A 72089-nucleotide genomic window follows, 5' to 3' on the forward strand; every position below is an offset into this window, starting at 1 on the left:
CCTCAGGGATGGTGACAGAAGTCGCCAGTGAGGAGTTTGTGTTTTGCAAGTTAAGTCTTCATAGATAATGGAACATGCATGTGAAAAGAGGAGCTATACGAAGTGGCAGCACACAGTGTGCACACGTGCGTGTGCGTACACACACACACACACACACACACACACTTAGGCAGGCTGGCTTAGTCCTATGTCACAGTGAGCAGTGGTTAGTGTACATGCCAAGCAGTTAACCTGGCTGCACATGCCAAGGCTGGGACCAGGTCCATATTGGTGGCAATGATGGTGACAGCAGCAGCAGCCTCAGCTCTGGGAAGCAGAGGGGCTTCTTGTGAGAACAATGCTAGGATCAGTGGTGGAAGGCCAGTCTGCTGATCTGGCCGTGGAGCCCCTCTCTGGGGCATTGGCGCAAATCTTAAATCTTTGGTCTGGAACCGCTGGAGCTCAGCTGGTAAAACTTGGTCAGCAAATTAATACTAAATAGAAAAATACATGTGGGCATTGCAATAAAGCCTATCAGTAAGTTATTAGAATTCTATAATGTAAAATATCTAGTTTTGAAAATTGCTGCAACATTGCAAAATAAATATCCACAAGCTTAGAAACAGAAACTAAATTTGAAGATGACCACATTTGATGGCAAAGGACACTATTGTCACGTGAAGCATCAGATGAACCAATTATTGATGAAAAAGGTAATTTTACAATTGTCTCTTTTGTACTGGAAGATACGGTGATACAAGACATAGACAGGTGTTTGAATTATGTATAAATCATGAAGTCAGATTTTTGTGTAACCTGCATAAATCATAGGAAATGTAAGAGGAAATATTAACATGCTGTTGTTCAAATTTACATTTAAAATTAGATCCAGACTTACATGAAAGGGATTTGTATGAAAGACTACATTTTTAAAGAAAAATTATTCTTCAAGAATCATCAGCTTTTGATGTGCTGATATTTGTATTTCAAAATAAATAATCAGAAAATTTCCCCAAAGTTTTCACAGCTTATAACATACTCTTAACAGCTCCAGTAACTAGAGTTACCTCAAAGTGAAAAATATTCAAAAATCACTTACAATCCTGAATTTTCCAAGAGCAACTCACATTGCTTTCAATATCACTAGAAAATAAAGTTGCTAAAAGTATAAATTTTGATGGCCTAATAATTACATTTGCAGATGTGACCCAGGAAAGTCTTACCATCAGTTAAGCTACACTAATAAAGTATTATTTGTTGTGTTATATAATATTGCAATACCAAAAATATTATTTTGTTCATTTTGTAAGTTCAATTTGTAAATGATTCCTATATATCACTATTATTACCTTGTTAAAGTCTGAATTCGGTCCTCTGTCCCCAGTTTGTATGTTGAAATACTAACCTTCTCTGTGACTGTAGTTGGAGACAGAGCGGTTAAAGAGATTGTGTTCTTGTTCAGTTGCCATGTCTGACTCTTTTTGACCCAAGTCCTTATAAGAAGAGGAAGAGACACTAGGCATTTCTCTTTTTCTGTGTGCACAGAGGAAGGGTTATATGTGATTTAGCGATAAGATAGCTGTCTGCAAGCCCAGAAGAGAGGTCTTACCAGACACCCTAACAACATCATGATCTTGGGCTTCTAAACTTCAGGACTGTAAATTTCTGTTGCTTAAGCCACCCAGTTTGTGATATTTTGTTATGGCAGCCTGAGTTGACTAATACACTCCTGTACAGTTTATAAACAATCATAAACAAAAAATATATTGTAATAACTTTAGTGCCATCCCCTTCCAACAGTTGCTTTTGAATAAGGAGTTCCACATTTTCATTTTGTGCTGCACCCTGAAAATTTTACAGCTGATCATTCTCTGAATTGAGGTCACCTCTGTGTCTCTCCTAGGGCTTCAGAGTGGCTCTTCTCTCTGTTTTATTTCTCTCTAATCAGCTTTTCCTCTCTAATCAGTTGCATGTAGCCCAAGAAGGCACTTCCATCCTGACTCTATGTGTCCTCTCAGATCAAGCGCTCAACATCAACCCATTAGTTCTGCTTCAGAGCCCTGACTTTGTATTTCTGAAAGAGAGAATCTAATTGGCTTGCCCCAGCCTATGGATTTGTTGGTCCAGTGTTAGGTGTCCATCAGTTCTAATGGACTGGGGCCACACATGTGGACCTGATTAACCAGGCCTGCAGCTGCAGGAGCTGAGATGGAAGGCAACTGCAAAGGTTGTGAAGTGGGCTTGTGCTCTCAACTGAGGCAATTAAGATGCATACCTGAAGGATTACTGGCTTCAATGCCAAGCTCAACTTCTTTTCTAAGGGTGTGCACTATCTTCACTCCTAAATATAACCAACCATAGTCTAAAAAGCAAAACCCACTGCTCTATGCTAGCAAGTATTTCAAGGCTGTATTCATCAGTTCTCTGCTGGCAAAGAATCCATTAAGAATAGGATTAGGTAGGTGGAGATTTTCAACAGAAAATGCAATGTCCGTGCATTTTTAGTAGAGGGTTCTTAATTCATTTCTACAGGGATTTGTGATATCCTTCCTTATTTAACATTAAACTATATTTGAAAAAATTAAAAATGGCAAAGATATAAATAAGCAGCTACACAAATATTTTCCAGTGAGATAAGTTTTAATAACACACTTTGGTAAGATTCATATATATCATTTAAAAAGTATAGTAAAATCAGAAGTTTTGCTATACATGTTCAGAAGCAAATTTGAAAGAGTACTACTGAAATAAAAGTGCCAATTAAAATGATTGATTACTGACAATTACCATATGATGTCACTTATATGTGGAATCTAAAATAACGGCACCAATGAACTTATTTGCAAAACAGGAACAAATTCACAAACATAGAAAAGAAACTTCTGGTGACCAAAGGTGAAAGAAGGTGGGGGAGGCATAGACGAGGAGTTTGGGATTAGTAGATACAAACTGCTACATATAAAATAGATAAACAACAAGGTCTTACTGTATAGCACGGGAAACTATATTCAACATCCTGTAATAGACCAGAATGGAAAAGAATATCAGTATTCTTTTTATATAAAAATAATATAAATTTATAAAAGAATTATAAAAATATATAAACATAACTGAATTACTTTGCTATATACCCAAAACACGACATTGTAAATCAACTCTATATCAATTAAAAGGTCACCAATTTTCAAAAAGATTAATACAGTCTCATCTTAGTTACCTCTAGGTAACTTTCAGAATTATTGACAACTCCTGCCGTCTGGAACACAGCAGTGGAACAAAGTTCCCTGAGGTGCTGAGACAGCTCTCACAGAATCAGTGCACTGAAGCTCATTTGCTTTAAATGTAGAAGAGGGACCTGGTCAGGGCCTGTTCACTCTTACTTTATACACTCTCTAAATAACTTTGATTTTCTGGTTTGCTAGCCCATAGCAGATTGAAACCAAAAATTAATTAGGGTAGTGGAAATAAGTGAATAAAAAGCAGAAATACTGCTAAAATTGATAAAGTGGTTATTAGCAACAGAGAGGAAACTGAAGAGGAGAAACAGTAAAATCACAGTAGTGTGGAGACATTTAGTACACCCATGCATCCATTTAGCATCTCCCATGCATTTAATAAGCATAAGCTGAGTGCCTCCTATTAGCCTGTCACTGTGCTCAGTGTCCAGGACATGGAGATTGAAAGCTAATGGCTGCCCTCAAGGGCTTATAATCCAGCATAAAGACTGTCAGGTAAAAATGCTGTTATAATATGCTGCTGCTAAGTCACTTCAGTCGTGTCTGGCTCTGTGCGACCCCATAGACAGCAGACCACCAGGCTCCTCTGTCCCTGGTATTCTTCAGGCAAGAACACTGGAGTGGGTTGCCACTTCCTTCTCCATGTTATGATATAGTATGGCGAATGATTAAGTGCTGAATAAGAGTGAACCCAGGGCTATGAGCCAGAATGCGTTTAAGTGGTTTCAGGTGAGATGTGAAGAAGCCCCAAGTGAGGCAGTGGAAATGAAGAAATGCGTGAGACATGAAATGTCATGGAGGCAGAATTTCCAGTTCAGGATGACTGATTGGATGGGAGAGGTAAGGAAGAAGGGAAAGTCAGGGATGGCTCTCAGGTTCCTGGCTGGTGTGGAGTCACAGGGAGAGGCTCTAATCTCCCCAGCGAGGGCATCACCTTATTACAGTTGACAATTTAAATGAAGACGTGGGAGTCAGGACAGAAGGTCAGGGAAGTGTGGAATCCATTTAGTAGTGATTTTCTGTGTTGGGGAATAAAACACTTCATTGGAAGCAGATGGTAGACAGCGAAGTCCTTGTAAGTTCCTTGAGGGTAGGACATGCATCATTTGTCCTGGTGTCCCCCATGCCCCAATATGGTGGATGCTTAATAATAACTTATTTATGTGAATTACAGGAAACAGAATCACTTTGACCTTTTCTAGTCATCTCCCTTTAGGGAGTAAGACAAAACAGAGGAAATTTGTATTAATAGATGTCTTTCGTGGTTGAGCAGATAGCTGTTGGCTCCAGACATATTCTTCTTTCAAGCAAGATTTTCCTTAAGGGAACTGAAAATCTATCTTGCCATGTTGGATCAGATCTTCTGAAGACCCTGGCAAGTAGCCTTTCCATCTCCTTAGGTTACCAGTGGCTTTTATACCAATTCTCTCCCTGATACTGCAGGGTCTGGAGGGAGCGGTCAGTGCCACCTCGGGCAGTGCAATCTCAGGAAATACAGTGTTAGTTGCTCAGTCGTGTGCAACTCTTTGTGACCCCATGGGCTGTAGCCCACCAGGCTCTTCTGTCCATGATGTTCTCCAGGCAAGAATACTGGAGTGGGTTGCCACACAGGCACTCTGCATTCCCACTGGTCCAGGGATGGGTGTGCAGTAGGAGGCTGTCATTCCCTGAATGCAAGGGGACCTCATTCAGCCTTCCTGACCCCTAGAAGTTTCCTCATGGGTATCTATTCAGAAAATAAACTCATCTCTGAGCAGGAATTTGTAAACAATTAATTAAGTCAAGATGCATTAAAAAAAAAGCTCAGAATTAGGTCAGGGTTGGATGAAAGGAAGAAACAGTCTAGATACATTATGGAGCTTCTCTGAAAAGAACTGTTTTTGTGAGTTTAATCACTGACATCTACTGGAGCAATGCTATTTTTTTCATTTGAATGTTTAATTTTGAAAAGTTAAGCCTGAGAAATGGAAGCATTTTATCCTTTATCAAATAGCTGTGAGTCATGGTGGATATGTCTGAAAAAATCAGGTATAAGATCTGGGTTGGCTTTGAAGCAGAAACAAAAACAAGATAAAACAAGAATCACATTGCACAAGGAAAACTGACTTCCAAAAACACTCTCAAGAATGCTCATCCTTAAGAATGAAACATAGCTTATTCCATCACAGTGCCAAATTGTGAGATTGAATAACAGATTTTGTCACTGCAAAATCTCTGATTGGATAAGCATCCCACTGCAAGGATATGGGTGTGTTAACTAAAATGAGAGAGGGCTGTAGGCATGCTTGGTCTTTATGTCTTATTTTTTACGTCTCTTCTTTGGAGGAGTCATGCTTAAACCCCCAAAGCAACTGGGATTGTCTGTAGACCTGAAAGATGTTCAGTATGTATTGCTGGCTAGTTGCCAGCTAGAGGTGAGCCTTTCCACTTCAGCTACCACTCTGTGGAGAAATCATTCTGGAAACATTTAGCTGGAAAGCGGGCCACCAATGAAAGGGTGCAGAGCCTAGCTCCTGGGGACAGAGCATGGTCGAGGAGGGATGGGGCATTCCTGACCTCTCCCTGGCATTTCCCTAAGCAGAGGTCACCTGCCAGAGGGAGGGCTCGGTCAACTCAGAGCTGACCCCGAGAGCTGGTGGGGCCTAAGACAGACAGGCAAAGGCGGGGATCTGGGGGCTGCAGCACTGGGCACAGTGACCAAACCCTGTTGGGTTTCTGAATGCAAGTGTGTGTGTGTTGGGGACGGGGGGTGGCACGCTGAGAAGGGAATCTCCTGTTAACAGCGGCTCCTTGCCCTTAGTGGAGGGTGATGAAGACATGACAGATTCTCCTCTGGGAAGGCTGTGGGATCCGAATGAGCCATTTTTGGATATAAATGTCAGTGGCTTTGCATGCTGCAGTTCAAGGAAGACGTAATTGCTGTGTGCTAACTCCCCGCACGGAACCACCCACCTTCCTGGAAGCTGAGCGGCAGACTCCAGCCGAGGAAGAGGCAGCGGAGGCTGCACCTGCTCGCGGCTGCTTCACCCGCCCCCCCGCCCCATTCGCCGCCCCCCCGCCCCATTCGCCGCCCCCCCGCCCCATTCGCCGCCCCCCACCCCGCCCCATTCGTCCCCCTGCCCCCGCCCCCCGGCTTTCTCAGAATTCTGACCCTGACAGCCGCGAGGAATTCAAGCTGGCAGAGGCCAGAGCATCCGCCAGGGATGTGAAGACGGCTTAGGCTGTTCTGCAATTGAGGGCGCGTGTATGATCCAAAGTGTTAGTCACTCAGTCGCCTCTGACTCTTTGTGAGTCCATGGACTATGGCCTGCCAGGCTTCTCTGTCCATGATGTTCTCTAGGCAAGAATACTGGAGTGGGTTGCCATTTCCCTTCTCCAGGGGATCTTCCCAATCCAGGGACTGAACTCGGGTCTCCAGCACCTTCTGAGCCACCAGGGAAGCCCCACCATGACCCAAAGGCAGGGACCTTTTCTGTCAAAGACATGCAAGAGTTTACACATTCTGATATAAATTCTGGGCCTGTCTAAACTTTTGCTCAGGGTCTCCAAATTAAATTTGGAGACCAATGATTTCTATACTTTTCCTGGAAACACAGATGTGACTCAGAGATATTTCGCTTCGCCATTGACCTTACAGATATGTAGTGTCTTTGCTAGATTCTTGTGAACTTTGAAATTCATAATTCCTTTCTATCATACCTACCACCAAGCCTAGAATTCCGTTTAAAAGTCAGACTTATTGAGGGTTAGGGTACGTGCTGTTCCAATATATTTGCATTTTAGATTCTACACAAACCAAATATGACTTCCTAAGTGAGCATGGTACCTAGCAGTATTGAAATATTCAGCTAACATCCCACTGACAAATACAAAGTTTACTCTGGTTCTTTTAAACAGTTAAGATTAAAGTTTCACAAGTTTGTATGAACTCCTTTATGTGTGACTGAATTGAAGAGCTATCAAAATTCCTGGGGTGGTAAAACTCTGTTGTTTCCTAATTTCGAATCTAATAGATGTCACCTGGGACGATTCACCTTCTGCTGTGTTCATCTGGTTTTACTTCCTAATTTCAATTACATTTTTAAATGTTCCTGTCTGAGTTTATACACTGTGCCTGTCCTTATAACATTATTGGAACAATACAAGTCATTTAATTCTCACCATAATTACTTTTTCTGTGACTCTTTGGTCTTTAAAATTGCAATCGCTAGCTGTCTCCATCTTCCTGAGAGTAATCTGGTAACAGAGAGTGTCAGTATGCTCATAATAGAATTTCCACACTTGTTAAAATGTCACAATTGACACATGACCATAATGAAGATGAGAAAATATGTGAGCAGGAAAAAACACAATGCATTTATATATGCATATTTATAAATATATATATTTAAAATATGTATGTATATTTGTAAAAATGTGATACATTTCATCACTTTTTAATATTTTCCTGTTTAATATAATATGAACATGTTCCTTTATTCTAATGGTTGCCTAGCTTTGCCTTGTATGGTTGTAACAAACTCAACCTTTTATTAATGAAAATTCAAATTATTTAAAAATCCTTTTATGGTCAATGCAGTGATGAATGTAATTATAGGCTTGTGCCTGTGTTGAAGTATTTTTGTAAAGTGAATTTTCTGAACCTAATTTCTTTTTGACCATGTGTCTGCTCATGACCTCTGGTTCCAGATTGGGAAAGGAGAATGTCAAGGCTGTATATTATCACTCTGCTTATTTAATTTATATGCAGAGTACATCACGTGAAATGCTGGGCTGGATGAACCACAAGCTGGAATCAAGATTGCCAGGAGAAATATCAATAACCTCAGATATACAGATGACACCACCCTTATGGCAGAAAGCTATGAGGAACTAAAGAGGCTCTTGATGAAAGTGAAAGAGAAGAGTGAAAAAACTGGCTTAAAGCTCAACATTCAAATAACCAAGATCATGGCATCCAGTCCCATCAGTTCAGTTAAGTTCAGTCACTCAGTTGTATCTGACTCTTGGAGACTCCATGGACTACAGCATGCCAGGCTTCCCTATCTATCCCCAACCCCCAGAGCCTGCTCAAACTCATGTCCATTGAGTTGGTGATGCCATCATTCTCAGTCATCCTCATCTCCTCCTGCCTTCAATCTTTTCCAGCATCAGGGTCTTTTCAAATGAGCCAGTTCTTTACATCAGGTGGCCAAAGTATTGGAGCTTCAGCTTTAGCATCAGTCCTTTCAATGAATATTCAGGACTGATTTCCTTAAGGATTGACTGATTTGATCTCCTTGCAGTCCAAGGGGCTCTCAAGAGTCTTCTCCAAAACCACAGCTCAAAAGCATCAGTTCTTCAGCTCTCAGCTTTCTTTATGGTCCAATTCTCACATCCATACATGAAAGTACTGAACTTAATATGCCAGCAAATTTGGAAAACTCAGCAGTGGCCGCAGGTCTGAAAAAGGTCAGTTTTCATTCCAATTCCAAAGAAAGGCAATGCCAAAGAATGCTCAAACTATCATGCAACTACACGCATCTCACATGCTAGCAAAGTAATGCTTAAAATTCTCCAAGCCAGGCTTCAACAGTATGTGAACTGTGAACTTCCAGATGTTGAAGCTGGATTTAGAAAAGGCAAAGGAACCAGAGATCAAATTGCCAATATCTGTTGGATCATTGAAAAAGCAAGAGAGTTCCAGAAAAACATCTACTTCTGTTTTGTTGACTACACCAAAGCCTTTGACTATGTGGATCACAACAAAGTGTGGAAAATTCTTCAAGAGATGGGAATACCAGACCACCTTACCTGCCTCTTGATAAATCTGTGTGCAGGTCAGGAAGCAACAGTTAGAATTGGACATGGAACAACAGACTGGTTCCAAATAGGAAAAGGAGTATGTCAAGACTATATATTGTCACCCTGCTTATTTAACTTCTATGCAGAGTACATCATGAGAAATGCTGTGCTGGATGAAGCACAAGCTGGAATCAAAATTGCTGGGAGAAATATTAATAACCTCACATATGTAGATGACATCATGCTTATGGCAGAAAACGAAGAAGAACTAAAAGCCTCTTGATAAAAGTGAAAGAGGAGAGTGAAAAAGTTGATTTAAAACTCAACATTCAGAAAACTAAGATCATAGCATCTGGTCCCATCACTTCATGGCAAATAGATGGGGAAACAATGGAAACAGTAAGAGACTTTATTTTCTGGGGCTCCAAAATCGCCACAGATGGTGACTGCAGCCATGAAATTAAAAGATGCTTGCTCCTTGGAAGAAAAGCTATGATCAACCTAGACAGCGAATCAAAAACAAAACAAAACAAAACAAAACAAAACAGAACAGAGGCATTACTTTACCGACAAAGGTCCATCTAGTCAAAGCTATGGTTTTTCCAGTAGTCATGTACGGATGCGAGAGCTGGACTGTAAAGAAAGCTGAGCACTGAAGAATTGATGCTTTTGACCTGTGGTGTTGGAGAAGACTCTTGAGAGTCTCTTGGACAGCAAGGAGATCCAATCAGTCAATCCTAAAGGAAATCAGTCCTGAATATTCATTGAAAGGACTGATGCTGAAGCTGAAACTCCAATACTTTGGCCACCTGATGCAGAGAGCTGACTCATTTGAAAAGACCCTGATGCTGGGAAAGATTGAAGGCAGGAGGAGAAGGGGACAACAGAGGATGAGATAGTTGGATGGCATCACTGACTCGATGGATTTCAGTTTGAGCAAGCTCTGGGAGTTGGTGATGGACAGGGAAGTCTGGTGTGCTGCAGTCCATGAGTCACAAAGAGTTGGACATGACTGAGTGACTGAATTGAATTGATAACCTAATCACTTTGCCATATATCAGAAATTAACACAACTCTGTTGATCAACTAGATTAAAAGAAAAGGCTCCTGATCTTCAGGTGCCCCCTGCCCTCCTCTTCTCCCAGGCTCCTCCTGGTTCATCTGCCGTCTTTCTGACCTTCCCTTCAAAGTGCAAGTGCATGTACATCTCAGAGACATAGTACTTGTCCTTCTCTCAGCCAAGAACCCCTTCCTGGATTGTGGTTTTGCTGTTGTAATTAAAAGCTTAGAGCTAAGCCCAAGGTCACCTATTCTACTATGTTTTCTTCTAGAAGTTTTATAGTTTTGCATTTTACATTTAGGTCTATGCTCTATTTTGAGTTAATTTTTTGTGAAAGCTGCAAAGTTTTTGTCTAGAATCTTTTTTTACATGTGGATGTCTAATTGTTCAACACCATTTCTTGAATATATTATCCTTTCTTCAAAACTGCCTTTATATCTGGGCACTAATTCACATAAATTTTAAAAACCATTTATTCATATTTTCCATTAGCAAATATTTATTGAGCAGCTAATATATCATAGACACTGTTTTAGGTGCTGGGAACATAGAGTAAAAGAAGATCAAAACCCCTGCCTTCATGGAGTTTACACTCTAGAGGTTAAGTAATAACCTGTGAGAATAATTTTGGAGTTATTCACATTCTTTTCCCAACTAAGTATAGTGTGTCCTTCAATGCCCAGGTATTTGCTGCACTGTGAAGGTACCCTCTTCCTTCCCACCTCTGTTCATTTAATTCTCACTTTCTCTAGTTGTTGGAAAAGCACAATAATACAATTTTTAGATCTAGGCATACCTGAGACTTTGAGTGCAGTAAGATACTGGTTAAGTTGTATTTACCAGCCTACTCTGATGCTTCCAGCAAAGAAACATCTACTCCAGTGCTAAATGCTGCTGAGTTTTCTGGATAATTGAAATGAAAACAATGAAGATTTATTCACGTGAAGGTAGTATAAGCAGCGTTTTCAAAATGTAAACCGTGACAGAGATCTCAGTACCTCATATGGTCATGAATTAAGAATTGCCACTTAATTACAGGAAGCCCTTTCTTCGTTGGAACTGAACTCTGCCTTCTAGCAACTCCCAAATATGTGTCCTACGCACTAAGTGCAGGCGGCTGCGAACGACGCACTAAGCGCTGCTGAGAAGAGCTACCCCATGTCCAAGGTCAGGGGCAGAAGGTGGGAGGACCCCATGCCCGAAGGGCGGCAGCCAAGAGGAGCTACCCCGCGTCCGAGGTCAGGGACGGCTGCCGGGAGGAGCAACCCCATGCCCGAGGCCAGGGGCGGCGGCTGGGAGGAGCAAACTCAAGTCCAAGGAGCGGTGGCTGCACAGGCGCAGGAGGGCCTAGAGGAGCCATCCCACATTGAAGGTCAGCAAGGGCGGTGGTGAGGAGATACCCCTCATCCAAGGTAAGGAGCAGTGGCTGCGCTTTGCTGGAGCAGCCGTGAAGAGATACCCCACACCCAAGGTGAGAGAAACCCAAGTAAGATGGTAGGTGTTGCAAGAGGGCATCAGAGGGCAGACACACTGAAACCATACTCACAGAAAACTAGTCAATCTAATCACACTAGGACCACAGCATTGTTTAACTCAATGACACTAAGCCATGCCTGCGGGGCAACCCACGTTGGGCAGGTCATGGTGGAGAAGTCTGACAGAATGTGGTCCACTGGAGAAGGGAATGGCAAACCACTTCAGTATTCTTGCCTTGAGAACCCCATGAACAGTATGAAAAGGCAAAATGATAGGATACTGAAAGAGGAACTCCCCAGGTCAGTAGGTGCCCAATATGCTACTGGAGATCAGTGGAGAAATAACTCCAGAAAGAATGAAGGGATGGAGCCAAAGCAAAAACAATACCCAGCTGTGGATGTGACTGGTGATAGAAGCAAGGTCCGATGCTATAAAGAGCAATATTGCATAGGAACCTGGAATGTCAGGTCCATGAATCAAGGCAAGTTGGAAGTGGTCAAACAAGAGATGGCAAGAGTGAATGTTGACATTCTAGGAATCACTGAACTAAAATGGACTGGAATGGGTGAATTTAACTCAGATGACCATTGTATCTACTACTGCGGCCAGGAATCCTTCAGAAGAAATGGAGTAGCCATCATGGTCAACAAAAGAGTCTGAAATGCAGTACTTGGATGCAATCTCAAAAACGACAGAATGATCTCTGTTAGTCTCCAAGGCAAACCATTCAATATCATGGTAATCCAAGTCTATGCCCCAACCAGTAATGCTGAAGAAGCTGAGGTTGAATGGTTCTATGAAGACCTACAAGACCTTTTAGAACTAACAGCCAAAAAAGATGTCCTTTTCATTATAGGGGACTGGAATGCAAAAGTAGGAAATCAAGAAACACCTGGAGTAACAGGCAAATTTGGCCTTGGAATGCAGAATGAAGCAGGGCAAAGACTAAGAGTTTTGCCAAGAAAATGCACTGGTCATAGTAAACACCCTCTTCCAACAACACAAAAGAAGACTCTACACATGGATATCACTAGATGGTCAACACAGAAATCAGACTGATTATATTCTGTGCAGCCAAAGATGGAGAAGCTCTATACAATCAACAAAAACAAGACCAGGAGCTGACTGTGGCTCAGATCATGAACTCCTTATTGCCAAATTCAGACTTAAATTGAAGAAAGTAGGGAAAACCACTAGACCATTCAGGTATGACCTAAATCAAATCCCTTATGACTATACAGTGGAAGTGAGAAATAGATTTAAGGGCCTAGATCTGATAGATAGAGGGCCTGATGAACTATGGAATGAGGTTCATGACATTGTACAGGAGACAGGGATCAAGACCATCCCCATGGAAAAGAAATGCAAAAAAAGCAAACTGGCTGTCTGAGGAGGCCTTACAAATAGCTGTGAAAAGAAGAGAAGTGAAAAGCAAAGGAGAAAAGGAAAGATATAAGCATCTGAATGCAGAGTTCCAGAGAATAGCAAGAGATAAGAAAGCCTTCTTCAGTGATCAGTGCAAAGAAATAGAGGCAAACAACTGAATGGGAAACACTAGAGATCTCTTCAAGAAAATTAGAGATACCAAGGGAACATTTCATGCAAAGATGGGCTCGATCAAGGACAGAAATGGTATGGACCTAAGGGAAGCAGAAGATATTAAGAAGAGGTGACAAGAATACACAGAAGAACTGTACAAAAAAGATCTCACAACCCAGATAATCACGATGGTGTGATCACTCATCTAGAGCCAGACATCCTGGAATGTGAAGTCAAGTGAGCCTTAGAAAGCATCACTATGAACAAGTCTAGTGGAGGTGATGGAATTCCAGTTAAGCTGTTTCAAATCCTGAAAGATGATGCTGTGAAGGTGCTGCACTCAATATGCCAGCAAATTTGGAAAACTCAGCAGTGGCCACAGGACTGGAAAAGGTCAGTTTTCATTCCAATCCCAAAGAAAGGCAATGCCAAAGAATGCTCAAACTACTGCACAATTGCACTCATCTCACACGCTAGTAAAGTAATGCTCAAAATTCTCCAAGCCAGGCTTCAGCAATACATGAACCGTGAACTTCCTGATGTTCAAGCTGGTTTTAGAAAAGGCAGAGGAACCAGAGATCAAATTGTCAACATCCGCTGAATCATGGTAAAAGCAAGAGAATTCCAGAAAAACATCTATTTCTGCTTTATTGACTATGCCTAAGCCTTTGACTGTGTGGATCACAATAAACTGTGGAAAATTCTTCAAGAGGTGGGAATGCCAGATCACCTGACCTGCCTCTTGAGAATTCTGTATGCAGGTCAGGAAGCAACAGTTAGAACTGGACATGGAACAACAGCCTGGTTCCAAATAGGAAAAGGAGTATGACAAGGCTGTATATTGTCACCCTGCTTATTTAACTTATATGCAGAATACATCATGAAAAACGCTGAGCTGGAAGAAGCACAAGCTGGAATCAAGATTGCCGGGAGAAATATCAAGAACCTCAGATATGCAGATGACACCACCCTTATGGCAGAAAGTGAAGAGGAGCTAAAAAGCCTCTTGACGAAAGTGAAAGAGGAGAGTGAAAAAGTTGGCTTAAAGCTCAACATTCAGAAAACTAAGATCATGGTATCTGGTCCCATCACTTCATGGGAAATAGATGGGGAAACAGTGGAAACAGTGTCAGACTTTATTTTTTTGGGCTCCAAAATCACTGCAGATGGTGACTGCAGCCATGAAATTGAAAGATGCTTACTCCTTGGTAGAAAAGTTATGACCAACCTAGACAGCATATTCAAAAGTAGAGACATTACTTTGCCGACTAAGGTCTGTCTAGTCAAGGCTATGGTTTTTCCAGTGGTCATGTATGGATGTGAGAGTTGGACTGTGAAGAAGGCTGAGCGCCGAAGAATCGATGCTTTTGAACTGTGGTGTTGGAGAAGACTTGAGAGTCCCTTGGACCACAAGGAGATCCAACCAGTCCATCCTGAAGAAGATCAGCCCTGGGATTTCTTTGGAAGGAATGATGCTGAAGCTGAAACTCCAGTACTTTGGGCACCTCATGCGAAGAGGTGACTCATTGGAAAAGACTTTGATGCTGGGAGGGATTGGGGGAGGAGGAGAAAGGGATGACAGAGGATGAGATGGCTGGATGGCATCACTGACTCGATGGATGTGAATCTGAGTGAACTCCAGGAGTTGGTGATGGACAGGGAAGCCTGGCGTGCTGCGATTCATGTGGTTGCAAAGAGTCAGTCACGACTGAGCAACTGAACTGACTGAACTGAACTGAACTGAATTTCATTCTTTAAGCAAGAAACACATGGCTAATGTCCTCATTCATAGGAAAGTCCTTCCATGTGGCAGCTGTTAGGACTTTACTAAATCCTGGATTCCATCCACATTTCCCCTTCAGTTCAGTTCAGTTCAGTTGCTCAGTCATGTCTGACTCTTTGTGACCCCATGAATTGCAGGATGCCAGGCCTCCCTGTCCATCACCATCTCCTAGAGTTCACTCAAACTCACATCCATTTCCCCTTATATCTTTGCTATTGGACCCACTCTGAGATGCTTTCTGGTTGTTCAATCCTTTGTTAAAATGTGATGCTCAGGCAGAAGGAGAAGAGGGCCACAGAGGATGAGATGGTGGGATGGCATCACTGAATCAACGGACATGAACTTGGGCAAACTCCAGGAGATGTTGAGGATCAGGGAAGCCTGGCGAGCTGCAGTCCATGGGGTCGCAAAGAGTCTTAGCAACTGAACAACAGCTACAGAGGAACATGTGCTCTAGATTCTTGAGACTGAGGTTTAGGTGATGTGGGTTGCTAAGAAGAAATATTAGCACATGTCTTAATTATACTTCTGTTTATACCTTGTTTGGGGGAAAGTTAAATGTTTTACGTTCATCATTATGGCTGGATGAAAGGTGTTTCCATTCGAAAGTGTGGTTTAAACCTGCAATTTTGCAAATCTTTCATTCTCGAAGCTGCTAGTAACAGGCTGGCAGGAAATATGGGGAGTTAGGAAAAGCAAACACATTTTATTTGCCAATGGTCACTAAGCATGTGTAACCAAGGCAAGCTTATTATAGAAAGGAGCAGTGAGCTGCAGTGTAAAGGCAGAGCCTTTGAAAGGCCTAATCCTTCTTCCCTGCATACTAACATCAGCAGAGATCAACTACTAGCTGCTTCATAAGGAAGGGATATGTTTACACTATGTAATTTTTGTCAGTGGGACTGCCAGCCTGTCTGAGACATTAACTGTTTGTCACCTGTGAGCCAGAGAAGTGCTTGCATTTCAAAAGGTCATGTGAATCCCATGTCCTCCTCACTTCCTGTCAGGGCTTCGGTATTCACTTTTTGAATAATGGAAGTTCTCAGTCAAGCCAAGGTTTTCAGGGCACGTCCTTCACTGGGCACAGAAATCCAATGACCAATCTGTCAACAGTTGTTTTCTGTTCAGAATTTTAAGACATAATCAAATCTTGGGAAACCAAGAAGCTTTGTAAACAGAATATGGCCATAAAATACTTGTTTCTGACTTGCAAGGGAAAATGTCTGACAGCTCACATCATTCCAAATGGCTTTACCAATGATACAAAGCTGACACAAGTTATGGAACCTATGAGAATGAAACAAAATTGAGGGGCTTTCAGTTCAGTCGCTCAATGGTGTCTGACTCTGTGACCCCATGGACTACAGCACGCCAGGCTTCCCTGTCCATCATCAACTCCTAGAGCTTGCTCAAACTCATGTCCATTGAGTTGGTGATGGCATCCAACCATCTTACCCTCTGTTGTCCCCTTTTCCTCCTACCTTCAATCTTTCCCAGAATCTGGGTCTTTTTCAATGACTCAGTTCTTTGCATCAGGTGGTCAAAGTATTGGAGTTTCAGCTTCAGCATCAGTCTTCCAATAAATATTTAGGACTGATTTCTTTAAGATTGACTGGTCTGATCTCTTTGCAGTCCAAGAGACTCTCAAGAGTCTTCTCCAACACCACAGATCAAAAGCATTAATTCTTCAGTTCTCAGCTTTCTTTACAGTCCAACTCTCACATCCATACATGACTACAGGGGCTTTGGGGTTCCACTGTTTTTCTTTATTAAATATAATAACTCTTGCCTGGAAAATCCCATAGATGGAGGAGCCTGGTAGGCTGCAGTCCATGGGGTTGCTAAGAGTCGGGCACGACTGAGCGACTTCACTTTCCCTTTTCACTTTCATGCATTGGAGAAGGAAATGGCAACCCCCTCCAGTGTTCTTGCCTGGAGAATCCCAGGGATGGGGGAGCCTGGTGGGCTGCTGTCTGTGAGGTCACGCAGAGTCGGACATGACTGAAGCGACTTAGCAGTAGGGCATATATAATATGCATGCACAGTTTAAAGAAGAATACCTTGTCTCTACCGTGTTTAAGGAGCCTGCTAATAATTCCACTGAATCCCCATGAGCTCCATGGGCTCCCTGGATTTTCAGTCCCTGAGGGTATCTATGATTCTAAACTTCGCTTCATGTTAATCATTTCTTTGGCTTTCTTTATAGTTTTACTGTGTATATATGACTAGTGTTTAATTCTGTGTTTTGAGGTGTTATGTAAATGGATTTATGCTCTGTATATTCTTCTAAAAATCACTCTTTTTTTGTGCCACATGCTTGTGAGTTTCACTCAGGTTGGCATGTAGATGTATGGTTCCTTCATTTCCACATCTTTCTCCCACTAATAGATTAACACACTCAGTTTGTGTCAGGCACTCTTCTAAAAACTGTCGTTATATTGATTCCTTAAACCTCCCACAACTCTAGCAGGTATGGACAATTATTATGCCCGCTTCACAGATGAGGGAACTTGGTCCCCAAAAGTTAAATAAATTTCCAAAGGTAATGTGGCTTCCCAGGTGGTGCTAGTGGCAAGAACCTGCCTGCCACTGCAGAAGACATCAGAGACACAGATTTGATCCCTGGGTCAGGAAAGTCCCCTGGAGGAGGGCATGGCAACCCACTCCAGTATTCTTGCCTGGAAAATTCCATGGACAGAGGAGCCTGGAGAGCTATAGTCTGTCCACAATGAGTTGGACATGACTGAAGCTGTGGAAAATTCTGAGAGATGGGAATACCAGACCACCTGACCTGCCTCTTGAGAAACCTATATGCAGGTCAGGAAGCGACAGTTAGAACTGGACATGGAACAACAGACTGGTTCCAAATAGGAAAAGGAGTACGACAAGGCTGTATATTGTCACCCTGCTTATTTAACTTCTATGCAGAGAATATCATGAGAAATGCTGGGCTGGATGAAGCACAAGCTGGAATCAAGATTGCTGGGAGAAATATCAATAACCTCAGATATGAAGATGACACCACCCTTATGGCAGAAAGTGAAGAGGAGCTAAAAAGCCTCTTGATGAAAGTGAAAGAGGAGAGTGAAAAAGTTGGCTTAAAGCTCAACATTCAGAAAACGAAGATCATGGCATCTGGTTCCATCACTTCATGGCGATTAGATAGGGAAACAGTGGAAACAGTGTCAGACTTTATTTTTTTTGGCTCCAAAATCACTGCAGATGGTGACTGCAGCCATGAAATTGAAAGATGCTTACTCCTTGGAAGGAAAGTTATGACCAACCTAGACAGCATATTCAAAAGCAGAGGCACTACTTTGTCAACAGAGGTCCGTCTAGTCAAGGCTATGGTTTTTCCAGTGGTCATGTATGGATGTGAGAGTTGGACTGTAAAGAAAGCTGAGGGCTAAAGAATTGATGCTTTTGAATTGTGGTGTTGGAGAAGACTCTTGAGAGCCCCTTGGACTGCAAGGAGATCCAACCAGTCCATCCTAAAGGAGATCAGTCCTGGGTGTTCATTGGAAGGACTGATGTTGAAGCTGAAACTCCAATACTTTGGCTACCTTATGTGAAGAGCTGACTCATTTGAAAAGACCCTGATGCTGGGAAAGATTGAGGGCAGGAGAAGGGGATGACAGAGGATGAGATGGTTGGATGGTATCACTGACTCAATGGATATGAGTTTGGGTAGACTCCTGGAGTTGGTGATGGACAGGGAGGCCTGGCGTGCTGCAGTCTATGGGGTTGCAAAGAATTGGACACGACTGAGCGACTGAACTGAACTGAACTGAAGCTATTTAGTGTGTGTGCATACACGCAATGTGGATTAAAACATTGCCTGCCATATCCCGATGGTGCATGAAGAGGGGTTTCAGGATGGAGAAAAGTAGGATACTGGCCCTAGATAGTTAAGTGAAGTGAAGTGAAGTCGCTTAGTTATGTCTGACTCTTTGCGACCCCATGGACTGTAGCCTACCAGGCTCCTCTGTCTGTGGGATTTTGCAGGCAATAGTACTGGAGTGAATTGCCATTTCCTTCTCCACTAGATAGTTAAGGTGAATACCAAAGGAGTGATTTCAAGGAGCCTAGCCTTTTGCATCTTCCCAGACACGGAAAAATTCTAAATTCATTAATTTGAGACATCTGTTTTTCTTTAATGATCAGTAGTCTTTTGATGTTCTGTTTTTTAAGATTTATTCATATTGAAGAATATTTAATAACAATGTTGTGTTAGTTTTAGGTGTACAGAAAAGTGATTTGGTTATACCTACACTGGAAAAGACCCTGATGCTGGGAAGGATTGGGTGCATTAGGAGAAGGGGACGACAGAGGATGAGATGGCTGGATGGCATCACCGATGTGATGGACGTGAGTCTGAGTGAACTCCGGGAGTTGGTGATGGACAGGGAGGCCTGCTGTGCTGTGATTCATGGGGTCGCAAAGAGTCGGACACGACTGAGTGACTGAACTGAACTGATACATGTATCTATTTTTTTCAAATACTTTTCCCATTTAGATTATTACAGAATACTGAGCAGTGTTCAATAGGTTGGGATAGATTGGGAGTTGAGATTGATATGTACACACTGTTACATTTAAAATAGAGAACCAACAAGGATCTACTGTATAGCACAGAGAACACTCCTCGATATTCTGTGACCGATATTTTTGGTGCAAAAACTCTGCATATCCTGGCTCCTTCCTTACCTCTTTGGAGCAGCCCCTCAGAGTTACCTGAGAGACTGCCTCCCAGGCTTAAGTCCTCAGAAGGTCTGTCAAATAAAATATAAATCTTAACCTCTAGGTTCTCTAATTTTTTTCAGTCGACAGTCCCTATATTGCTTTGTTTCTCAAATGCTGCCAGATTCTTTTAGAAGCACAAATTTGACAAATTGAATGAAGATCCAATATCCATGCCTCCTTTGGCGGGGGGCAGTTAGGATTAAAATTTTCCACTCTCACATCAAATGTTCTGAAGGGTCTGCAATTTCAAATCAATTTCAAATTGGGGAAGAATGCACTTCATGAGAAGGAAGAATAAACTGTCATAACTATCTTAGCTCTGTGAGACCTCTCAGAGCAGTGTCTAATTCATACATCCCGCAGAAGTCAGTTTCAGGGACGGGCGAATGGCAGATGGTATTTATCCCCAGCAGCGTTCATCGTCTCAGTGGCCTGGGTGTGAAAACACAAACATGAGCCATATGTCCCTCGTCTGAATTGGTGGGAAGCCTTCAAATACCACTTAATCCAGAGAATGACAGATTGAGATACCAAAAGAAATCTGTTGAGAAGTGGAGAAGATACCTCATCTGCTTCCAAATTTAGCAAAGTGCCAGAGATAGAGTTGTAGGAGAGCCCAAGAGAGGCAGCCTTGCCTGAGGACAGAAGAAGCCTCCTTCAACCGGCATAAACACAAAGCAACCCCTTAGCCTTCACCCCTCCAGGAAGGGAGCTTTGGATGAAGCAATGTTCTCAGGACCTTAACCCTACATCTTTACTGGCTTTCAGAAATGAAAACCAACTGGAAGATTTGTTAACGTCTAAAACTAGCAAAGTAGAAAAGAAATCTTGCTGCTGCTACAGACAAGCAAATCTGGAGGAAAATCAGTGATAAACATGAATGAAACCCTAAAAAGCCAAGATTGCCTTCTAGGACCTATCACTGGAGATCCTAAAGACTTTAAGAGGAAAAGTGGTAAAAATTAAGCACAACAGAGTCCAGCACCTCAAAGGAAAGGTAAATGACCATCCAATAGTCACCAGCCACTTTGCAGAGGCGGTGATTTCCAGGAAAAACATTTTGGAGAGGTTCAGTTATCTTTAAAGGATTCACATCATGTTGCTCTTAATAACGCCAACTTTTGGTTGCTATTTGACTGAAAAAAATTTAAAGCGTTAAGTTCAGAAAAAATAATTCATCATCTGTCATTTCAACAGTTCTAGTTTGAATAAGATTGGTGCTTCATAAAGTTAATCTAAGTATAGTTAAGACAGATACATATTTTTGAGTGAGTGAAAAGAAGTTATGAGAGAGTTCAGTAGGATTCTTTTTGGGAGAAACACTGCAACTAGCTAATAGGCTGCTTGAAACTAAATAGTAATGTACCTTGCTGGTAATTTGTGTGTAGTCAAACTCTTCTTTTTTAATTAAAAATTTTAATGCATTTATTTTTAATTTAACTTTTATTTTATATTGGGGTATAGTCGATTTACAACACGGTGTACAGCAAAGTGATTCAGTTATACATACACATTTCAGATGCCTTTCCCATATAGAATACAGAATGCCTTTCCCATAGAAAATATTGAATAGAGTTCCCTGTGCTACAGAGTCCTTGTTGGTCGTCTATTTTATATATAGTAGTGTGTATATGTTAATCTGAAACTCCTAATTTATTGCATTATTTATCTACAAATTATAGGCCTAAGTTTTTGAGCAAAGTCTTTAAAAAAAACACCATAGATAGAAGATTTATGGAAGATACAATGTGGGGAATCACAAAGGAAATAGAAAAAAAGTTCTTCTCAAGATAATTTAGCAAAAATTCATCTCAAGACACGGGGGTGGTAGTGTGTGGGCCAGAGAGAATTTGATTTATGAGCCAGGTGCACCGATCCACACTGATGGAGCCCTCTATTTGATGTTCTCATTAGATTTACCATGCTGCACAGACTTGTGCTCTGGGCTGTATAAGCAATTTTACCCTGCACCGATTTCCCTCTGAGATGAGTTCAGCCTGGGGGCATCTGATCTTGTCTGCATTGTAGGCTGAGGGGGAAATGCCCTCTTCACCTACTTCCTTCCCATGTGCGGTATTGGCACTAGGTCTCACTCGCTTTGTAGTGAGCATGTTTTTATTAACCCAGTTGTTTAGAATTTATGGGGTGTGGACACAGAGCCATCAGCAGGAGTTTTCATGAGGAAAGACCATCTGATGTAGAAGAGGTGTGTGAAATCCTAAAACTGATGAACAGCTGGGGAAAGGATGAAAGCGCTGGTCCAAGATTCTGAAACCTCAACTTCCCAGCTCCCTTGGGACCTCAGTCCTAGGAATGGAATCTGCTGAGGCCCCAGAGGATGGCTTCTCCGAGTTGCTGAGGCTGTGGTCACAGAGGTAACAGGAAGCAGGATGGCTGCCACCCACACAGGTGCGCTAAATCAAAGAATGCGCCACCTTTCCCCCACAAGACATGCCTACCATATGCTCACATTTGAATATGTATATGTGTGTGTGTATATTGCAAAGTACTGAAGAAACAAAGTTTTACAAAGGCTCAATACTTCTGATACGCTCAGAATGACAAGAGCTGCAAAAGCAACTCAGAATTAGATTCCCTTTTACAAAACCACAGATGGATTTCAATCTGAAGGCACAATGTAGGAAGCAAATTACTATTGTACTTTTAGGGAAGAGAAACACAGGGAGGCAAGCTCTGCTTTTGAATCAAAGCAGTCATACGTCTAAATGGCTTGTCTTCTTGATGCTAAGCACATGTTTTGGAAGTTACTAATGATAACATGGAGAAGGAAATGACAACCCACTCCAGGATTCTTGCCTGGATAATTCCATGGACAGAGGAACCTGGTGGGCCCCAGTCCAGGGAGTTGCAGAGTCAGACACAACTGAGCGACTAACACTTTCACTGATGATAACAAACACATTACACTCACTATGTGCTGGGCACTGTTCTAAGTGCTTTAAATGTTCTAAGGCTTTTTCATCCTTAAAATAACCCTAAGGTTGTTGTTATCCTCCCTACAATGAGCACGTTGTAGGACACAGTAGATGCTCAATATTTTGTGAATGAAATTAATAAAGCAAACAATCATCAATCACTTTATTTTCTTTTTGCTCTTAATAACAACTCATTCTTTCCCACTCCTGAACTTCCTTTATAATAGTAATAAATTTGTTCTTCAAAACTGGCTGCCTGTTTTGAAGCAAATGGTGAAGGAGAAGGGAATAGCTAATGGAATTTAACTAGGATAGTATTGTTTTATGATATACGTTCGTTCCCACAGTATATTATGTCAAATCTTTCATACACTCTCTCTTACATATTTATGTAATAATGCATTTGTTCTTCAAAACTAGCAGCATCATTTTTACAAAGATTGAGAAGAACAGGACACTCTGGTTAATAGAATTATGCTCTAAATTAAATCGCTAGATCAGAAGCTGTTTGGATTTGTGGACAATGTCAAAAGACCATGACTTCAGAATCCAGGGTTTTCTGTCTGTGCCAAGAACATAAATAAGAAAATATGGATATTATCTGTTTTCCTGAAAGAGCATCAGTGGATCATGAGTTCATGATTAAAACAAACATACATTAAGATAAATTAGAAGAAATTGTTGTCTCTGCAGGTCAAATATGAATAATTTTATATGGCTCAACTTGACAAGATTCTGTCATATTTTAACACAGTGTTAATACTGAATTTTATTTTCTAGTGAAGGAGGTGGGAATGGTTACTGAAATTTAACAAGGTTGGTATTGTTTTATGATATAGTTTCATTCTCACAGTAAACTATGTCAAAATTTTAATACACTCTCCCTTACATATTAACTCAACATTTCTTTAGTATGTCTTTATTTACTGATTTTAAGATTATGTAGTTATGGGATATTCATTCACATAAATTCCAAAAAGTCTCTGGGGCACTGTCCATTCAAATATAATATTTAATATTGTAATAGTAACTGGAAGGACTGATGCAGAAGCTGAAACTCCAATACTTTGACCACCTGATGCAAAGAACTGACTCATTGGAAAAAACCCTGATGATGGGAAAGATTGAAGGAGGAGGATAAGGGATGACAGAGGATGAGATGGTTGGATGGCATCACCGACTTGATGGACATGAGTCAGAACATGATCCAGGAATTGGTGAGGGATAGGGAAGGCTAGCGTGCTGCAGTCCATGGAGTTGCAAAGAGTTGGACACAACTGAGCGACTGAACTGAACTGAACTGAACTGAACTGAATGGTAACTGACTCAGCTACTGAATGTGTTTTGGTTTATAGACTACCTAAATATCTTTTTGAAAAACACATTTCCAGAAATAAATGTAAGAGTATTATAAAATGTGACATTTTCTTTTAGGTTAATTCCCTACTAAAAAGCCCCCACTAAGTTATTGAGACAATATTTTCTGAGTATAAAATAATAACAACACTTTATGTTTACACTCCAGAACTTCTCCTAAAGTATTAATATATCCACTTAATGTAGTCCAAATCATGTGACCTCAAGATCTCTGCCTGATTCCTTCACTCTGAACATGGATTATTATGATTAAAGAGTGGGTTAGGGTCTTTAAATGTGACCACTTCCCACCCATTTAGAGGTATTTGCAAGTTGTAAGTATGTCATCATTTGGGCAACAAACCAAATTCTAAAAAAGTAACACTTGTATAATGAATGATCTTCATGGAATGTTTTTTATATGCTATACACTTGGTAGGGGCTTCCCTGATGGTTCAGATGATAAAATATCTGCCTGCAATTCAGGAGACTTGGGTTCAATCCCTGGGTCAGGAAGACCCCCTGTAGAAGAGAATGGCTATCCACTCCAATATTTTGCCTGGAGAATTCCATGGACAGAGGACCCTGGCAGGCTACGGCCCACGGAGTTGCAAAGAGCTGGACATGACTGAGTGACTAACACTTTCGCTCTCACTTTCACAGTTGGTAAAGGCCCAGGAAAAACTGTACAAGTGTTAGAAAACCATAAATAAGAAGACTACAGTATACCCACCTGAATAAATTCTGACCAGTTTGGTCAACATTTTTGAATGTTTACTGGGTACGAGGAGGGTCAGCCCCTGCACTCTGGGTGCCCACCATTGGTGCAGGAGACCCCCATGCATGACTAAATCACCCATATGAGGCAGAACTAAACAAGTGCTGTGAAAATAAAAGAAATAAGTGATTCTCACTGACACAGAAATCTGAGTAAACTTCTATCTCAGGTGTTTTATTCTTGGGTCACTTCCCTGCACTGACATGTTTTGTAACAGTAGAAGTCTGGCAAAGGGCCATTTGAGGGTTAATCTTCCATCTGTACATATAATCCCCATTCTTCCATAAATTGCATGAGATAGGCTCCGTTTTCTTCCGGTGCCTTGTCTGGAGCTCGATCCTGATAGAGTCTAGATAAGAGGCCCTCCTCCCCGAGGCCCTCAGATTCAGGATGCCCACATCCCTCTGGGTCATGTTGAAAGCTGGGTAATGACGGTATACACAGCTTGCCAGTCTCAGGGTCCCAATCAACGAGCGTGGTGGATGGCTCCTCCTCTGGGGCCTCCTCTGTGTCCACATGCCCCTGCCGCAGGTGGTCCAAGTCTCTGAGCTGAGGGGTATATGAACACAGCAGTGTTTGTGGACCCAAGTCTGCTAAAGTTGCCTGTTGTTCAAATATCTTTCCTTGTAGGGACACCTCCTCCTGCAAATTGAACTCCTGTCCTCTAGGCCCCACAGAAATGTCACTACTTCTTACATCATATTCATATTCAATGACTGTTTTATCCATGGGCGTTGTTCTGCCGGGTGGCTCTTGCTGGGTTAAGGAAGTCCCTTTGGAGCTTTTCTCAAAGTCATACACAATGTCCACCACATGTGACACATAGCCCAGGTGTTCCACCTCCACATCCTCCCAGTGGGCTTCCTGGTCCTCGATGGGCTCATTCAGGTCTGATGCATCACTACTTTTTTCCATTACACTTATATCCTTGGGAGAAGTTTTAGAATCCTCCAAAATATTGAGGGTGATGAAGTTAATCACAATTTTTTCAGTAGGTACAAAAAATCTTTTGTCAAATTCATTTCCATAAATCAAAACCTAAAAAGAGAAAAGAGAATGGTTTTCATCTTTTCACTTTACAGAGACATTAAAAGCAGCTGTTAGTTAGAATTTATACTGTCCCCATATAGTTTTAAAGGCCTATACTTATCAACTCATGAAAGTGAAAGTTATGCTTGGAACACACAGGAAACCTCCCTCACTTGGACCCAAGGGACCCAAGTTGCATAAGATGCACACGGCAGTGAAAAGTGGTTCCCTGGGCGGTCCCGATCTAATCCAAAGGTCAGGGTGTGATTGCCCCTTCCTCTAATTGGCTCAGGGCACTCAAGGGGGTTATTTCAATTCTAGAGCCTCATTTTAAAATTCTGTAAAATCAGAATTCCTGCTGTGTCCGGAGAGGTGAAAACAAATAGAGGTTTTGAAATTCCTTTGTTAATTACAGTTTGAAAGTGAAAGTCACTCAGTTGTATCCCACTCTTCGTGACCTTATGGACTGTAGCCTGCCAAACTCCTCTGGGATTCTCCAGGCAAGAATATTAGAGTGGGTAGCCATTCCCTTCTCCAGGGGATCTTCCTGGGCCAGAGATCGAACCCAGGTCTCCTGCATTGCAGGCAGGTTCTTTACCACCTGAACCACCAGGGAAGCTCTAATTACAGTTTAAATGTATTTATCAATAAACCGTCCTCTGGGCCACCAGCTCTTTTCTGCATATACTCTGGACAGGAAATGTGGAAGGGTATGAAAACTAGGTGTAAAAAGGGAACTAAGCACATGACTAGAGATGGTTTAACTAACTGCCCCCCTACACTATGCTATAATAGGGCTAAAATCGGGAATTCACCTGCCAGTTCATAGCAGATGGAGAAACTCTAGATCATGGGAGGAAACTTAAGATTAACATTTTGCTGGAGATACGTGGACAGTGCCAATTTAGACTGTTGACCATGAATTACGTTCCAGTTCTCATTGTTCACACTATGATGGGATTTCATTTAACTGGAAAAAGGAACTCCAACATCATTCTGTTATGAAAGCTTTGGTTTCAAAAAGCCACACATGGTCAGTTCTCCTGTGCCTTTTCCTTCTAGGAAAGGTCTCCCTGTCTCATTAAAAAGCTAACTCTGAAACCTAAATGAAGGCAGAACAATAGAAATGTTTTAAAATAGAACAGAAATGCACGTATGTATCATGTACGTATGAACATGTATTTTCATAATTCCCAAAGAAATAATTTTTGTTAAAATTCGCTCAGCCCTTGGAAACCCTCTAGTACATGGTGTAGAAGCATGAGGTTTGTTCCTTCTTTTACCGTCTTGCTTCTCCTTGCTGTGAGTGATGAAGTCCTGGCCACGTTCCCCCGAACGTGTCTCCACTCTGTCTGTCTCCAGCCCCATCTCCCACTCTCCTCTTTCAGACTCTCACCTTCTCTCTCCTGGACAACTCTCACAGTCTCCTAGCTGCTTTTTTGTTTCTAGGCTTCCTCCCCTTAAAGTTGTCCTTAACACTATCCAGATGTATCTAAAACTCAATATTGACCCTGATGATTCCAACCCAAAACCCGACAGAGTTTTGCAAACACAATGAAGCCCAAGAATAGCACCTTGGGCTAGATAATTCCTTCGAATACCACCCCAATTCTCCCATTACTTGGCCTTACTCCCTCAGTCTCTTCTTTCATAGCTCCTTATCAGGAATCTTATGGTTTAGAAATATTATGTGGTTTTCCAAATATCCACCCACCTTTTTGACTCTGCTATTTTTTCTGCCTGTGGCAGGTGCCCTAACTCTCTCAACATTCATGACCAAGCCCTGGCATGAAATTCCTTCTGATCTTCCAGGTAGGGTGCCACTGCCCTTCCTGTACTCTCAAGAGTCCCAAGAACCCACTTTCATCTTAGTCTTCACATATCATTTATTTATTTATAATTTGGCATTTTTATTTTTTTAAATTTAAATGTATATATTTTAATTGGAGGCTAATTACTTTACAATATTGTATTGGTTCTGCCACACATCAACATGAATCTGCCACGGGCGTATACATGTTATCATTTAAAAATTCTAGTTCCAAACTAGACTTAAGCCTCTGGAGGGGCATGGATCATAACAATTTATCTGTGTATCTCAAGACCTAGTCTAATCTGTTCAGTAAATATAAAGTCTTTGTCAAAATAAAGGAATCTTTCTCTTTAGTTATGTTAATGAGCTAACCGAGTACAGAAAGTGTTTTTAACTCATCAACTCTAACTTGAAACTCACTCTGCCCATAAAAGGAATGGTATCTGTTCTAGAAAGTCCTTTTCTATCTTCTTGGAGGTGTGTTATAATGCCTTTACCACAGTAATGCCTTTACTCACCAGATTTGCTGGGTGTTTCTCTTTGCCGACATGGATATATCTGTACATGGAGTAACCCATCATAGAGAAAATAAACACAGTAACAGATATGGGCAAAACGTACCAGAGGATGATTTTAACCTCCAATGCTGTTGTTTGATCTGTAAAAATAGAAAAGTGAGGTGGGGTAGATAGTTGTGATTTGGTGGGGTGGGAAAACATTGCTAATGTCAAGCGACTTTGCAGAGATCAGTTTAAAAATTAAGTTTTATCATTTATAAACTGAGAAGCTTGAGCTAAATAAGGGATCTCAGAATTCTTACTCTGTCTGACAATAGGTGGCCTTAAGGAATCATCTGGACTTGTCTCAAACCTTTATGGCAAGGATGCCTTAACAACCTGAGTCAGCAGATATTCCAACAGTTTATATTTGGCTATGAGACTCATACTAGTCCTTATATTTGAAGTTAAGTGTGTATTAAGGCAACTCAGAGCACTGCAAACCAAACAAAACCCTCTTGTGACGATCCCATTAAGCTGCTCCATGTTTCCACATCACTCATTTGACTCAATCTTTTCCATACATTCAGGAGAGGAGAAGAACACTGGTGTCATCTTCTGTGTAACAAATAGAACAATCCCACACAGTTGGCCAGGCCTTCTGGTAGGTCTGGAGTGTGGGGATGCGTGTGAGAGGTGGCTGAGGTAGTATGTGATGGGAATGGCAGTAATTCTCTTCCAGGTCCTGCTGTCCTGTAGGTGCATGGTGAATTTAAAAGTCCACAGCAGAATGAAAAGATCTGCTGAATAGTTTTAATAAAAGTAATCCTGGATCACCACTGATCAGACTGTATGGTTGATGGACAGGACTCATTGTAACTAATTTATATTTGCTAAGCTTCTATGGGGTACTTGAAAATTGAAAGGGTTAATTTTACATGTCAATCTATGTAGGCCAAGGTACCCAGTTATTTGGTTCAACATGATTTCAGATGCTTCTGTGAAAACTTTTTTTAGATGAGATTAGCATTTATATGAGTAGACTTGAGTAAAGCAGATTACCCTCTATAATGTGGGTGAGCCTCATCCAATCAGTTGAAGGCTTTGATAGAAAAAAGGCTTGATTACTCCTCACTCCTCTGGAGAAGAGAATTCTGTTACCTGATCACTTTCAGACAAGAACTGTAACATCAACTCTTCTTTGGTTCTCCAGCCTGCTGGCCTGCCCTATGGATTTTGAATTTACCCTGTGCCTTCAAAATCATGTGATTCAACTCCTTAAAATAAGTCTTTTTCTCTCCCTCTTTGCGTATATACATATAAAGATTATGTATATTGTGTTCTCCAGAGAATTGTGACCAATACAGCTGTAGAAAAAGGGCAGCTTTAGCACAAATGACGAAAGTTCTAGGGCATTGCACACGTGTACTCAGTTGCTTAGCTGTGTCTTTGTGACCCCTATTGACTCTTTGTAACCCCAGGGACCCCAGGAGCCCACCAGGCTCCCTGTCTAGGGGATTATCTCGGCATGAACACTGCAATGGGTTGCCATTTCCTCTTCCAGGGGAAGTTCCTGACCCAGGGATCAAACCCACCATCTCCTGTGGCTCCTGCACTGGCAGGTGGATTTGTTACCACTGAGCCACCTGGAAGGCCATTCGTTACATACTAATACAATCAGCAGGAGTGTCCTGAGAGCATTCTAATCCATGCAGACATTGGATGCTCTGGATGCGTAGTCCTGGGAGCAAGCTGCCAAGTTACTGTCCAGTTAACTGTCCAGTTAAAAAATGGAAAGAGAAGCATCATGGACTTCTGGTCAACAAATGCCAGTAGGAAAGGTCCAGGTACATGGGTCTAACTGCAGGTTCTTCCACCCCAAAGAGTGCATCTGTCTACACGTTCCACATAGAAAGACGCCGATAATGCAGATATGGCAGGTGACTATCACCTGCTCCTACTTCAGGCTACAACTCAGCCCAGTCCTCTTTAAAAAAAAAAAATTTTGTATTGGAGTTTAGCTGATTTACAATGTTGTGTTAGTTTCAGGTATACAGCAAAGTGAATCAGTTATACATAAGCATATATCCACTCTTTTAGATTCTTTTCCAATACATGCAATTACAGAGTATTGAGTAGAGTTCCCTATGGTATATACTAGGTCCTTCTTAGTTATCTATTTATTCTAGTGTGTATATGTCAATCCCAGTCAGTCCAGTCCTCTTAATACAATCTCTAGTCTCTGGACCAAACTCACCCTGCTTAAACAATGACTGATGGCACCAGCACACGTTTGCAACAATCAACTAATAACCTGTATCTGTATTTTAGGAATTGGGGGATTTTGGAGAACAGAAATATTTCCAAGAATAGTCCCCAAAGAGGTAATAGCAAGTTTTTGAAAAAGTAGACCCTCATAGTGGTGTCTTAGAAAGATACCTGGGTTGATCAACAGCTAGGAGATCACAGAAAAGGTCAGAACCTGAAATGGAACCTTGTTGTTTTGTTACTTTTCCAGGACTAGTGAGAAAGTCAGCTCCATCTGCTTGCTCCTGCTGCTGCTGCTGCTGCTAAGTCGCTTCTATGGTGTCCGACTCTGTGTGAAACCATAGACGGCAGCCCACCAGGCTCCCCCGTCCCTGGGATCCTCCAGGCAAGAACACTGGAATGGGGTGCCATTTCCTTCTCCAGTGCATGAGAGTGAAAAATGAAAGTGAAGTTGCTCAGTCGTGTCTGACTCTCAGTGACCCCATGGACTGCAGCCCATCAGACTCCTCCCTCCATGGGATTTTCCAGGCAAGAGTACTGGAGTGGGTTGCCATTGCCTTCTCCACCATCTGCTTACTGGGAAGTATTTCATTTAATCTGTATTTTAGTTGCTTTAGCTTTGCCGATAGCTTGAATGATTTCCACTGGGAATTCATTCCTACCATTTGGCCACTGATCAAGCTGTTAGTAAACGGAACACTCTTCCAAATACAAAAATGATTTCCTCAATCTGCTTTGTTTTGCCTTTTGCTTGTTTTGCATTTTAATTTTATTGGACATATGGTAGAGAATGCTTTGTTTAAAAGGGGAAGGTATGATAAGGGTGGAGATTCAAACATAAGGCTTTTCACTTTTGATATGTATTCACAAAATTCCCTTTTTAATCCCTGGGACAGTTTCATCTCAAAATGTGGAAGGCATGAGGAGAGAAGAAAACAGGGATTCTGTCACCATTCCTGTCCCATAGCTGTGATGAAAAAAGGCTTGGGGGGAAATGGTTGTTTCATGTGGAAGGCCGGCACATTTGGAAGAGAGAAACAGAAGAAGAATGATGAAGAGCTGTTCCATGAAGGTAAACTTTAGGATTTATTTTCAACTTTTATGTTTTGAGTTCAAGATCTTACCACTCTCAGGGAAAGTGTCAGTCACTCTGTCATGTCGGACTCTTTTGTGACCCCATGGGCTCCTCTGGTGCACAGAGGAGTCCACCAGGCTCCTCTGTCTATGGAATTCTCCAGGCAAGAATACTGGAGTGGGTTGCCATTCCCTTCTCCAGGGGATCTTCCGGACTCAGGGATCAAACCTAGGTCTCTTGCATTGCAGGCAGATTCTTTACTGTCTAAGCCATCAGGAGGACCCTCCCTCAGGGAAGAACAATTAAACAAATGCCAAGCTCCTAACTCTAGTCTCCTAACAGGAACAAGAATCTTCAATCATCCTTCCTTGTCAGCCAAGTTCAGATAACATGAGAAGGAGACAAATAAATGGAAACAGAGAGAAGCAACCATAAGACAGAGAGAGAAGTAACTGATTTGCTGACCCCAGGCCCTCCCATAGCCAGTGAGTAATATTTGAACACAACCCATACAGTCTCTAATTTATATTCTGGAGGAACTGCCAAACACTATCTTAAAGTGTTTTTAGGGTACTGTCTGTTTCTAGGAATAACATCATCTGATGTTCTTTAAAACCCAAAGGACTTCTACTGAGCAGAGTGATTATAGATTTAAAGAAGAAAGACCATGAGTGTAAAAATTCCTATAATGCTATTTCTGCAAGGCAGAGTGATATTGGCAGTGGACACCAGGACCTGTACTGAGAATTCCCCAGGATGTAAAAACACTGTGAGTCAAGTTCAGAGGCAGAGTCCCAGGCTGTCTGGGGATGGTTGTTTCTGCCTTCACTTCAGCCTGTTTCTGGTAGACATGGATTTGTCAAAACCTTGTCTACACTGCCACACTTCCTTCTAGTTTTACCAGGTTTCCTTCCGCAGATCAGATGAGATTTTCAAAGCTTACCTTCTAGAGTACTGACACACTGCCTCTCAGAAGGGTGAGTGTTGCGAGGAGGGCCTGGGACAAAGGACTCCACAAGTACACAGTACAGAGTGTCTGGCTCCAGCCAGCTGAACACCAGGGTGTGGTTTGTCACACACTGGGACCACTAGGATAGGGAATTACAAACACAGTTAGAGCCAAAGATTTCCAGCAACCCGCAGACAATAACGACAGAAAGAAATAGAAGATGGAGGTACCATTAAGTCCTTCGCTATCACTATGAGTTTTCTTTTTAGCAACAGCTTTAAAATAACTTTTCCCTTCAGCTCGGCAGGGCGTGGTCAGGAACTGAACAAATTGTGGGAACAATTCTAAATAATGACATAGGAGGGATTTCTTCTTCAACTTTGTCCTGTGTTCTTGCTAATATTTTTTTTCTTTCTTGGAGAGTGACTGGCAGATGTTAAGCAAGCAGAAACTCTCCATCAAAGTGAGGTGGACAATCGCTCTACATGATAGCAACAACATCATAGCAGATACTTTCTGTAAGGAAAATCTGAAGGTAGCTCTTTAAATTTCTATGCATCACCTTCAACTGTATCCTGCAAGGCATCACTTTTGAGTAACACACCTTCCCAGATTCACATGCTGCCAATTTTAGAATCAGGGCTGCATGTTCCAGCATTAGCTTCAGAAAGTGACAGATTATAGGCCCCCATTCCATTTCAGGCTTACCGTTCTATTGGATTTAGTATTATATATGGACACATTATACTTCAGATTAGAGTATATTTGTTGCATGGAAATAGAGCTTTCTTCTGGGTTTTTCTTCCACTTCTTTGGAGCCGTCAGAACAATAGAAATGGATTTCTCATCAGTAGTCAAAGCAACCTCTGGTGGGCCAATTTGTGCTTAAAGGGGAGGGGAGAGGGAATTATCATGTTCAGATGTAGAAAACACCTTGAATGAAGCTACAGTATAATTCCACTGGGATCAAAAGCTCTAAACCCCATCTTCTTATTTGAAGTGCCTCAGAATGCTCACCTAGACCCAAGTTATACCAAATTTTGAAATAATCAAGTCACAGACTCTGATACAGTGTTAAAACAGCTGATTTACTTAGTCACATGTAGTTCCTAGTTACTTGGATAAACAGTATTAGAGGATAGTAAATACAATTAAAAGTGTTTGCAATACTACTATGACCTGACAAGTTGGTGATAAATAACATTAATCAGATTTGAGGTGTTTGTAAAGATCAGCAGCGGAGAAATGAAGCACTGCTAAAGACCTCTGGGGATGTAACCTTGGGAGAATGATCTAGAACAGAGATTAGCAAACTTTTATCACAAAAGTACAGGCTGTATTTTAGGCTTTGCAGGCCACGTGATCTCTGTTGCAACTATTATTTATATAAATGTAAACACCATTCTTGTCCTGTAGAAAAATAGAAAGGAGTGGGGTGCTGTATTTAGTCTGAGGCTCTGGTTTGCTGACTTCTGATTTAGAAGGGCAGCAAGGGAAAGGTGCCAGCTCCAGAACTCAGGGAGCACTTGTAAATGTCATCCTGGCAGCTCTGAGTGGGTCCTCTATGGCTGAATCAGTCTTAGATTGGGGATGGAAAAATTTAAAAAGCAAATACTAGGAAGATGTTGCCCTCATTCCGAGTTATACCTAGATATTATGTCATCACACTACTGAGTTTATAACAAGCAGAGACTTAGTTTGGGGACCAGAACAGTCTTTTTTTAAACTTATTTTTAACTGGAGGATAATTGCTTTACAATGTTGTGTTAGTTTCTGCTGTACAACAATGTGAATCAGCCATAGGTACACATATAGCCCTCCCTCTTAAGCCTCCCTCCTGGAAACAATCTTTAGTCAACCTGTGGGCATATGTCAAATAGTTTACAAAACCACAACATTAAGATAAATCTGTTCAGTTGTTCCTGAAATTATACAGTCTCAATTGAGCGATAAAACAAAATCAAAATTTGACAGTTTGGCCTCTAGTGTCAATTCTAGATCGGGGAGCAATGTGAGAGACACTTGGTCAAACGTTTTTTTCTAAAGATGAGACTCTGAGATACAGTAAGGTGAAGTACCCAGTATTGGGCTGGTCACTCCACCTAATGGACAGAGTGCAGAAGAGAGCCAAGCAGAGCACTGGGGTTTGGACAAGGCTATCTATGAGGCAGAGATTGTTACATTAGGTCAGATGACCTTGGTACTTATTTAATACACAACTGAGCTACTTACTTTCTAAGAAAGGATAGAATCGTCCAGTTTCTGCCCATTTGGAACAATTTGTTCCCCACAGGGCCTTAACTTTAGCATAATATTGATGTTCATAGTCAGAAGTTTCAGCAGAGAGGTCACAGTAGGTCCTACTGATATTTCTGCATTCAGATTTATTCAGCCATTTCTTTTGCCCATATCTGCTGAGAAGAAAACTGTGAATCAACAATGAGGTGCTTTCCATGCTTTACAATAGGAAAGAAAAACAGTCATTATATAAAACTGAATGGAACTTAAGACCTTCTCTTCAAAACAACAAAAGTGCCTGTCATTGAGATAAAAAAGAATCGACTTTTGCTGCTAGCAATTTTTTTCATTAGCTGTCAGGAGCATGAGTCAGAGTTTCTGTAATCATCTTTCCTTTCTGTGAATTATAATGTGGATAGTACATTTGAAAGCATGTATTTTATTATTATTCTTGGGCTACAGTATAAATTTTACAGATTGTGTGATCAATTTTTCTATGTAAGTTTACAGCCCACATGCATACCAAGGTCAGTTTGATGGATATTTTTTATTTGTTTCGGATGGGGTGTTTTAAGAAAAATTACTATTTTTTTTCTTAGAAATTCTTCTTGACATTTTCAAAAATTTAAAAATATACTTGCCTTCAAGGGTTCCAGGGAAAATTCACTAGGTTGGAGTTTATTTCCAAATCTGCATTTTCGATGATCATAGTGACAACGATGATGCAGACGAGGTTGTTTATATAGATTTTTCCTCTCCTTTATTAAAAATATAACACTCACAGCAAATAAGGAGGGGGGTATTTCTAGCATTTTTCAGGTGGGAGAGACTGAGGTATTGAGAGTTTAAGAGACACGGGATGAGCCAAGTGTAAGAGACAGGGTTGCATGAGAGGCTACTGAAAGGATTAAAGCAGGCATGTTGGGCTATTAGGTGTGCCGGGCTAGTAACTCTGGTGGTAGCAGAGAGAACGTAATGGGTCATGAGTGTCAGACTGGGGAACAGTTGAAGAGAATGCTGCAGTGGTCCAGGCGGAAGATGTAGGTGGCTTGTACAAGTACGGTGACAGTGGAATGAATGACAGGACAAAAGTAAGAAATATTAGGAGACAAGACTTGGTGATTGAGTGCACATAAGAGATGATGGAAAAGAAGGTGTTAAGCATTACAGCTCTTTCTGTCCAGGATAGATGGGTAGAATGGTGGTAACATTTATCCAGATCAAGAATGCGAAAGAAGAGTGGGTTTGAGAAATAGGGAGTGGGGGACAGGGAGGAAGGAAAGATGAGTTCAGTTTTTGACATGTTGAGCTTAAGATATGTGTAAAAGATATCTGAATGCAGGTGCCCAGAAGGAACTGGAGCTCAGCAGAAAGGTGTGCGTGATTATGAAATCAGTGACATAAAGCTGCTCATTGAAGGCACAGGCATGAATGAAATTCTCCATGGATACAAAGCAAAGCCTAGGATAAAGTTTCAGGAGCATCAACATTTAAAGGTGAGATGCAAAGTACCCTCAGAAATAGAAGCTAAAGAGGGAGAAGGAGAAAGAAAAACAGACATCACAAAAGTCAAGGGAAGACTACGTGTTGAGGAGGAGGAATTGCCAACTTTATCAAGTGTTGCCAAAGCTTAAAGGTATCTTCCCTTTTCAGAATATGGCAACAGAGTCCTGAAAGTAAACATCTCCTGCTTCCTAAGCACCACAGTTACCAGAGGAGAAGGCAATGGCACCCCACTCCAGCACTCTTGCCTGGAAAATCCCATGGATAGAGGAGCCTGGTAGGCTGCAGTCCATGGGGTCACTAAGAGTCAGACACGACTGAGCGACTTCACTTTCACTTTTCACTTTCGTGCATTGGAGAAGGAAATGGCAACCCACTCCAGTGCTCTTGCCTGGAGAATCCCAGGGATGGGGGAGCCTGGTGCGCTGCTGTCTGTGGGGTCGCACAGAGTCAGACACGACTGAAGTGACTTAGCAGCAGCAGCAGCAGCAGCATAGTTACCAGAAAACACTAAAAGTGTAGTTAGATCTGGGGACATCGCTGGCGGTCCAGTGGTTAAGACTTTGCTTTCCAGTGCAAGGGGTGTGGGTTTGATCCCTGGTTGGGGAACTCAGATCCCACATGCTTTGGCCAAAAAGCCAAAACAGAAGACAGAAACAATATTGTAAAAAATTTAATACAGACTTCAAAAACGGTTCACATAAAAAAAAAAGAAATAGAGTTTGTTGACCTATTTCTACAATTCAAGTAATCACCATGCCAAGGGGCTTTCATACTTTTGTCACCTTCTGTGATGGTGAGCCACAGAAAGAAACACATCTCACAGTGTGATACAGTTCATACATTTATCTCGTATACTAAAACAAACGTTTCATAAGATCATACAACTTTACTACATGCCAGGTACTCAGTTATTTTCTTACTCTAATCCCCTCCACACCATCCTAAACCTTGCCATGCTAGTTATGTCCCTCGAAATTGATTTCATGGCTCACCAACAGGTCTTGACTAGTGGCTAGAAAAATACTGCCGTCGCCTATTTGACCCTTTCTTCTCAAACTTCCTGACTCTGCCAAAGCCGGTGCAGCATCCCACGGTAGATGTTGATGAAGGAGAAATACTCTTGACCAAGTTCTGGATAAAATGCTTTGTAAGTTTGACAAGCTGATGATAGACATGAATCCCACAATAAATGCTACAGCAATAATGTTTCTCCATGCCCAAAAGTCATGTGGGGCTCTAGGTGGTCTCTGACTGCTTTCTGGTAACAGCAGGAAACATTTTCAAGTGCTGTTAAGCATGGATGCGTGCTTAGGATTTGAAAGCTTTATCTCATTTAATAGTCATAATAATCCTTGGAGGTGGGTACCATTATATTCATCCCATTTTACAGATGAGGAAATTGAGGCTCAGTGATGTTAATGGAGCTGCTCAAGTTAGTCTGACTAGGAACAGGCATGGCTGGGATTTGAACTGCTTTCTCTGATGCTAAAACTTGTGCTTTTAATGCTACACTATATTTTCTGCGTTAAATTCCTCATGTAGATATAATTTAAACTTTTGCTAAAATTTCATGTTTTACTTGGAAACAAGCTTCACTCAAAAGTAAAAATGTATAATCTATAACCAGCTAGGTCCACAGCCTGGCTGTGAACCCAGGACTGTTTGCCTTCGGAACCGAGCGTGGAGTCTGTTGGTGACACACACTACCCTCTATTCCTGTGTGCCATCCGCAGGCTCAGGGGCTGTAAGAATTCCAAAATGAAAAGTTTATTTTCAAATATTCTTTTTCGAAATGCAAATAATCTAAATTATCTGCTCTCAGAGCAGTGATGACTTTTTAAAAAAATCCTTCTCTGAATCACACAGACACATGAAGAACAGAGCAAGCTCCCTGCTCCACCTATCGGAAGAGGAGGCAAGGGCACGCTCACGAGCCATTTCTCTTGACAGAGCGATGCCTCTTCCCTAAAATACTGGTTCCTGAGAAACACTGGCAATGAGCATGAGGGTCTAGATAAACGAGGTCATTGTGAATAGCAGCCAAAGTCTTCTATTGCCTTTAATGGTCAGAATATTTTTTTTTTCAAAGACAAAAATGACATTATTGGGTTTTTTTTTGGTAAACATGGTACATTTTTTAAACTCACACAATCAAAAAAGTATAATGGAGAGATAAATAAATTATCCTGAAGCCCATTACCCTGAAACATTTGGTACATGTGATTCTGTACAGCTCACTGTGCTTATATGTACCCAGAAGAATGATTCAATAATTGAATACATAGACAAAAACTCGATTATGCCATACTTATGATTTTAATAAAAATAGTAATTTTAACTTGATTTGAACTTTAATGAGAAAGAAATTAAACTGAAATAAATCACTGCAGTTCAAACGTTTCATCACCACAAGATATTAGTTCTTAATATCTTTTAATAAGATAGTTTAAATTAAGAAAATCATATATGAAAGATATTGAGAGTTTAGTTATTCAAATGATAACATTTTCATTTTGGATCACATATAATACCTTGGTGCTATAAAAGCTAGTACACATACAGTCTTTCCCCACCTTATGATTTGCTATATTACTAAGTTCAAACATTCAAAGAACGTCTGTAACCACATTTCTCACTGCTATTTAGACTCAGTTCTACATTTAGATGGTTTCAGTGCATGCTACTCATCTTTTTTGCCACAATCTTGTCATTATTAAGATTCTTTAGGTTCTTTTTTATCTCTTTCAGTTGGAGATCCTCTTTAATTAGTGTTTCCCTTCCCAACTCTCTGCAAGAAAGTCTCAGCAGAGTGATATCCCAAGTTCCATCTGCTTGAAAATACATTTGTTGAACTTGGTGGGAGTCTTAGGTCACAACTATATTTCCCTCAGAAGATGTATCACTGCCATCAGCTGAGTGTTGCAGATAGAAATCATTGCTTTTACTATGATGGTTATAAATCATGTCACTTTTTCAAAGTTCAGTAACTTCACCAGGATGTCTTCCTATTATTTTTATTAAATTTTCCTAGGCAGAGCATGCATTTATAATATGCAATTCCAGACAGTCATTATTACCTGTTCAATTATTGCTATCAGCTATAATAGATTTTTCATCTCCATAAAACATTTTTATTTTCTATCTTCTTCCTAAGTTCTGCCATCTTGCTTTTAAAAAAAGTTCTTCCTCTTGGAGTCTTAGAATCTTCTTCTCTTTGACTGTTTATCTCTTCTTTGACATTTACCATTAGAGACCACGTTGTTTATGGACTCAAAACTACAGACAATTACTTGTCTGAATTTTCTTTCTGTTTCCACAAGAAAGCTTTCAGGAACTTTTAACTTACGTTCATTTTTTTTTTTTTCTTTCTCCCTTTCAGTAATTAGGGATAGGTTACTGGATTTTCTGGGACAATTACTCTTTGAAAGGAGCAGTTCTTTAAATACTAGGTGAATGGGTATGGGAGTGACAATCTACCCCACATTCGCTCATCATTTTGCATTCTTTCTTGTTTGTCATGAGTTTTGAGGGAGAGGTGAAAAGTGGAAATGTCCATTCATTACTATCTTTAATTCAAACCATGAGTTGTACAGAATTCTGTACTCAGTTTCACTTAAAAATACCCTGTAATTCTAATAACTTTACATGTTTCAGAGGTGATGGATCTCCTTGTTTACTCAGCCACAGAATAACATTTTGATCAACTTCTTTTCTCCATTTAAATATTTCCTCTTGCCTAAGCACTCAACACTCTGTTTACATGAAGACATTATTGTCTAATTTAATCTAACAAAACATAACAAGATAATTTAACAGGAAATATCTAAAATCTCTCTTTCTCTTCAAACACTCATTTAATGTAATAGATGGTTTGTTAATCTTTGCATAGGGGTCTAAGTCTTGCTTTTATAAATAAAACAAAGAAAAAGAATCGACTTACATGAAATACTGCACAGTATAACTAACTTCCATGCCTTGTAAGCCTTCTGGGGGGTTCCACTGTAGGATATTCTTCATGTTTATGGATATGAAGGTGACATTTGTAGGTTTATGCAGATCACCAGAGACACAGGGAACTGAAAAAGGAGTAGAGGGGAATTGAGGGTTTAGTGGAGAGAAAGGAAGACCTAACCTGTGGTGGCTGGTCTCTAGATACAGCCCCCAAGAAGCAGTACCTTCCAGTACTCGTGCTCTGTGAACTTCCTTCCAGCCCGACCTGACTTCATGACCCTCCTTAACCAACAGAAGTGATTCTGAGACTGAGCCTTAACAAGGCCTGCGAGCTTTCACTTTTGCTCGTTTGAAAGCCCTGCATTGCAATGTAAAAAGTGGGCTACTCTGCTGGACAAACCGTCGAGAGGCCATATGACAAGGGAGATGTCCAGCTGTCCTAGCATCCCAGCTGAGCCCAGCTTTCCAGCCAAGGGGCCAGAATGAAGCCACTGTGGACACTGTAGCCCCATTTGCCTCAGACTAAAGCTGTGTGAGATGCCTTGAGAGAGGCCAGCAGAAGAACCATCCAGCTGAGCCCTAGCTAATCATCAGAACTGTGAGAAATAATAATATGATTGTTTTAAACCACTTTGCTTTTCTGAAATAAATTACCCCCTGAAATGTGTTATCAATCATTAATGCTCAATGATTCAACAGAAATTTTGATTAGTGTTTTGTAATTGTTTAAGCGATCCTCTAGAAATGCTATGTGGTGGTTTAGTTGCTCAGTTGTGCTCCAAGAAGAATTGAATGAAATTTCTTGCCAAAAGGCACATTAGTGAGCTTAGAAGTGGATCCTCCAGTCCCAGTAAAACTTTCAGATGACTGCAGCCTCAGTCATCTATACTCTCATATATACTCTTGACTATTCTCTCGTGAAAGACCCTCAGCCAGAACCACCAGATAAGCCATTACTGGACTCCTGACCCACAGAAACTGAGAGATGATATTTGTTGCTTTAAGCTGCTAAGTTTTGAGGTAGCTTGTTACCCAGCACTAGTATCTAATACAACAAAGAGTCTAAAACTTAGAGAAACTAACAGAAATCAATCACTTAAAAAAAAAACACAAGTTAAATGGAGGAAGAAAAAAATGGTTCCCTTCACATCCAGTGATGTCATAAAGGACTGCTGCGGTCGAAATCTTGAAAAATGTTCTATTTAGTTGTTTCATTTCATCTTTATGAAAACATTTTAAAAACCAATGAGAAGAATGAAAACTTCTTAGACTTTTAATTACAAGTGAGGGTTACAGCAACAATTTTTTGAATTTTTTAAAAAAGATAAATGCTCTGTTAAACACATTATATTGAGTTGGCCAAAAAGTTCATTTGGTGTCTTCCACAACATCTTATCATGAACTTTTTAGCCAATCCATTAAATACACTAATAAGGATTCAGAGTAGTAAACATCTTTAATAGAAATATATTTTAAAATGGATGTTGCTGTTTGGTACACTATTTCTGGGGGAAGAATATCCTTAGCTTTTGTCCTTTAGATTCATTTGTATTGACGTTATCTTATAGATTTCCTAGGCAGAAAATGTATCTGTTTTGGATATCCTCTAGTCAATAAATCAAAGCATTGCCTCAGGGACAGCCCTAAAATAACAACAACAACAACAAAAAAAAAACCTGAAGACATAGGGATACACCACTTGAAGATGGAAGATTGGAGTGATACATCTGTAAGTCAAGAAACCTGGCTACTACCAGAAGCTAGTCAAAGTGAAGAAGGAGCTTCCGTCAGAAGCTTTAGAGGGGGCATGGCACTGCCAGCCCCTTGGTTTCATACTTCTAGCTTTCAGAACTATGAGAGAATACATTTCTGTTATTTTAAGCCATCCAGTTTATGGTACTTTGTTATGGCAGCTCCAGGAAACTAATACAGCTGCCACCATGTGGATACATAATGATGAATAAGCAGGTATGTTCCTGGCCTTGTGGAGATCCAAGACTAGTGGGAAGAGAGACACCATTGACAAGTCAAAAATCAAACAAGCACGTGGTGACCCAGCTATGGAAGAGAATAAGGTTGGAGTCGTGGGTCACAGAACCTACTTAGATAGGGGCTTAAGAGTCAGCTGTGAGGTAGGAGGGCAGTGTTCCAGGCAGACTCCAGAGGTGGGGAAATGCCAATCCAAAAAGACCATGGCCTTGGAACAGTCAAAATGTCAGTGCGGCTGGAAAAAGTGAAGGCTACTGGCCACATTGTGATTGAAGAAATTCAAAGGGGCTAGATCTCCCACCGTCACCCCCGACTTTGTAAACCCTGGAAAGGAAGTTGGGATATAATTGAAATACAGCAGAAAAGCACTGATGCCTTTTAGGCAGTGGAAGTCAAGAGCCTATTTGTATCTCAAATGGATTACTTCACTATTGAGAAGAGAAACGATTGAATGAGAGCAAGAATAGACCTGGATAGACGGGTGAGACCACAACTGCAGCAACCCCAATGAGGATGGCTGAGCTGGCACCAAAATGCTGGCTATGGATATGGAAAGTGGGGTGGCACCAGCTGGGAGCTCTATTTTCAATGCCTGTTTTGTAAGCTACAGCAACAGATGAAGATTTATCAAGGAATATTTGCCTTTTTGATGATGCAAAAGAATGATAGAAAATAGAATTCGTACTTGTTTCTGAGGGGGAGAAATAGCACATTAAAAAAAAGCATAATTGATAACTAGTATTTCCTTGTGGTGTTATCATCTTTACAAAGTCGTAGGTACTATTTGTTTCCAGTTTGGAGAAACATAAAGAAAACACTCCTGAATAAGTGTTCCAACTGAGATAAGGCATTTTCTTAACCTGCCAGTACTGATAAGATAATTTAATCAACATCCAAGTGAAAATATGTCATACCCACATTGATATCAGGAGTCATGTGCTGATCTGTGAGTTACAAAAGCGCTTTTGTTCACATAGATTTATGGCCTGCGAGTACAGATCTGATCTTCTGAGAGTTCTTCTATTTAATATCCCAAATCACAAAGTTTTTGATTGTTACACATAATTTTATTTCTAGGAGTGCTGTACCACCACAACTTTGGTTTGGAACAAGGATCTCCACAGTCTGGTCTGGCCTCTCCTTATGGTATTCAGCCAAATGCACTATGTTCACTGGTCACACCAAATTACCTGCAAACCCCTAACTTGCTTAGCTGTTTCATACCCTTTATAATTTTGGTACTCTCTCCCTAAATATCTTTTGGAACTAGAAGACGCCTTATTTTCCCTTGTGTGCCTCCATTCAATGAATATTGGCCTGTGCTATTTTAATGACATGATTGTGTTGTGATATTGTGGAGAGTATGCATGGTATACCCTAAAAGGGACTGGGCATTTCTGATGACAGTCACTGGGTAGGAGGCATTTCTTTCAAGAGAAAGTGAAATTCAGAAGACCTCAGAAAGGGACCAGAATTTTGGGCTCCCTTTGAGCTTTCCTGATGGGGGTGTGAATGTTGGGCAATGGGAGGGAGACTTGAGGCGGGGTCCCCTTGGATTATGGGTAATTAAGGTGGCTTCTGCAAACTAGCAGTTATCAGTGGGGAGGGAGGAAGGGCAATACAGGGGAAGAGAATTAAGAAGCACAAACTATTATGTATAAGATAAGCTACAAGGATATATTTTACAACACAGGGAATACAGCCTATAAATGGAGTGTGAAAAACAACAGAAAAGATGGCTTCTACCCTAACGAAGCTGTGAGAGGTCAGCAAGGAGGAGCCACTTAATGAACTCCCAAGTAATGATGAGTTAGCTCTAGCTTGTAAGTCATGCCATTTAGACTTGTGTTCCCTCTTTGTGTTTATTTTCCTCTCGTTATATCTTGGCCTTTGGGAAAGCCTTCTAGCCCAGCTTCATCTATGTTACAGCACCATAAAGAAAAGGTCCTTTGTCTCCTCTTGGTCCTTTAGTAGAAAGAGAATAGATAAATGGCATTTGAAATGGGTAAGTCTTTGACAAGTTCATTAGTGGAGTTTCACAAAGTGTGGCTGCTGCATTAGTTCCAAGAGTTATCTTATGGTTACCTTTCTGTAAGTGTAATGAAATGGTATGACATTTTCCTAATGGCCTCAAAGATAATACTAAGGTCACTGTCTAAATATGTTGCAGTTTTAATCATATGCTTGACAGTAAAAGGTATTTCTATTTCATTACACTGTGGGAAAAATCAATGCATAAATTAGTACTCGATGAACACCAGTAAAAAATGGTGAGGTTTTCAGCGTGAACTCATGGAGGGTAACTGGTCTCATGGTTACCCAAACCTCTGTCTTCTGGGGCTGAGACTTTCTGACTTACCCTTTATGGACAATATGTTCATGCACTTCTGAGGAAAACTACCAGACTGTAAGAGGCTGAACAGTCAAATGTGGCCGCTTCTGGGGACTTCCCCTTGGGGCCATTCAAGTTTGGCAGGCTCATTAACTTGGGAACCTCAGCATTGAGGAAGCCCTGCCCAGCTCTGCCCTGAGAAAGTCTCCAGCCCCATCTGTCTTTCTGCAGCTGAAGCAGTGAAGCAATCACCAGGCTCTGAGCTGTTTGACACAGGGCACCATGTCTTACAAGAGCCTTTGTATCCCCAGTGCCTGGCAAATAGTTTTGAACTGAATGAACCACTTCTTGGCTCACATACGTCATGAAGACAGAACAGGACCCTCACATGAGCATCTGAATGAGGGTGATACAGTCTGAACTACCAAACCTTGATAGCTTGAAATAACCCTGGGAAACTTGCACTGTACACAAGGGATACTCAACATATTTTTAATGAAGGAAGAGCAGCTCATGGCAAGTGGTTGCCACATATAAATGTCTTTCAAAACAGGAAAATACTTTACTACCTTGTAAGACCAAAAGAAGAGGAAAAAAAATCACCTGACTGAGTTTTCTGTTGTGGGAAATGGGGTTAAGAAGAGTTGATGTACAAAAGGGCACCAGAGGGCGATTAATCAATTTCAGGAAGCAAAGCTGTAAATATCTCATCCCACCCTCCACCAAAGGAGAGCTAAGTAGTGTCTCTGCCTTCCAGCAGATGAAGTATTGTTCTAACTTCATGCTAAAAGGAAAGGCATATTTTCTTTGGTCTTAAGTTTTAAATTATTTCTCCTGAAAAATATTAACTCTTCTTTCCTCCTTCCCCAGCCACTGCAATTATATTTCAAGTGCTCTTAAAAAGTGAATCGTGTATTATAAACAGTGCTGAGACGATTCACTTTTTAAGAGCGCTTGAAATATAATTGCAGTGGCTGGGGAAGGATGAATGGATAAGAAAGCTGGGGTACATATACACAATGGAGTATTACTCAGCCATTAAAAAGAATACATTTGAATCCATTCTAAAAAAAGTGGGTGAAACTGGAGCCGATTATACAGAGTGAAGTAAGCCAGAAAGAAAAACATCAATACAGTATACTAATGCATATATATGGAATTTAGAAAGATGGTAATGATAACCCTGTATGCAAGACAGCAAAAGAGACACAGATGTATAGAACGGACTTTTGGACTCTGCGGGAGAGGGAGAGGGTGGGATGATTTGGGAGAATGGCATTGAAACATGTATAATATCATGTAAGAAACGAATCACCAGTCTAGGTTAGATACAGGATACAGGATGCTTGGGGCTGGTGCACTGGGATGACCCAGAGAGATGATATGGGGTGGGAGGTGGGAGGTGGGAGGAGGGTTCAGGGTGGGGAACTCATATACACCCATGGCGGATTCATGTCAATGTATGGCAAAACCAATACAGTATTGTAAAGTAAAATAAGAAATAAAAAAAAGTGAATCGTCTAACCAACATTTCAAGCATGATGTAGGAACTATTTACCTGAGAAAATATACTTAACTGTCTTCTATGAAGGAGAGTACGGTTTGGAGTTAACATTAGTTCCTCTGAACTTGATTCTCTCTCTCTACCAATTCTGCTACTATTTCCCTATTACCGCTTAGCCCATTTGCTGTTGTACTTGAGTACGGCCTCTGCTTTGTCTATAATAGGACTGCTTGTTGTTATACGGGGCACGGCCACCTGCTCTATCTCATTGGCTTCTAATAATTGTTTATGTGAGTAGGTCGGAGAGAAGTCATAAAAACAAGAGTTCTAGAGCCACACTGACACCTGCTCCCTGCTCTCCGCTTACCTAAGCTGTGTGCCCTGAAGTAAGTTATTTAGCCTCTGCACTCAATTTCCTCATTTGTAAAAGGAAACAATATTATTATCTGCCTCATAGGCTTGTTGGGATGATTAAATAAGGTTCCTAAAATAGTGCCTGGTACAAAGAAAGAACTCAGTAATTATTAGCTCAGCCTTGTCCTTCATGGGTTTCCCTGGTGGCTCCATGGTCAAGAACCCACCTGCCAATGCAGGAGACACAGGTTCTATCCCTGAGCCAGGAAGACCCAGGGAAGGCGGAAATGGCAGTCCACTCCAATATTCTTGCCTGGAGATTTCCATGGACAGAGGAGCCTGGTGGGCTACGGTCCATGGGGCCGCAAAGAGCCGGACACGACTTAGTGACTAAACAACAACAACGTTGTCCTCCATCGTTACTACTCTCCTTTCACAGCTGAATAAAGGCCCAGAGAGGTGACCAACTTGCCTGCGGTTATTCAACCATTCGGAGGGTGCTTGAGTCCAAGCATTCTTAGGAAAACAGAGATCTCTCTGTTAGGATACTCACTTGCTGCCTTTAGGGAATGCTCCAAAGAACAGTGTTATGGGAAGAAGAGATTACACAATCATTACAAAGTTTGCATGTTACTGAAGGAAAATTCTGAGAGAGACGAGAATACCAGAACACCTGACCTGCCTCTTGAGAAATCTGTATGCAGGTCAGGAAGCAACAGTTAGAACTGGACATGGAACAACAGACTGGTTCCAAATAGGAAAAGGAGTACGTCAAGGCTGCATATTGTCACCCTTCTTATTTAAATTATATGCAGAGTACATCATGAGAAACGCTGGACTGGAAGAAGCACAAGCTGGAATCAAGATTGCCAGGAGAAATATCAATAATGTCAGATATGCAGATGACACCATCCTTATGGCGGAAAGTGAAGAGGAACTCAAAAGCCTCTTGATGAAAGTGAAAGAGGAGAGTGAAAAAGTTGGCTTAAAGCTCAACATTCAGAAAACGAAGATCATGGCATCTGGTCCCATCACTTCATAGAAAGTAGATGGGGAAACAGTGGAAACAGTGTCAGACTTTATTTTTTTGGGCTCCAAAATCACTGCAGATGGTGACTGCAGCCATGAAATTAAAAGACACTCCTTGGAAGAAAAGTTATGACCAACCTAGATAGCATATTAAAAAGCAGAGACATTACTTTGCCAACTAAGGTCCGTCTAGTCAAGGCTATGGTTTTTCCAGTAGTCATGTATAGATGTGAGAGTTGGACTGTGAAGAAAGCTGAGCACTGAAGAATTGATGCTTTTGAACTGTGGTGTTGGAGAAGACTCTTGAGAGTCCCTTGGACTGCAAGGAGATCCAACCAGTCCATTCTGAAGGAGATCAGCCCTGGGATTTCTTTGGAAGGAATGATGCTAAAGCTGAAACTCCAGTACTTTGGCCACCTCATGCAAAGAGTTGACTCATTGGAAAAGACTCTGATGCTGGGAGGGATTGGGGGCAGGAGAAGAAGGGGACGACAGAGGATGAGATGGCTGGATGGCATCACTGACTCGATGGACGTGAGTCTGAGTGAACTCCGGGAGTTGGTGATGGACAGGGAAGCCTGGTGTGCTGCGATTCATGGGGTCGCAAAGAGTCGGACATGACTGAGCGACTGAACTGAACTGAACTGAAAATTGCTTCTAAGGAGATATATAAGAAATTCAATGAGGAAAACCTGAGTATTTCTCCTTCCCTGAATCTTCCTGGTAGAAGTATACTTAGTCATATCATTCATTCAACCTCATTACCAGGCACCTACTAGAAATAGAAACTACCAGTTACTAAGGTGCCCTGGAAGACAGAAACACACAGAAGGCCCTGCTCTTACAGAGCAGGTATTTTCTGCATCTGGACATAATCCATCAATACACGCTTTCCCTGCCTAGTATGTGAATGTTTATATGGATGAGTGATACATAAGTCATACATGAAAAACATGTTTTTTCTTTACAGCCACACCTCAATAAGTAAATCTATGTGCTTAAACATGTTCTCGAATATTGCTGTTGGTACATGAGAGTAAATAGGACTTTAAGATTGAGACTACTTCTTAAAATAAATATATTGGCATTTATTCATCAAAAAGAGTGCACATCTTCCAAGCAGTTTCCTTGGGACAGTTTATAATTATTCCCGGCATTGCTCAGCTCTGGCATTTGGAACACAGATCTTTTTACCTACAACTGTCTTCAGAGGTAGGTTATAAATATGCAAAAATTCCATCTCATTTTTTAAAAATAGTCACACCTTGTTTTTGCCCAACATAGCATTTCTTATCTTGGTTATACAAGTTGCTTGGAAGTGGGTCTGAAAGATTTTGAAAATTAAACCACACCTTCAAGATGAGGTTTGCCACTTAATGGGTTATTCTCACCAACGTATGCAGGTTCTATCCAGAACTCTGAAAAAAGGAGTTTAGGAAAAACACTGTCAGATTTTTGTGCATAGCTTCCTAAAATGCCTATTTTGAAGATGGCATTATCAGTTTGCATGTATTGGTCCCATTGTTAGAGAATCAGTCCCACTGGCTTATGTCATTTCTTGTGTGAATGCTTTCCCTTCCCTTTCAGAAACTGGCTTTTTGAGGGCAAGGGTTTGATTTTCTCCACATTTTGTGATTGCCAAAGTGTCTATCCAAAGTGATGATCACAGTAACTGTGGGAAAGAATATTCACATGTGCGTTGTGGTCTCTACAACTCACTCAATAACTTGCCTCATAAAGGAAAAGACAGAAGAAAGAACAGAGACAGACTTCCCTAGTGGAACAGTGGATAAGAATCCACCTGCCAATGCAGGGAATATGGGTTCAATCCCTGGTCCAGGAAGATTCCACATGCTGCGGAGCAACTAAGCTGCCCAACATAACTACTGAGCCTGAGTGCTGTGACTCCTGAAGCCTGTGTGCCTAGAGCCTCCGCTCCCCAGTAAGAGAAGCCCTCGCAGTGAGAGGCCTACTCACCACAACAAAGAGTAGTCCCCACTCTTTGCAACTAGAGAAAGCCCGCGTGAAACAACAGAGACCCAGCGCAAGCAAAAAATTAAAAATAAATACATGACAAGAAAGAACAGAGAGAACCCATTTGGAGCCATTAAGGTATTGGAAAGAACAACTATTGGGAGCTCCAAATTCAATCAACAGATATTTATTAAATATCAACATATATCATCTACTTTATCTTTCACTTCATTTTCAAATCCAGTACTTCTTTTTATCCTCACATATGTAATACAGTTTTTCCACTGATATCTCTATCACTTCACATATTCAGAGAGAAAATGAACAAGATAAAAATGTGAGAAGACAGAGAAAAATAGAAAAAGTAAGAAAAACAAACAAAAAAAATAAGCCTTAAAAATAATTACTTAGTGCAGATTTGGAAGTAATCAATAGTATTTACTTCTGCTCATTGTTGATTGGGATTTTGAGGCAAATGAGGTTGAGAGTGTGATCTCAAGCTGTCTAATCAAATAAGATGAAGACAGAAGTAAATAGCAGCCATTAAAAATACAGTCAGAAAGATGCATTCTTTTTCAGTGGGCTAACTCTTCTCTGTAGTGACAAGTCAATGCTTTGATGTTTTTGACAGTGACCTAGACTCGATTTAGACCTCTTCAGGTTGAATTATGCCTTGATGAAGTTGTGTAACTAAATGTAACACAATGGACAGGGGATCCATGTGTAACACAGGTCTCTCTGAAGATCAGCTCTTAGGGGTAGTTATCCTGCCACAAAGATGTTAGAAAAACACTGGTCAGGATAAGGTACTGGCAACAATGGACCTTCTCCAGGATCAATGCAGAGAATGGATCAATGCAGACATTCCCTTGCTCTTGCTATTAAAGCTAACAGAGGACTGTGTTGATTCAGGAAGTAGGAAACAGCACCTAGGATACCAGCCTTCTCAGAAAACTGCAGCTGTAACATGGGTGCCTTTTGATAACTGTTTGCAGATGGACTCAGCACTGAGTAGAGCCGCAGTCCACAATGACCTGGTGAGGCTGTCAAGGGCCTTGAGGTCAGGCTGTCCATAAGCTGCAAAGCTCCTTACTCTATCCATTTGGCAATACCACCCTCAAAAAAACAAATCTCTCCTTTTCGTAGGATTTTGCTATTTGTTGTTGGGTTTTGTTTGTTGATTAGTAGCTTTATAAGAAAGAAATATAAGTGTGGAAAAGGAATATTAACTACCTGGTCATTTACAGATAGAATATGCTTAGAGCAGGATTTAATTTCTTGCTAGTATTTTAAATGAAAAATACAATGAGTATATTGGCAATTCTCATAAGTTTCAGTTTCCCTTTTCATAGAAAGCTCTGCTTGACTCCTAAATTAGAGCAGTTGCCTTATTCTGTGCTTCTAAAGAAGCTTGGTTTCTTCAGTTCTGGCATTTATACTGTAATCATCTGAGATTAAAAGCTCTACAAAGAAAGCGTTCTTGCTTTCTTGTTCAATTCAATACTTAGAACAGTTCCTGAAATGTATGAATGAATGACTCTGAGTAAGTGAATGAATAAATGAAAATACTCAAAAGAAGGTTATTTAAAAATCACATTGCATCAAGTTATATTTTAACTTATGAAAACTCAAAATGAATGTGTGGGGGTAAGAAGCTGATTCTTTTTCATTACATCTGATCAGCTCAAATACCTCATTCCCCTAAGTTATTTACTCCTAAGGTACATATGCTGTTCTATTTTGTACTAAACCAACCATTAGTCAACTTAAAAAATAACAACATAAAGCATTTAGTAGATAATTTAGAGAACCTTTTAAACATATACGTTTTAATGTAAAATGGAGGAGGGAGGCTGACTTGGAATCATATGAGTAATTAGCCTTAAGCATGAAAATGGTCCCTGTTGGAGCAAGATTTTGCAGGAGAGTGCCCCCACAGAGAAATGGAGGCAGGAGATAGAGGTTGGAAGAGAGTGAACCCCTCTGCTGAAGAAATTTTAACTCCATCATCTTAATACACATCCATTGATGTTTCTCTTTTTTAAAAATTGAGGTAATTGGCATAAACATTATATTAGTTTCAGTCATACATCATTATGATTCCGTGTTTGCATATATTACAAAACGGTGGCTCTCTCTTATGTTCATGCTACAGAAAGTGTAAGAGAAGACTCATCTCTGCCCTTTACATTCTCAAGGGAGGCTTTCAGGTGTGACACCTCTGCAAAAGTTTCCATTTGGCAGTGGACATAGATTAATAAATATGTTGAGGAGAACTACATAGGATTGAAAAGGCAGCTTTTCTTCACTTTAGGAGCCAAGCTCATGGGTCCTGCTCACTAACCTCCAAGTCTTTGAGGGTATGGTGTGTGCCTGCTCAGTTGCTCAGTCATGTCCAACTCTTTGCAAACCCCATGGACTGTAGCCTGCCAGGCTACTCTGTCCATGGAATTTTCCAGGCATGAATACTGGAGTGGGTTGGCATTTCCTCCTCCAGAGGATCTTCCTCGCCCAGAGATTGAACCCGGGTCTCCTGCATTGCAGGCAAATTCTTTACCACTGAGCCACCTGGGAAGCCCCTTGAGGGTATGGTTGGTGTTATAAATGTATGTTGAAAGGAGTATGTTGCAATCCCAACCTCCAGTACCTCATTAGGGTGGGCTTCAATCCAACATGACTGGTATCCTTATAAAAATGGAAAATTTGGATGCAAAGAGAGACATGCACAGAGGGAAGATTATGTGAAGAGACAAAAGGAGCACTGTGGGAAGGCAGAGAGGACTGGAGTGGTGCTCAACAGCTAAGGAATGCCAAGGATTGCCAGCAACCACCAGATGCTAGGAGACAGGCGTGGAACAGATGCTCTCCTACCGTTTTCAGTTCTAGCTTCCAGAGCTGTGAGATAGTAAATTTATACTGATCTAAGCCACCCAGTCTGAGGTACTTTGTTATGACAGCCCTAGAAAAGTAATATAGTCGGCCTCTGTTGCTCACATCTGTCCTCAAAAATGAACATAATGTTTATTTATGAGAACAATGAATGCTTTAAGGGCCGCCAAGTTACCTGAAAGTGCAGAGGAAGGGATTGATGTAGGAGAAAAAAAAAATCTGCAACATTGAAAAGGAGGAAACTTAAATGGGGGAAGGAATGTAAACAGAAGCTTTAACTAAGAGGATACACTTGCCAAAATATCTCATACTACCAAAATACAAGTGTAATTGTATGAAACGGAAATTTCAGGAGGCTGGATGAAAGGCATACATGCTCAGACTCAAGATGTGTAAGGAAAACTTCCTGACAAACCTGTGGAAGAGAGGTATGCCATCTTCCGTGCCTGGAGGTGGAGCTGGCATTTGATGAAGCTGCGCATAAAGTGATTGGAAAAGTTGAGCGGAAGTCATTTTGGCATCTCCACGTGCAATGCAGTGAGCACTGCATTGAAAAATAGAACTGATTTTGAATAGATAATATTTGTAATCAGCAAAAATTTCCTTTCCAGAGAAGTCTCATTAATTGCATTCCATCATCATTAAGTCCATCATCACAGATTTCACCAGCTCTAGCCAAAACATTATGCCATATTTCCCATTCTCCATAATCTAAGAAGTGAAGAGAAAGAAAACTGCCTCTGCAAGATGAAATTATGTTTATATGAAATTCTGAGTTTAAATGAGGGGTCAAGGTCTGTGTCTCATAGGAGATAACGAAGATAAAAAGGGAGGGTAACTTTTAGGCATTAGGGACCTGTGTTCACCAAGAACCTGATGCTAAATCACTTAAGGACCAACATGCCAGGGGTAGTGTTTAAAATGTGGCAGATGAGCCATCTCATCACGACCCACCTGAGAGCTTATGGACAATCCAGAACACACACCTACAGAAAAGACCAGAAGAGACAGGGACCTGGCATGGTGTAACTGGGGAGGTGGCTAGCTGACATGAAAGAAGACAGAGGGAATGTGATGGTTGCAGTCAACGAGCTGAGCAGCTTGTTCTGTACAACTTGATCCACTCGGAGTGACGACCAACTCTGAGAGAGACAATGGGAAAAGAGGAAAGAGATCATGATCTCAGCTCATTACACAGAAGAACATCCCAGTAGCTGGACGTCTGCAACGACAGGACATAGTGACTTGGGTGTCAGGTAGTGAGTTTCCTATGATGGGAGGTGCTTCAACAGCAGAGTTATGGAAGTTATGCTGCAGAAGAGATTCACAAGAGAAGCACTTGGATGGGATTTTAAGGTCTTTTTAAGCCTAGTTTTCTGTATCAAAAAGAATTCTGAAAATAAAGCAGAAGAAATATTTAATTTTAACATCGCCAGTCAGTCTTTTTTTTTTTTTTTTTTTTTTAAAGAGGGCCTAGAAACAACATTCCAGTAGCAATGAGCACACCCGGCAACAAGATTTTGGTTTCTAGATCTTATTCTCCAGGAGAAGGAACTAGAGCTCCTTAGGGAAGTGGCTGATTCAGCCCTTCATGCCTGCGTGCTAAGTCACTTCAGTCGTGTCCGACTCTGTGTGACCCTATGGATGGTAGCCCACCAGGCTTCTCTGTCCGTGGGCTTCTCCAGGCAAGAATACTGGAGTGGATTGCTATGCCCTCCTCCAGCGGAATCTTCCCAACCCAGGGACCAAACCAGTGTCTCTTCTGTCTTCTGCACTGGCAGGTGGGTTCTTTACCACTAGCACCACCTGGGAAGCCCATTCAGACCTGGGGAAGGGAAAATACGAGATGAATTTGAAATATTTTGTGATGCTACAAAGTAATGAAATGCTCAAGAAAGAACGGGGCCTGTTGAAAGCATGCAGGAACCAAACTAAAAGAGCTTTTGATGGCCAAAGCCAGAAAATTTGAGCAATAAAATTAATACTAAATAATAATAGTATTGGATTATAACTCAAACAATAAACATTTATGAATCCATATTAATATATGTAAGAAACTAAATAAATACATGAAGTAGAAGCAAAGGCTCTTCCCTGCATTAGAATTTCAATTCAATAAATTGAGAAGGAAAGAGTGAAATTTAAAAATCACCATTAAGCATAACAGTTACTGCATCCAGTATCCATTGATGAATATTAAAATTAGTGGGTGTAAGTTTGAGGAGAAACAGGATACTTGCTCCATCTCACAATATCTTCCCACTGTTGCTGCTGCTGCTAAGTCGCTTCAGTCGTGTCTGACTCTGTGCGACCCCATAGACAGCAGCCCACCAGGCTCCACCGTCCCTGGGACTCTCCAGGCAAGAACACTGGAGTGGGTTGCCATTTCCTTCTCCGCTAGATATTTATTAATCAGAAAGTGAAAATAGGAACTCTACAGTGAAAAACCCTACAGACACCACCTAACCAAATGATCAAGGTTAACATCATCAGGAAGAAGATGCATTGATATCATAAACCCTTTGACAGGATGGGCTGGTAAAGATAACGCCATTTCTGTGGTATTATTGCCCAAAGGGAATAATCTCACTCTAATGAGGAAATCTCAAATGAACCCATGCTGAGGGACAAGTCTGAGGGAAACGTGACCAGGACTCCTAAAGTGTCAGGACATGAAAGCCAACAGAGGCTGAGGAACTGTCACAGACTGGAGGAGAGGAAGGAGACACAGCAACTAAAGATAATGGAGATCCTGGAACACAAAAGCAGTTAGTGGGAAAAAAGGGTGAAACTGAAACAAAGTCTGTAGTTTAGTGACTAGTGTTACACTGTTGTTTAGCTGCTAAATTGTTTCTGACTCTGGGATTCTGTGGCCTGTAGCCCACAAGGCTCCTCTGTTCATGGGATTTCCCAGACAAATCCTGGAGTGGGTTGCCATTTCCTTCAACAGGGGATCTTCCCAACACAGGGTTCGAACCCAAGTCTCTTGCATTGGCAAGCGGATTCTCTACCACTAAGCCACCTCGGAAGCCTGAACAGTGTTACATCAATGTTAATTTCACGGTTCTGAACCCTGTATGGTTCAGATCTTAAAATTAAGAAAAACAGGGTGAGGGGGTTAATGAGAGCTCAATTATTTCTAGAGCTTTTCTGTAAGTCTCATATTAGCTCAAAATTAAAAGCTAAAAAGAAGAAAGCAATGAAAAAAATTTAATTAGTTCACTGGAATCATTTGTGTGTGTGAAAAATATCTTAAAATAACTTCTCCATGAAATAAAATACCTGATACTGCTGTGTTTATATCAAAGAAGAAACACTTCAACGAATACCCTTGCTGTGTTAAATATAGCATATTAGTTCTAACAAGCAGAGATATTTTAATATTTAGACCATATTTGAAAGCTCCAAACCTAGAGCTGGCTCCTTTGTTCATAGACACAATAAACTCTATTTCTTTCCCCCCTCTTTGGGGATTTTGGGAAGCTGTTCTTGAGGGAGGCACACCGGAGGTGAGATGTCAAGTCTGAACAGGAGTTAGCCAGAGACAGAGTAGGCTGGAACATTCCAGCACAAGGAATTGCAAGTATGAAGTCCCTGTGACGCAAAAGAGTTTCATTTGCTCTAGGAACTGGAAAAAGTCCACAATAGTAGGAATTAAGTGGTGTGAGTGAGGCTGAAGAGACAGGCAGGAGGGGGTCACCTAAGACCACACAGGAGAATTTAGAATGATTCTGTCAGCAGTGGAAGTTTCTTAAGGATTTGAGGAGAGGAGATACGTGACTTTGGCAGGTCATCTCCTCCCACTCTCTGTTACTGGCTTTAAATGCTCATTAATATTATGCTGACCAGGATTCTTTATCTGCAGTGACAAATAAGACAGGGGATTAGGCCAACAGAACCAGACTGCCAAACCATAATGATGAACTTCCTACTGAAACTTCTGTCCCTGAGAATTGATAGAGTCGAGTTTGTGTCCTTCCTGCCTTGTGGGTATGGTACAGATGTTCCGAATTCCTTTAAAAGTTTACCTGAAATGAAATACCAAGAACTTTCCTAAAATGCTGATGCCACATTGAAATTTTTTTTTCTTTCTCTTTGGAGGTTTGCTATTGTAGTACAGCCTGATCCAATCACAGAGTTGCGTGACTTCAAATTTTTGTGCCAAAATTTTTGAAATATTAAAGCATTTACTACTGGAATGTGGCAATGTCATATAATTCTTAGAAAGTTCACATGGCTCAACAGATATGGTGGTGGAACCAACAAGACGGGATAGCTCTCTATCCACATAAACACATGTACCTTCTCACCTGATTCTCCCATCAGCTCTCAGTGTGCCTGGAGGCCCAGAAGAAGACAGAAATGTTTTAAGATGAGCCAAGAAAGTACCTGGGTCAGGAGAGAGTTTCTTTGTTTTTTCCCCTAATTTTGCTTCGAAGCCAAGAATATTATTACTTTCTAATGTCAGCCTCCCAATCCAATCAAGGAGCAAGCTTTATTTCTTTGATTAGAAATAGAAACAATTAAATTGAAACAATTAAATTCCTGTCAGTTAGTTGAAGCTCAGTATCTGGCTAAGTCAGGAGCAGTCTCTTCCCGTTCGGCTTACTTAGGGATATTTATCACAAGAGAAAAGAATGACCATTTCTGGTAACTTTAGGATTTAGAAGAGAAAGAGAAGCTTTTTGTGCATAATGTCTATTGTCCAAAAATCTCTCCAAGATCTATATGCACACTTTTCTTACCTTTGTAATTATATTGAACTTTTGCAACTTGTTCTTTGATTACTAAGGACACCACAGTTTCATGGACAACTTCCTGCATTCACAGTCATTATTCAGTTCTGGGTTAAAAACATAGAGGCCTGGATCAAATCTGCACAAAATACAGTATTTCAAGCTCTGTTGCTTGAAAAATTTTAAAAAGAGAGGATCCTAGGTACCTTGCTTTAAAAACATTCTTTTTCTCGTATACCAGAAATGCAGAAGGAAAACAGAAATCAGTTAATGAATCATTCTGATTTACTGGCTTGCAGCTGGTAGAGTTAAAGCTTAAAAACAAAACGAAAAAAACCTGTATCACAGATCAGTTCAAAGTTTTGTTACTTCCGAAAAATCAAAGGGCACTTAGATGTACGTGGTCAAAACTGCAAAGGGGGAAAAAAATGACTTGCCCAGGAAAGGGATCTTACTTTAGAAACGTTGCCCCTTTCTAGCTCCCGTCCCCTGCGAGCCCAGCTCTTCCTTCCCGGTTTGGATTTTTAAAGCTCAGGCATCGCCTCCTTCTCTGGGATGCTCCCTGTAGAAGGGCAGCTGGTCCGTGGGGCTGCGGCGGGGGTGGCGACAGCCTGCGACGGGGGCGGGGGTGGGGGGCGGCAAGTGCAATGTGCAAGGGCACTCTCGCCGACCGCAAGTTATCACCTGCGGGTCCACTCGGAGCGACTACCGTCAACCTGCCTCCACCGTCACCCGCCACCCTCTCAACAAGTGTGAGTAAGTTCTCAGCGCGCACGAGGCAGCGGCGTTGCTTCCCCGGGTTCCCTGGCTCCCCGCGCTGACCTGCGCTCCTCCTGCTCCGCGCGCCTGAAAGTAAAATCCGGATACTCCTACCTGCCCGTCCCGTCGGCGCGGCCACCAGCAGCAGGAACAGCAGGGCAAGGAGGCCGGGTGCCGGGCCTCCTCTGGCCGCCACCCTCGCTGAGGGTCCGGGGGCGCACATGGGCGCCGGGGCTGGGTCACATCTTTGCAGGTACCCGTCAGCGTGGGACGCCCACTCGGGCCGCGGGCGCTGGGAGCGCCGTCTCCCCTCCGCACCCTGGGCCCGGGCTCAGGCTGAGCGCCGCGCTCCAATCGGCTGGGTGCCCGGGGAGGCGGAGCTGCGGCGGAGCCCCACCCGCGTCCCGCCGGAGCCGGGGCTGGGTGCCAGCGCCAGGGGGAGTGTCCGACTTCTCCTCCAAGCCCGTCGGGCTCGCAGCTCCGAGAATCCGTGACTTTCCGCCTCCCAAATAACAAGGTCACTTGTTACTGTTGTTTCGTCTCTAAGTCGTGTCGTTCTCTTCTGCAACTCCATGGACTGTAGCCCACCAGGCTCCTCTGTCCGTGGAATTTTCCAGTCAAGAATACTGGAGGGGTTGCTATTTCCTTCTCCACGGGATCTTCCCCACCGAGGGATGGAACCCATCTCTTGCCCTGCAGGCAGGTTCGTTACCGCTGTGCCACTGGGAAAGTCCAAGGAGGTCACTACTGCAGGGAAAAATTCCCTCCCGACTGTTTAAAAAGTTCCTCGTATCGAATTCTTTCTGTTAAAGTAAACAGTGTGTTTTCTGTTTTCCTGACTGGACTCATTGATTTGGTAAGAGTTTTGGAAGGAGAACATTTTAAAAAGGGCTTTATGTTATCAGTGGGCTTCCCGGGTAGCACTAGTGATAAAGAACCCACCTGCCAATGCAGGAAACTAGAAATGCGGGTTTGATCCCTGGGTCGGAAGATCCCCTGATGGAGGCATGGCAACTCACCCCAGTATTCTTGCCTAGAGATCCCCATGGACAGAGAAGCCTGGTGGGCTACAGTCCATGGGGTTGCAAAAGAGACCCACATGACTTAGGGACTAAACACGTAACACACAATGCTGCTGCTGCTGCTGCTGCTAAGGCGCTTCAGTCGTGTCTGACTCTGTGCGACCCCATAGACGGCAGCCCACCAGGCTCTGCCGTCCCTGGGATTCTCCAGGCAAGAACACTGGAGTGGGTGGCCATTTCCTTCACCAGTGCATGAGAGTGGAAAGTGAAAGTGAAGTCGCTCCGTCGTGCCCGACTCTTCGCGACCCCATGGACTGCAGCCCACCAAGCTCCTCCGTCCATGGGATTCTCCAGGCAAGAGTACTGGAGTGGAGTGCACAAAATACCACTTCTCAAATCGCATGTACACCCGTGGTGGATTCATGTCAATGTATGGCAAAACCAATACAGTATTGTAAAGTAAAGTAAAGTAAAAAAAAAAAACCAAAAAACAAAAAACAAAAACTGAAGAGTTGGAGGAAGATTCCATAGGATTTTAAAGGGCTTCCATTGTGGCTCAGCTGGTAAAGAATCTGCCCGCAGTGCTGGAGACCTGGGTTCGATCCCTGGGTTGGGAAAATCCCCTGAAGAAGGGAAAGGCTGCCCACTCCAGTATTCTGGCCTGGAGAATTCCATGGACTGTATATAGTGCTCGGGTCTCAAAGAGTCAGACACAAGTGAATGACTTTCACTTCTTTCACTAAAGCAGTTAAGTCCCTTTCTGGGTTTTAAATACACACACACACTCTAAAGTGTCACTCCACCATAGCAAAGAATGAAATATTGCCATTTGCAACAACATGGATGAGCTTAGAGAATATTTACTAAGTAAGTAAAGACAAAGACAAATATGTGCTATCACTTATAAGTAGAGTCTAAAATATAATACAAGTGAATGTATATACAAAACAGAAACAGACTTACAGACATAAAAACTAACATGGTTACCAAAGGGGAAAGGGAATGAGGGATGGATAAATGAGAATGAGATTGACAAATACAAACTACTGTACATAAAACAGATAAACAGCAAAGACTTATTGTAGAGCACAGGGAACTATATTCAATATCTTGTAGTAACCTATATGGAAAATAATCTAAAAATATGTGTACATATAAATGAGCCATTTTTTTCTCTATCTGAAATTAACACAATATTGTAAATCAACTATATTTCCATTAAAAATTAGTCTTGCACCAACATTATTACTTTAATTCTGGTGGGTTAAACATGATGTATATTTGCCACTGAAGTATTTTGAGTTGATCATTTTTGGTATCTAAACCTTAAGACTCGTGTGTGTTTTGGTTCCAATGTGAATTGTTCATGTCCCTAAAAGGGCTGAGGCAAATATATATAACCTTCCCTCCCTGTCTCGCAACCCCTACCTTTTTAAAAAAATTGATGCATAGCTGGTTTACAATGTTGTGTTAATTTCTGCTGTCAGCAAAGTGATTCAGTTATACATATATATTGTTTTTCATATTCTTTCCCATTATGGTTTATCACAGAATATTGAGTATAGTTCCCTGTGATCTATAGTCCCCTAACACTTCTTAACTTGAGCAGGAACAGTTTATTGTTTCCTCCTTCTAGGAAGCAGGAATGGGGAACATACCTGGGATCTGTAGTCCTTTCCACTCATAAGTGGGTGCCCCTTGTTTGGGAGCCAACCATCTTCTGTGTGCCCTTGCCTCCCTCCCTCTCGCCCTTTCTCCTCAGCTTCTCCTATGCACTGATCGGACAGTAAGTCAGAATTTGATGGTCTCATACCTGTGAACACACTCACATTTCTGTCCTCAGGTTGCCTATGGCTTTTGCAGGATGAGTGTGACCTGAGAAATTGCTAGGCCTTCAGTTGTTGCCCACGCATTGAAGAGGACAGACATGACTTTTGCTTTTAGCTGTGACCTGGAATTCACCTTAGGGCGTTTCCTTTTTACCTTTAAATTCTACCATCTTCTCACTATTGTGAACTTCCATAAGAGACAGTCTGAGTCCCTCCCAGTCTAAGCCTCTCAGGTTGAAATAAATTCTAGTATATCCTTCCACAGATTTTTGAAATGACTCAACACATTCAGATCAACATTTTTCTTCTCCTCAAACATTACAATTCTTCTTGCCCTGACTTATCACACTGGGATCTTAGTTCTGTGAAACCTGATGTATGAGTTTCTGGGCTTTCTGTTCAGAAAGGTCATAAACCAATCCTTCCCATCCCAGCCTGGACATTAAAACCACAAACAGGTAGTATAAATTTTCCCCATTCCAGTTTAACTCCTAAACAGTTTCCAGGGATAATATCATCATCATCATCTGAAGTTACTGTGTTCTTATTGTCAGCCAGGTACCAACTAAAATTTCTATATTTGCTGCTTTCTTTAGTCCTTAAAACAATTCTATGAGTCAGTTATGTTACCCCGAGTTACAAAAGGAGCAAATAGGCTTGTACAGATGGTTTACTTAAAGGGACAGAACAAGGATCTGAATCCTGGTTAATACAATTCCAAAGGCTGTATTTTAATGACTTCCTTTATGCCTCTTATATTAATATGTAACAAAATGAATCACATATATATGAGGGGTGAACTGTGAAATAGTGCACATAGTAAGATGTATTCTTATTAATTTATGAAAATGCAGCATGAGTTGATTTCCTTAGCATAAACTACCCTATGAGTGGGAAGAGATGCCATTCCTGGACACCCAAGCATGAACAGGGCAGGATCAGAATGTAATAAGGTTACTGCTCCAGGAGTACACCTGAATATTAGGGGGACAGGTGGCAATTAGAACATGAAGGGTGGCAAGATAAAGTTCTCTGAAAAGGGTTGGGGGTGATGGCAGAAAAGGAGAGTTCTGGGGAAATAATAAGCATCCAGTATTTAGAGGATTTCTACAGTCCTTTTAGGCTACTCTGCCATGCTCTCTTCATTGATTGAATGAACTACTCTGTGGCTATATGGGGCCACTAGTAATTTTTGGTATGCTGTTTGCTTAAATCCAAATTATATCTAGTATTTCAAATCCTATGGGATCTTATCAAATCTTCCTTCAACTCTTCAGTTTTTATTTTGGGAAGTGGTATTGTGTCCTGTGTGTTCAGTCGCTAAGTCATGTCTGACTCTTGTAACCCCATAGACTATAGCCTTCCAGGCCCCTCTGTCCATGGGATTCTCCAGGCAAGAATACTGAAGTGGGTTGCCATTTCTACCTCCAGGGGATCTTCCTGATCCAGGGATTGAACCCATGTCTCCTGTGTCTCCTGTGTTCCTTGTGGGTTCTTTACCACTGAGCCACTGGGGAAGCCCCTTTGAGAAGTGGTACATGCTTTTAAAAATGTTTTGTAATTGTGAAGTCTAATATGCATACAGAAAAATGCACAAATGTAGCTGTTACAGCTCAGTTCAGTTCAATTCAGTTGCTCAGTCATGTCTGACTCTTTGCGACCCCATGGACTGTAGCATGCCAGGCTTCCCTGTCCATCACCGACTTCTGGAGCTTACTCAAACTCGTGTCTATTGAGTCGGTGATGTCATCCAACCATCTTATCCTCTGTCATCCCTTTCTCCTCTTGCCTTCAATCTTTCCCAATATCAGGGCCTTTTCCAAGGAGTCGGTTCTTTGCATCAGATGGCCAAAGTATTGGAGTTTCAGCTTCAGCATCAGTCCTTCCAATGAATATTCAAGACTGATTTCCTTTAGGATTGGCTGGTTTGATCTCCTGGCAGTCTAAGGGACTCTCAAGAGTCTTCTCCAGCACCACAGTTCAAGAACATCAATTCTTCAGTGCTCAGCTTTTTTTATAGTCCAACTCTCATAACCATGCATGACTACTGGAAAAACCATGGCCTTGACTAGATGGACCTCTGTCGGTAATGTAATGTCTCTGCCTTTTAATATACTGTCTAGGTTGGTCACAACTTTTCTTCCAAGGAGCAGGTGTCTTTTAATTTCATGACTACAGTCACCATCTGCAGTAATTTTGGAGCCCCCCCAAATAAAGCCTGTCAGTGTTTCCATTGTTTCTCCATCTATTTGCCTTGAAGGGGTGGGACTGGATGCCATGATCATGGTTTTTTCAATATTGAGCTCTAAGCCAACTTTTTTTTCTTTATATATATATATATATTGTGAATTTATTTATTTTTTAATTGAAGGATAATTACTTTACAGAATTTTGTTTTCTGTCAAACACCAACATGAATCACCCATAGGTATACATATATCCTGTCCCTTTTGAACCTCCCTCCCATCTCCCTCCCCCATCCCACCATTCTTGGTTGATACAGAGCCCCTGTTTGAGTTTCCTGAGACACACAGAAAATTCCCATTGGCTTTCTTTTCTACACATGGTAATGTAAGTTTCCATGTCACTCTCTTCATGCATCTCACCCTCTCCTCCTCTCTCTGCATGTTCATAAGTCTGTTCTCTATGTCTGTTTCTCCACTGCTGTCCTGCAAATAAACTCTTCAGCACCATTTTTCTAGATTCTGTATATATGCATTAGAATATAATATTTATCTTTCTCTTTCTGACTTACTTTGTATAATAGGCTCTAGGTTCATCCACCTCATTAGAACTGACTCAGATGCATTCCTTTTTATGGCTAAGTAATATTCCATTGTGTATATGTACCACAATTTCTTTATCCATTCATCTTTCGATGGACATCAAGGTTACTTCCATGTTCTAGCTATTGTAAATAGTGCTGCAATGAACAATGGGATACATGTGTCTCTTTCAATTTTGGTTTCCTCAGGGTCTATGCCTAAGAGTGGGATCGCTGGGTCATATGGTGGTTTTATTCCTAATTTTCTAAGGAATCTCCATAGCGTCTTCCATAGTGGCTGTATCAGTTTACATTCCCAACAACAGTGCAAGAGCATTCCCTTTTCTCCACATCCTGTCCAGCATTTATTGTTCATAGATTTATTGATGGTGGCTATTCTGACTGGTGTGAGGTGATATTCCATTGTAGTTTTGATTTGCATTTCTCTAATAATGAGTGATGTTGAGCATCGTTTCATGTGTTTGTTCGCCATCTGTATGTCTTTGGAGAAATGTCTGTTTAGGTCTATTTCCCACTTTTTGATTGGGTTGTTTGTTTTTCTGGTCTTGAGTTGTATGAGCTGCCTGTATATTTTAGAAATGAATCCTTTGACAGTTGTTTCATTGGTTATTCTTTTCTCCCATTCTGAGGGTTGTCTTTTCACCTTGCTTATAGTTTCCTTTTCTGTGCAAAAGCTTTTAAGTTTAATCAGGCTCCACTATTGTTTTTTATTCCATTACTCCAGGAGGTGAGTCATAGAGGATCTTGCTTTGATTTATGTCATTGAGTTTTCTGCCTATGTGCTCCTCTAAGACTTTTATAGTTTCTGGTCTTACCTTTAGTCCTGTAATCCATTTTGAGTTTATCTTTGTGTATGGTGTTAGGAAGTGTTCTAATTTCATTCTTTTATATGTTGCTGTCCAGTTTTCCCAGCACCATTTATTGAAGAGGCTGTCTTTACCCCAGTATATATTCTTGCCTCATTTGTCAAAAATAAGGTACCCATAGGTTCATGGGTTTATTTCTGGGCTTTCTATCTTGTTCCATTGGTCTATATCTCTGTTTTTGTGCCGCCACCATACTGTCTTGATGACTGGAGCTTTGCAGTATAATCTGAAATCAGGAAGGTTGATTCCTCCAGTTCCATTCTTCTTTCTCAGGACTGCTTTGGCTATTTGGGGTCTTTTGTGTTTCCATTGTGAAATTTTTTGTTCTAGTTCTGTGAAGAATGCCATTGGTAATTTGATAGGGATCACATCGAATCTGTAGATTGCGTTTGGCAATACAGTCATTTTCACAATATTGATTCTTCCTACTCAGGAAGATGGAATATCTCTCCCATCTGTTTATGTCATCTTTGATTTCTTTCATCAATGTCTTATAATTTTTGGTATACAGTTCTTTTGTCTCCTTAGGTAAGTTTATTCCTGGATATTCTTTTTGTTGTAGTGGTGAATCAGATTGATTCCTTAATTTCTCTTTGATTTTTCATTGCTAGTAGATAGATGTGCAAGTGATTTCTGTGTATTGATTTTGTATCCTGAAACTTTGCTAAATTCACTAATTAGCTCTAGTAATTTTCTGATACTATCTTTAGGATTTTCCATGTACAGTATCATCTGCAAGCAGTGAGAGCTTTACTTCTTCTTTTCCGATGTGGATTCCTTTTATTTCACTTTCTTCTCTGGTTGCTGTAGCTAGGACTTCCAGAACTATGTTGAATAATAGTGGTGAAAGTGGACACCCTTGTCTTGTTCTTGAACTTAGGGGGAGTGCTTTCAGATTTTCACCATTGAGAATAATGTTTGCTGTGGGCTGATCATATATGGCCTTTACCATGTTGAGGTAGTTTCCTTCTATGCCCATTTTTTGAAGAGTTTTAATCATAAATGGGTGCTGAATTTTGTCAAAGGATTTTTCTGTATTTATTGAGATTATCATTTGGTTTTTATCTTTCAATTTGTTAATATGGTGTACCACATTGACTGATTTGTGTATATTGAAGAATTCTTGCAACTCTGGAATAAACCCAACTTAATCATGGAGTATGAGCTTTCTGATGTGTTGCTGAATTCTGTTTGCAAAAATTTTGATGAGAGTTTTTGCATCTATGTTCATTGGTGATATTGGCCTGTAGTTTTCTTTTTTTGTGTGTTGTCTTTGTCTGGTTTTGGTATCAGGGTGATGGTGGCCTCATAGAATGAGTTTGGAAATGTTCCTTCCTCTGCAATTTTTTGAAAGAGTTTTAGAAGGATAGGCATTAGTTCTCTGAATGTTTGATAGAATTCTCCTGTGAAGCCATCTGGTCCTGAGCTTTTGTTTTTTGGGAGATTTTTGAGCACAGCTTCAATTTCAGTGCTTGTAATTGGGTTGTTCATAATTTCTATTTCTTCCTCATTCAGTCTTGGAAGATTGAACTTTTCTAAGAATCTGTCCATTTCTTCCAGGTTATCCATTTTATTGCCATATAGTTGTTTGTAATATTCCCTTATAGTCCTTTGTATTTCTGCATTGTCTGTTGTAACCTCTTCTTTTTCATTTCTAATTTTGTTGAGTTGATTCTTCTTTCTTTTTTTCTTTATGAGTCTGGCTAAAGGTTTGTCAACTTTGTTTATCTTCTCAAAGAACCAGCTTTCAGTTTTATTAATCTTTACTATTTTTTCTTTCATTTTTTTTCATTTATTTCTGCTCAGATCTTTATGATTTCTTTCCTTCTAATTTTTTTCTTCATTTTCCAAGTGTAAAGTTAGGTTGTCTATTCAATATTTTCTTGTTTCTTGAGATAGTATTGTATTGCTATAAACTTCCCTCTCAGAACTGCTTTCGCTGCATCCCACAGGTTTGGAGTTGTCATGTTTTCATTGTCATTTGTTTCTAGAAATTTTTTGATTTCCCTTTTGATTTCTTCAGTAACCTGTTGATTATCTAGAAGTGTGTTGTTTAATCTCCATGTGCTTGTGTTTTTTACAGTTTTTTTTTTTTTCTTGTAACTGATATCTAGTCTCATAGAGTTGTGGTCAGAGAAGATGCTTGATACAATTTCAATTTTCTTAAATTTACTGAGGTTTGATTTGTGACCCAAGATGTGGTCTATCCTGGAGAATGTTCCATGTGCACTTGAGGAGAAGGTGTATTCTTCTGCATTTGAATGGAATGTCCTGAAAATATCAATGAGATCCATCTCATCTAATGTATCATGTAAGACTTATGTTATTAATTTTCTGTTTTGGTGATCTGTCCATTGGTGTGAGTGGGGTGTTCAAGTCTCCTACTATTTTTGTGTCAATTTCTCCTTTTATGTCTGTTAGTGTTTGTCTTATGTATTGAGGTGCTCCTATGTTGCGTTCATAGATAGTTACAATTGTTATGTCTTCCTCTTGGACTGATCCCTTGATCATTATTTAGTGTCCTTCCTTATCTCTTGTAATCTTCTTTATTTTAAGGTCTATTTTGTCTGATATGAGGATCGCTGCTCCAGCTTTCTTTTGCTTCCCATTTGCATGGAATATATTTTTCCATCCTCTCACTTTCAGTCTATATGTGTCTTTAGGTCTGAAGTGGGTTTGTTGTAGACAGTGTATATATGCGTCTTGTTTTTGTATCCATTCAGCCAGTCTGTGTCCTTTGGTTGGAACATTTAGTCCATTTACATTTAAAGTAGTTATTGATATATATGTTCCTATTGCCATTTTCTTAAGCCAACTTTTCACTCTCCTCTTTCACCTTCATCAGCAGGCTCTGTAGTTCTTCTTCACTTTCTGCCATAAGGGTGGTGTCATCTGCATATCTGAGGTTATTGATATTTGTCCTTGAAATCTTGAGTCCGGCTTGTGCTTCATCCAGCCCAGCATTTCACATGATGTATTCTGCATAGAAGTTAAATAAGCAGGGTGACAATATACAGCCTAGACGTACCCCTTTCCCAATTTGGAACAAGACTGTTGTTCCATGTCCAGTTCTAATTGTTGCTTCTTGACCTGCATACAGATTTCTCAGGAGGCAGGTAAGGTGATCTGGTATTCCCATCTCTTTAAGAGTTTTCTACAGTTTGTTGTGATCTACACAGTCAAAGGCCCTGGCATAGTCAATAAAGCAGAAGTAGATGTTTTTCTGGAACTCTCTTGCTTTTTCTATGTTGGCAATTTGATCTCTTATTCCTCTGCCTTATCTAAAACCAGCTTGAACATCTAGAATTTCATGGTTCATGTTCTTGAAGCCTTGCTTGGAAAATTTTGGGCATTACTTCTCTAGTGTGTGAGATGAGTGCAGTTGTGCAGTAGTTTGAACATTCTTTGGCATTGGCCTTCTTTGGGATTGGAATGAAAACTGATCTTTTCCAGTCCTATGTTATAGCTCAGTGAATTACAAAGTGAAAGCATTGGTAAGCATCACTCAGTTCAGGAAATGGAACAGTTCTAACCTGATAGAAACCCCTCTCCTAACCTTTCTCTTCTTCCCCGAATCACACAGGGTGTATTCTGTCTTCTCTCATTCAACACTAGGCTATGAGAGTTATCTGTGTTACTGCCTTAGCTGTACTGTCATGCTGAGTTTTTTTATTGGATGCCTATGCCATGATAGTATATTGAAAAGTAGAGATATTACTTTGCCAACAAAGGTCTGTCTAGTCAAGGCTATGGTTTTTCTAGCAGTCATGTATGGGTGTGAGAGTTGGACTGTAAAGAAAGCTGAGCACCACAGAATTGATGCTTTGGAACTGTGGTGTTGGAGAAGACTCTTGAGAGTCCCTTGGACTTCAAGGAGATCCAACTAGTTCCATCCATCCTAAAGGAGATCAGTCCTGGGTGTTCCTTGGAAGGACTGATGCTGAAGCTGAAACTCCAATACTTTAGCCACCTCATGTGAAGAGTTGACTCATTAGAAAAGACCCTGATGCTGGGAGGGATTGGGGGCAGGAGGAGAAAGGGATGACAGAGAATGAGATGGCTGGATGGCATCACGGACTTGATGGACCTGAGTTTGAGTGAACTCCGGGAGTTGGTGATGGACAGGGGAGGCCTGGCATGCTGCGATTCACGGGGTCACAAAGAGTCGGACACGACTGAGCGACTGAACTGAACTGAACTAATGTCATGATAGATTTATTCATTCTATTTTTGATGGCATTTAGATTGTTTCTGATTCAGGACTATTAGCAATAGTACTGTTTTGAACATTCCTGTATGTGTCCCTTGCTTGGGTGCACATATTTCTGCCAAATACATACCCAGAAATGTAATTGCTGGATAAGACAGACCTAATTTCAACTTCTGTAACTTAAGTAACTTACTACCAAAATTGATTTCTGAAGTAGTTGAAGAATGTACACAATTCACATCCCTGTCAGGATAATGAGAGTTCTTTTTCCACATTCTTTCTAATATTTGATATTTTCAGGCTTCATAATTTTTGCCATTTTATCTCATATGTAGAGTTATGTGATTATGGTTTTCATTTCCATTTTTCTGATGATTAATGATGTTAAGAACTTTTTGGCAAGTTTATTAGCCACTTGGATAATACATACTAGTTCTTGTGTCATGGATCTGCTTAAGTTCTTTTCAATTTTTTTTTTTCTGTTAAATTGTGTCTTTTAATTTCATTTTTAATTTTTTTGAAGGAATTTGTTACATCTTCTAAATATGACACCTCTTTCTGTTATATATGTTGCAAATATTTTCCCTCCTGGTGGCTTTCCTTTTCACTCTTGAGAGTAACAAAAGAAATTCTTAAATGTAATCAAATCTAATTTACCAGTTTGTTCTTTTATGGTTTGTTTTTGTTCTGTCCTCTTTAAAAACTGTTATCCAAGGTCATGACAATATTCTTCTAAGTTATCTCCTGAAATCTTTTTTTGTTTAATTTTTCACATTTCAAATTATGATCCACCTGGAATTGATTTTTATATATGATGTGAAGTAAGGATTCAAATTTAATTGTTTAAAAGTCAAGCTGACCCAGCACTATTTACTAAAAAATCATCCTTTTCTTAGAATTCTTCATAAACTCTCATCCACGAATGGGTTTGTTTATAGACCATACTCTTGTTCTGTTAGTCCATTTGTCTATTACTGTGCTAATTCCACACTACTTTTATTATCTTTTTGCTAGTAAAGCAAGTCCTTCTACTTTGTTCTTATTCAAGTACCCTGGCTATTCTTTATCCCATTTGGATTTCCAAATAAATTTTAGAATCACTTTCCAACTCCCACAAAACAACTTGTGGAGACTTAAAAAAAAAACAAAACTTTTTTTTATTAAGTCATAATATATGTAAAATAAGGTACAAAAAATTCACTTAAATTTTTCATGGATACACAACTATGTTACCAAGTACAGAGAAAATTCCCACATGCTCCTTTCACATCCCTCTAACATAATCACTATTATGACTTCCATTACTATTTTATTAGGTTTAAAAAAATTATTTGGTTGGATGCATTGGGTTTTGGTTGTGGCACACAAGATCTTCATTGTGGAGTACAGGCTCTGGAGAGTGGTGCATGGGCTTAGTTGCCTTGAGGTACATGGGATCTTAATTCCCTGACCAGGTATTGAACCCTTGTTCCTTACATTGACAGGCAGATTCTTAACCACTGGACTGCCAGGGAAGTCCCAACATTTGATTAGTTTCTACTCTTCTTGCCCTTCCTATTAATGGAACCAGATAGTATATACTTTTTTTTTTTTTTGCATGTGTTTTCTTTTGTTCCACATAATGTCTTTGAGGTTCATTCATGTTATAACATGTATCAGTAATTTTAATCCTTTTTTCATTGCTAGGAAGTGTTCCATGATAAGCTTTTACTATCTGCATTTGTTCATTTCTGTGCCAAAAGCAAAAAGTTTCTAGGGCAGAGATCAGAATTACCATTACTGTTGTTTGTCATTTAGTTGCTAAGTCATGTCCAACTCTTTGTCGACCCCATGGACTGTAGCCTGCCAGGCTCCTCTGTCCTTGGTATTTCTCAGGCAAGAATACTAGAGTGGATTGCTGTTTCCTTCTCCAGGGGATCTTCCCGACACAGGGATCAAACCCTGTGCATCTCCTGCATTGGCAGGCAGATTTTTTACCACTGAGCCACCAGGGAAGGATCACAGATAGCATAACTGCATCCGTTTTCCATGCTCTATTCTTCTCTCTCTTCTGAGATGGTGTGATGAGAGCCAGGTAGATATCCTATGCATGAGAAAGAGGATAGGAAGTCCTAGATTATGAGTCTGGAAGTTCAAATAGATTATACATGGCTTAATGACTTCACTTTCACTAACTGCTGCCTACCTTTCTGAAAAAGGGGAAAAAACCCTTATCTTCCCAAAGTGAACAAACACTTGGGAAAGCAAACAAATTGTCTCAGGAAGGTAAAAGGGGAAAGTCCCTACCCTGGCCTGCAATCATTTGGCTCTGGGGGAGATAAGTTTTATTATCCTTTGAATGGGAACATATGGCTCCAGGTCTAACAAACTTGTAATGTGAGGAGCGCTGTGAGTCTGGAGAAGAAGAAATGTTCTATGGTGTGCCAATTTTGTTTGAAGACAAACTGTCCAGAAATGTGAAAATATTCATGGAGCATTGTTTCCCTGACATTCCATTGTATGAATACTTTATCTGACTTATCCATCCTCCTGTTGATGGACATTTGGGTTATGTCTTATTATGAAATTGCAGGAGTTTTTTTTATGTATTCTGGATATAAGCTTTTTGTCAGGTATATTTGTTGCAAATATTTTCTTCCAGTTCATGAAACCTTTTAATTTTTAAAATGATGTCTGCAAGAGCAAAAGTTTCAAATTTTGTTAGTCTAGTTTTTCAGTTTTTTTCTCTTTATCATTGTGTTTTGATGTTCTACCTAAGAAATTTTTGTGTATTTGAACAAAGATTTTGTAATTAAATATATTGTAAGTTATTTTTTTTGTGCTTAATATGAGGGAAAAGTAGAGATTAATTCTTTTCCTCATAAGGTGTTCTGTTTTGCTAAAAACAGATTTGCTAAAAAGATTTTTGGTACACACTGAACTGCTTTAACCATTTTCCTGAAAGTCTATTGACCATATATATATCGGTCTATTTCTGAATCTCTATTCTTCTCACTGATATTTGTCAATTTTTTCACCAATACCACATTAAAAAGGCAAAATAATTAACCTTTTTAGGGGCTTCTCTGGTGGCTCAATGGTAAAGAATCCACCTGCTAATGTAGGAGGTACAAATTTGATCCCTTATCTGGCAGGATCCCACATGATGGGAAACAACTAAGCTGGCAAGTGGCACAGCTACTGAAGCCTGAGCCCTCTAGAGCCTGCCAGGCTCCTTTGTCCATGGAATTTTCCAGGTAAGAATACTGGATTAGGTAACCATGCCCTTTTCCAGGGGATCGTCCCAACCCAGGGACTGAACCTGGATCTCCTATGTTACAGGCAAATTCTTTACCATCTGGCCATGAGGGAAGCTATGTACAAACCTTTTAAAAAAATACTTAATTGCTGAAAAATGCTAACCATCATCTGAGTCTTCAGTGAGTCATAATCATTTTGCTGGTGGAGGGTCTTTTCTCAGTCTTGATGGCTGATGACTGATTAGGGTGGTGGTTGTTGAAGGTGGTTGTGACAATTTCTTAAAATAAGACTACAGTAAAGTTTGCTGCATTGATTGACTTTTCCTTTCACGAATGATTTCTCTGTTGCATACAATCCTGTTTGGTTGTATTTTACCCTCAGTAGAACAGTGATTGGTGGAGCAGTCAGAATACAGACGTTTACTGATTAAATTTTATATGGGTGCAACTCATGGCTCCCCCAAACAATTACAGGGATAATATCAAATATCACTGATCACAGATCACCATAACAAATATAATAATGATGAACCAGTCTGATATTGCTAGAATTACCAAAATTTGACACAGAGACAA

At 40.8% G+C, this 72089-nt stretch overlaps 1 protein-coding gene across 1 annotated transcript; it reads right to left on the bottom strand.

Annotated features, from left to right (window-relative positions):
* Positions 1–24916: 24916 nt before the first annotated feature.
* Positions 24917–57796, bottom strand: IL20RA (interleukin 20 receptor subunit alpha). Its single transcript, XM_068985293.1, has 7 exons — positions 57677–57796; positions 39986–40121; positions 34534–34712; positions 33010–33185; positions 32296–32440; positions 28031–28170; positions 24917–25708 (listed from the first exon to the last, which is right to left on the bottom strand). The coding sequence occupies exons 1-7, from the start codon at positions 57783–57785 to the stop codon at positions 24917–24919; spliced, it is 1677 nt and encodes a 558-aa protein (XP_068841394.1). The 5' UTR covers positions 57786–57796.
* Positions 57797–72089: the final 14293 nt, after the last annotated feature.

This window comes from Capricornis sumatraensis, chromosome 13 (assembly GCF_032405125.1).
Source record: "Capricornis sumatraensis isolate serow.1 chromosome 13, serow.2, whole genome shotgun sequence".
In the NCBI taxonomy this organism is placed as follows: domain Eukaryota; kingdom Metazoa; phylum Chordata; class Mammalia; order Artiodactyla; family Bovidae; genus Capricornis; species Capricornis sumatraensis.

Coding starts and splice junctions, on each gene's coding strand:
- IL20RA (XM_068985293.1), bottom strand. CDS start 57,785: ATGTGCGCCCCCGGACCCTCAGCGAGGGTGGCGGCCAGAGGAGGCCCG. Junction 34,713..39,985: donor TATACTGTGCAGTATTTCAT/GTAAGTCGATTC, acceptor TCTTCTCAGCAG/ATATGGGCAAAAGAAATGGC. Junction 28,171..32,295: donor GTGTGTCAGTACTCTAGAAG/GTAAGCTTTGAA, acceptor CTATTTTTACAG/ATCAAACAACAGCATTGGAG.